The sequence below is a fragment of the Beta vulgaris genome, chromosome 8, assembly GCF_026745355.1.
Source record: "Beta vulgaris subsp. vulgaris cultivar EL10 chromosome 8, EL10.2, whole genome shotgun sequence".
In the NCBI taxonomy this organism is placed as follows: domain Eukaryota; kingdom Viridiplantae; phylum Streptophyta; class Magnoliopsida; order Caryophyllales; family Amaranthaceae; genus Beta; species Beta vulgaris.
In genome coordinates this window covers 53,882,116-53,954,204 of record NC_079209.1, presented here as the reverse complement: position 1 = coordinate 53,954,204, position 72,089 = coordinate 53,882,116, and the positions used below count along the sequence as shown (strand labels likewise).

General features: G+C 34.6%; 7 protein-coding genes, 3 long non-coding RNA genes and 2 pseudogenes across 10 annotated transcripts; 8 read left to right on the top strand and 4 right to left on the bottom strand.

Annotated features, from left to right (window-relative positions):
• The first annotated feature begins 7,287 nt into the window (after nt 1–7,287).
• LOC125492670 (uncharacterized) lies at nt 7,288–8,463 on the top strand. The gene is made up of 2 exons (XR_007269323.2): nt 7,288–8,181; nt 8,265–8,463. It is a non-coding gene; the product is annotated as an uncharacterized LOC125492670 (long non-coding RNA).
• A 10,138-nt stretch (nt 8,464–18,601) lies between these two features.
• LOC125492472 (berberine bridge enzyme-like 10) lies at nt 18,602–21,838 on the top strand (annotated as a pseudogene).
• Nucleotides 21,839–26,368: 4,530 nt separating this feature from the next.
• On the top strand, nt 26,369–27,045 carry LOC125492649 (uncharacterized). The gene is made up of 2 exons (XR_007269299.2): nt 26,369–26,557; nt 26,719–27,045. It is a non-coding gene; the product is annotated as an uncharacterized LOC125492649 (long non-coding RNA).
• Nucleotides 27,046–27,713: 668 nt separating this feature from the next.
• Nucleotides 27,714–30,954, top strand: LOC125492475 (berberine bridge enzyme-like 10; annotated as a pseudogene).
• A 754-nt stretch (nt 30,955–31,708) lies between these two features.
• On the bottom strand, nt 31,709–33,413 carry LOC125492448 (uncharacterized). Its single transcript, XM_048634938.1, has 2 exons — nt 32,259–33,413; nt 31,709–31,741 (listed from the first exon to the last, which is right to left on the bottom strand). The coding sequence occupies exons 1-2, from the start codon at nt 33,411–33,413 to the stop codon at nt 31,709–31,711; spliced, it is 1,188 nt and encodes a 395-aa protein (XP_048490895.1).
• Nucleotides 33,414–33,470: 57 nt separating this feature from the next.
• On the bottom strand, nt 33,471–34,334 carry LOC125492672 (uncharacterized). The gene has a single exon (XM_048635377.1). The coding sequence runs from the start codon at nt 34,332–34,334 to the stop codon at nt 33,471–33,473; it is 864 nt and encodes a 287-aa protein (XP_048491334.1).
• A 5,049-nt stretch (nt 34,335–39,383) lies between these two features.
• LOC125492369 (uncharacterized) lies at nt 39,384–40,094 on the top strand. The gene is made up of 2 exons (XR_007268939.2): nt 39,384–39,605; nt 39,768–40,094. It is a non-coding gene; the product is annotated as an uncharacterized LOC125492369 (long non-coding RNA).
• Nucleotides 40,095–40,857: 763 nt separating this feature from the next.
• LOC104901837 (berberine bridge enzyme-like 10) lies at nt 40,858–44,003 on the top strand. Its single transcript, XM_010689463.4, is given in 3 exon segments — nt 40,858–41,741; nt 41,743–41,764; nt 42,972–44,003. Coding segments are annotated over 3 exon segments (1,662 nt in total). The 5' UTR covers nt 40,858–40,916; the 3' UTR covers nt 43,787–44,003.
• Nucleotides 44,004–44,617: 614 nt separating this feature from the next.
• Nucleotides 44,618–45,566, top strand: LOC130589647 (nucleoside diphosphate kinase III, chloroplastic/mitochondrial-like). Its single transcript, XM_057391081.1, has 2 exons — nt 44,618–44,803; nt 44,900–45,566. Exons 1-2 carry the CDS (start codon nt 44,753–44,755, stop codon nt 45,107–45,109), a joined length of 261 nt encoding a protein of 86 aa, XP_057247064.1. The 5' UTR covers nt 44,618–44,752; the 3' UTR covers nt 45,110–45,566.
• Nucleotides 45,444–48,921, top strand: LOC104901836 (peptidyl-prolyl cis-trans isomerase CYP28, chloroplastic). The gene is made up of 2 exons (XM_010689462.4): nt 45,444–46,505; nt 48,529–48,921. Exons 1-2 carry the CDS (start codon nt 45,581–45,583, stop codon nt 48,735–48,737), a joined length of 1,134 nt encoding a protein of 377 aa, XP_010687764.2. The 5' UTR covers nt 45,444–45,580; the 3' UTR covers nt 48,738–48,921.
• A 1,235-nt stretch (nt 48,922–50,156) lies between these two features.
• Nucleotides 50,157–50,594, bottom strand: LOC104901896 (hypothetical protein). Its single transcript, XM_010689518.2, has one exon. It carries the CDS (start codon nt 50,592–50,594, stop codon nt 50,157–50,159), a length of 438 nt encoding a protein of 145 aa, XP_010687820.1.
• Nucleotides 50,595–52,019: 1,425 nt separating this feature from the next.
• On the bottom strand, nt 52,020–60,083 carry LOC104901835 (hypothetical protein). The gene is made up of 10 exons (XM_010689461.4): nt 59,692–60,083; nt 56,834–59,473; nt 56,569–56,753; nt 56,388–56,456; nt 56,153–56,305; nt 55,885–56,048; nt 55,600–55,747; nt 53,625–53,747; nt 53,445–53,532; nt 52,020–52,587 (listed from the first exon to the last, which is right to left on the bottom strand). The coding sequence occupies exons 2-10, from the start codon at nt 59,418–59,420 to the stop codon at nt 52,385–52,387; spliced, it is 3,720 nt and encodes a 1,239-aa protein (XP_010687763.2). The 5' UTR covers nt 59,421–59,473; nt 59,692–60,083; the 3' UTR covers nt 52,020–52,384.
• Nucleotides 60,084–72,089: the final 12,006 nt, after the last annotated feature.

The following is a 72,089-nucleotide window of genomic DNA, read 5'->3' as shown; positions in this document are numbered from 1 at the left end:
CGTGAAAAAAAAGAAACAAGCACTATATTATGGGACGGAGGGAGTAGTTTCTAGCAGTGTATTGCAATTTACAAGTGTATTTTTTTTCTTGTTTGTTTTCTTTTCCCGTAATTCATGGTTTCCCTTCATTTCTGCATTTTAATAAGTATGCCTTTAATTGTTCCCGTTTACACGCTATGAGAGTGCATTAGTTACGAATATACGAGGCACAAGAAAATCGCAAATTTAGCTCATTTCCTTCAATACTCAAATAGATTATTTCTTTACTAACGCTAACTAATTGGCTATTTCCATTGGAAAACTTCAGGTAACGCAACACATTGCACATTTTGTATCAAATCATGGGCCGGGTCAAAATTCGGTCCAAAATTTTATGTCCAAAGCCCGCTATTTCGAACCAAAATGTGCGGGTTTTTCGAGCCGGGTAAAAAAAAATAGACAAAAAAGTTATATTTGACTTTCACAAAGCAAAAAAAAATCGAGCCGGGCCCGACCGCGAGCCAAACAATTCTGCTAAAAAATTGGGCCGGGCTGAGTTGATCAGCTTTAATGTAACTATAATATCTGGTTCAAGATGAATCTAGAAGATATTTTCTTTTACTTTCTTTCAAATTTCTTAACAAAAACCCAAATCAGAATTCTCTTTGCTATCTTTCCACCATAAAAAATCTGTAGAAGCTTCCTCTCTTACAAGATAAAGCAATTTCTAAGAAAGCTTGCTAACCTTTTGACTGTAATCACATATTTAAAGTGTGATTAAACATAGAAAAAAATTACTCTTATACGGAGTACATAATATCTTTGATTAGTAAAAATTCGATTAAATGATATTTTGAAGATATGCCATAAAATAAATCTAACAACATATTACACGTGATTGTTTTTTTTTTTCCTTATATAGTATTGGTGAGAAATTTTGGTAAAAGTTTGTAAAAATTTGACTTGAAACATGATGTATTGCAAATATAATTAAAAAAACAGAGAAAATAGCACAAACGGAACTGATTTGCAATCTTGATATTACGGCCATATCTTGTAGAATAACTCCACGAGATGCATTGTGCTGTTTATAAAAAGAGTATTGGTCATTTTCATAAAACAAAAGATATTCTACATGAAAAAAGAATATTTGATCAAGCTAAACGGTTAGGATCACCTAAAGGAAAAGGAAACCTGCCTTCTACTGTTCTACAAACAACTTTTTATGAGGAACAATTTTTTATATTTCCTCCGTTTCTTTTTACTTGCAACGGTTTGATTTTTACACTATTCACTAACTCTACTTAGTTCATGTTTGGTGATTTATAGTTAAGGAAAACATATTCATGTGGGATCTTGTTAGATTCGTCTAGATGTATATTTTCCGAATATATACTTTTATAATTTTTATTTAACGGTAATTAAACTTAGTGATGGTTGAAACTTGAAATTATGCATTGGCAAGTGTATAAGTAAAACTGTTGCAAGTAAAAAGAAATAAAAAAAGTAATTTTTTTTAGCAACTTATCATTTTAAAATTTTATTTTCTTTGCTAAAACACCATTAGCCCATTTTTCAATTGACCCACCGGTTTTGGGTATTGACCAACTTTAGATCCCCATATGCGCTCCACGTTCGTGATTGTTCGTCAGATTTTATACATTCTTTTGAGGAGAAAATAGAGGGAAAAGGGGGAATTAAAAAAACTCGAAGCACATGGTCGGACATCGATAGATTAATGGTTTGTTTGATTCAACTTATTTTGTCTTAACTTATGTGAACTTATCTTATCTTATTTTTTAAAAAATGAGTGAAGATATATAAGTTGAACAGAACATCTTATCTGAACTTATCTTATTTGATCTTATCTTATCTTATTTTATAGTATCTTATTTTTTTATTAAATAAGTTGTACAAAAAAAGAAAGTGGTACATCCATCCTCAAAAATCAGTAGCTCACCATCGATAATTGGAGGATCAAGCCTGAAAATAAGGTAAGGTTGTATCTCGCAAAAGAAAAATTTTAAGGTCTTCAGCGGTAGAAAGATTATAAAAAAAATATTTTTTCACAAAAAGTAATATATAAAAGACCTATTTTGACAAATTTATAAAAGTTTCCAATATATTAAAAAATGTAGTCATGTAAGATCTTATTTAATCAGTTTCAATGAATACTTCAATAATCCAATAAAATTTTTTACTAACGTCATATATCTATACAAATATATTAAAAGACGTTCCTATCAAAGGAACGGTGCCATGTGGCACTCTTCTCAAGATTCTAATACAAATGCTTGTAATCTCAATCAAAAATATTAACAATGTGAAATGTGAGAGTTTAACCATTAGTCCAATATAATTGCAATGCTTAATGTTTCAAAATAAAACATAATAAAGTTTCATAATTATATGTAATTATAAAAACATAGACGAGCTTTTTGATCTTTAACCCCTTTATTAAGTAATAACATTTATTTACCCAAATAACATTGAAATTTTTATTTTCATCCCTAAATCCTTACAAGTTTTTTTTGAATAACTTAATTATATGTCATATATAACGCCTATTTTTCCATTTCGTAATAGACAGAATATTATGAAAAGATGATAGAATCAAATATGAAACTTACGAATAATATATTTTATTTTTACTGACCCAGGAAATCACCCGGGATAAAATACTAGTTAATAGCTAACACGTGCACTGATAAATATATAAGTTAAATTAGAAATATTAATAAACACAACCGCTTTTCTTTCTTTTTCTCTCTCTCTCTCAAAATCCTTCTTTTTTTAAAAAAAAAAATATCAACGGTGGGGGCTCGGCAGCTGCCGCCTCGCTGGTTGCCGTCGAGCCCTCTTCCCCTTCCCTTTATTTTTTTCTTTCTTCGTTTTTCATTTCTCTTTTTTTATGGTTTCAATAAATCTCATATGTGTGATGACTTTTGTTCCCTTCATGGAATTTAGAGTCACCCCCTTCGTGGTGGGTCAATTAGTCTTGTTATATTGTTTATTTTTTGTGTATGGATCCAGTGTTATAGATAATTTGGAAGTTTCCATATTTCTGGAATTGGTGAAGCATCGTTTTGTAGATCTAGGAATCATACTCTTTGGCTGAAATTCAAGAACATCAAGATGAAGATCAGAGTTCAAGTTACTATTACATCACGCTTTAATGATGTTGAGTCATTTAAAATTAATTATGGTTGGAATGATGCGATATCATGATAACAGTCCGAAGCGTTTACGTTAGTAGCGTGGATGACGACTTTTAGATTAATATTTTAAATTATCTTTTATATAATGATTATTATAATTGTAGGTACCGTAAGGCGTATTATTAATGATAATTTTCTCATTTTTATTTTTAAAAAAAACAATGGGAAATGACCAAAAAAAAAAAAAAGCCTAGAATATTTTAACACTTGGATCCCATTTCATTTTATAGCTGTACAAAACTTGGTACATATCTGGCTCCCTCTGTACTCCACCTTTATAAAAGGCACCAAACCACCCCAACTTTCTGTTGAGGGAAAGAAAAACTCTTAATTTCCCATCCACCACATACCAATTTCCACATAGATTTACAACGATTGTCGGGGATATTTTCTAAACTCGAATCACCCCAAACCCGCCTTGGAAAAAAAAAAGGGTTTGGGGATTTAATCAAATAATCAATGGCAGGCACCGGAGTAGGGGACGGACTATTTCATGGAGTATTTGAAGGTTCCATTTCTGGATCTCACTTAGAGATTGATCGACGACCTTACCATAGAAACTGCACCTGCGCACTACATGATTCATCACGAGGTGCCACGTGTTCGCATCATAAACCATCCAAAGTGATCTACCCCATCAAACGGTCATGGAGTGAAGGATCATTGGCTTTTTATTCTGCATCCGCTACACTCAATCCTTCTCCTTCTTCATCTCCTGCTATTGATCTTTCTAAAGCTACTCCTATTTCACGTACTTCTTCATCTTCTACTTTTCAACATTTTTTGTGTTCTTCAGATGTTTCATAGTAATTGTATAGATTTGTTTTTTTTTTTTTGTTTAGGTACGTTACTTTTGGTACAATTAATGGGATCTACTTTGTTATTGTATGTCCTGAATCCTGATGGTGAGTTTTTCTGATCTATTTTGTTTTTGGTGGGGTTGGAAATTCATCCATTTATTGGTTAATTAATTGATGTATATGATCTCATTATGCATTCTTATGATTAGTCACACCATGTTCTATTTTTTGTGTAGTATAAGTATTTTTTTTGTTTTTTTTTATATATGGTCTTTTTCGAGATGATAATAAAGATGGCACATTGGCACTGGATCGTGTTCGTGCTTTGGGCAAGCCTAAAGTACGAGCCTGATCTGACCGTGTTTAGATTCTCTAGAGTTTGACCAATATCAATCATTGAATGAAAAATTAATGATTCATATGTTCTCTTTCCAAAATTTTCCTAATTTTATCTCATCAAAATTCATTCCAAAATCTCTCTTTTCATCAATATGAACTCTTGATTTTAAAATGTATAACTCAGATACAATTCAACTCTAGAATTTCACTAAAACTCTAGAAGATCCAGACTCGATCTGCCCGACCTAATGCCATCTCTATTTGATAAATTTAATAACGAAAGATGTTAGGCTGGGATACTGATGATACAGCTTGATTTGAAAAGAGGGTTTCCAACTAACAAGGTTTAACTCTTAATACAGCTCAAATATGAGTGTTGTTCATAATATATTTATTTACTTCTTAAATAAATAAGAGCTTAAATTTGGAGAGGTTGCTATTTAGAGGAAAATTATTCATATCTTATCATAATATTAGTTGGTTCTGGAAGGAATAGCCTGGAATTGGAATTAGTTGCAATTTTGTACTTTTTCAATCGTTATTGAGAGCAAGTGGCAAAATTAACACAATCACTTTTGTTACACCCAACTTCCATTCGTTGTTGTTATATATTGAGAATTCAAGGGATCATTTATTTATGAGGTTTGTTAGTACCTATCACCTTAAAAAACAATAAAAGGTTTGTTAGCACTCTTAGTTTCATAAAGATTATGATGGTGTTCAAATTTTCATCTTTTGATCTGTAATAAAGTTCTTTTTTCAATAAAGAATAATGGTTGGTTTTCATCATATATTTCTCCTTTCCTCCATTTTCTCTCCTCTTTCACTCGTTGGGTAGCTCTTCGCCTCTTCCTGTCTTATTTTCTGTTGCAAGATGAAAATGGAAATTTGAAATCTTTTTTGTTGGTATGTTTCAAAAGAGAAGACATTATAGTTAAATTAATATCCACCATGCAATTTTATAGCTATTGTTATTTAATACTAGCTTTATATGTATACTATGCATGCGATATTGCGATGTTGTAAGATGAGTGACAGCTGTTTTGTAATTTGTTAGATAGATTTTCTTCATTTATATTTTTATTTTAAAATAATAAAATGATAGGTGTTATAGTTTTTTTATTTTAGGTAGGTATATATTGGTAGAAAACGCCAAAGTTCTCAAGAGTTCATATATACTTATAGAGATTTCTATTTTCTCATTGTAGTGTCAATATGGTTAAAAATAGGTGAAAAAAAAACCTATAGTGATCTCAAGACTAAACTTAAAGTTGTGTTAGACTTATTTAGAAATTATTTTGGAGATAAGGATTTACAGTAGTTTTAAATTGTAAAAAAATAGTTAAATAGAAGTTTGTGGGTGGCGAAGAAGTTTAGCCATCAGTGAAGAAAATAAAATATCTTATGAACATGCATTCAACAGAAAAATCATATGCTTTGCTTGACATATGTAAAGTAACTCGAACATGGACAGCACTTAAGTTCATGTCATGCTCTTTGAAGGAGACAAACACAAAGGCCGGACAGCGGACACATCACGTCATCTCGAATCTCAATGCAATAATATTTCCACCTGGCCCGGTAACAGTGCATCGTCCGGCATTTTCGGATTAACACCCCTGTTAAAATAAACACTATCTTGTGATGAGAAATGATAAACGTATAATTGATAGATGCAAAAACATCGCCTTAAAATTAATTAAAATTGTTCGGATTGATTTTTAATAAACAATTTTGCCTTTCTCTTTTTTGCACCACCCACTACCCATCACCCCAGCCACCACCTGTCATCACCTGCCACCACCTTCTCCACCACCCACCTTGTAAAAAATCGATTTTTTTTTTGGGACCATGGGCGAACATCCAGGTTGGAGGTTCCACCCATGGCTCGAACGACTAGCCTGGACGTTCGGGCCATGTGTGGAATGTTCGGGCCATGGATGGAACGTCCGCCCATGGTCCACATAAAAATTTCGGGTTTTAGGTCCGATTACCACCACGACAGAGCACCAGCGCAGGTTGAGCTCCGACAATGTCCATCAAGCTTGCAGGGTCCATCTCTAGGCATTAAGTGAGAGGAGAGAGAAATAGGGCCATAGGGGGTTGGGGTTTGTAAGGGGGGTTGTTGGTGTGGATGGCTTGTAGGGGGTTAGGGGAGGGGGAGGGTGGCTGTGTTAGATACGTGGTGGTGGCAGGATATAGATGGGGTGGAGTGAAGAGAGAGAAATAAGGGGTTGGGACATTTGGGATTATAAATGTAATTTTTTTTTGGGGCGATTTTAAGTAATTTTGGGACGACGAATAGAAGTTTAGTTGTAACCCTATAGATCTAGTAAGGCCCTGTCTTTTTTGATTGAGAGAAGAACTGAAATTGACTGAATAAAATTGAACTAAACTAAAATTAACTGAATTGAACGGAGAGAAAGTGAATTGGAGAGAAAAACTAAACTAACAGAATTGAAATTAATAGAATTGAACTGAAATTAACAGACCAGAACTGAAATTAAGTCCAAAAAACAGGGCTTAATTTAGAATAATTCTGAGTCAATCTTTTAAAATTTAAAATTAGTTTAAACAACTAGATTCTTCGTAATTATATTTACTATGATAATATAAAATTCTCACTCTATCTATAAAAGCACAAATAGTAGCTATAATTGGGTGACACATATAAAATATGTGAATTAAAAAAGTTAATGAAGGAGCTAAATGATACTTCCTCCGTCCCAAATATAGTTCCCATTTCATTTTGCACGGTCTCCAAAACATACATTTGAGATACGATATCTTTAATTTCTTATTAGTAAAAAATATAAAAAGTTGATATTACGAATTTATTCATTGAGACGAATCTAACAAGACCCCTTATGAATATGTGTTTTTGTATATATTAGTAAGAATATTTAGTCAAAATTTTTAAAATTTGACTCCCAAAATAGAAATGAGAACGATATTTTGGGACGGAAGGAGTATGAATTAGAAGAATATTAGTTATGTGATGCACCAATAAAGTGACAAGTAATAACGCCATCGTATATATTTAAGTTGAGATCTATGAGAAACTCACGTAAGTTATCCTACATTATTGAAGATGAAAATAAATGAGAGAAATAAACTACTCCGTTTCATATTAATAGTTACACTTTATCTTTTGGCACTATTCACAAATTTCCCTTTGACTATCATTTGTGAGTTATGGTTAAGAGAAAATATAGTCATGTGTGGTCTTGTTTGATTCGTCTTGATATGTAGTTTTAGAATATCGACTTTTTATATTTTTTACAAATACAAAGTTAAAGATATAAAGGCTCAAAGTAGTGCATCAACATACGTGAAAAGTGTAAGTGTAACTATTAATATGAAACGGAGGTATACTTTATAGGTTGATGGGTTGCTGATTTTCTGGCTCACTGAATTTTGAATAAAACAATCTTTTTCGATACCCAAAGTTCCTTCACCAAATTTATGGCACAAATACATTAGACAATTGGTATCAAACCCTAGGTTAGGACTACAGGTCAAATCATGTGTAGCTCACATTTGAGGAATGTTGAGATATGTAAGGAAAATACTCTAATATAACAAGAAGCTTTACTTAAACGACAAAAAGATATTAGGAATGGAGTATCTTCTCAGTGTAATAGTAGAAAGAATCTCCGGAAGACATGCTCAATTGATTATAATCACGTGATTTGGTGTAAAAGCCAATGAAATTAAATTAATTTAACTGATTAGCTACTTTGTTGATCTTACTAGTAAAGTCCAGTGACAGAGGATCTACGTGCTTATAGAATAGTGCCAAGTCAAAGTTCTTTTTAATGATCGTCCCAAGTCCTCAAGTCAAGGTTGGTAACCTGTACGTTAATCTTGCTTCGTGATTTTACTTCAAAAGAAATATATTTGATTCGACGGAAAATATTTGTTTCAGGTGTAATTTGCTCATCTACCTTTGATATTGTTTGGTTTTCATAAAGGATGTATTATTATAGTTTTGATAGTAGAACATAGTATTTCTAATGGTAGAATGACTTTGAGTATTTAGGACGTGTTTTTTTTTTGTCTAGGCTCCGTTTAATAAAACTTATTACAGCTGGTTGGTAATATATTTATAATTAGCTTTGATTTCACCTTATATTTGCATATGATTAGACTTAATCACTCTAGATTAAACTTGATCAACCTTAAAACTTATATTTTCAAGGTAAAAAGAATAGCTCAAAGTATACAATATTACTTGTATTTGTATACATCTAAAATAGGATCTCCTATACTTCTTTCGTTTTTTAATACATACTACATAGAGAAAGTGAGGGGTTTTTAAGAAAGGTAGAGAGATAAAGTAGGAGATCATTGATCACCACTTTTTGAATAAAAAAACATTTTTTAAGAAAAGTATGGGTATTTTAAAGGAGAAACTGGAGGAGCACCTGTTTTTTAATAGTATTTTAAGATTTTTATAGTGAAAAATGATCCATTTATAATATATGGTACGGTATCTATTAAGACATTTCTATTTAAGAAAAATGTAGTATTTATAAAAAAAACGGAGGAATAAATATAGTAGAAGTTTGTTTGCAAGGTAAGTCCTGACTTATTAAGGACTAGCCTTCATATGCACGCGATGCGTGCGTTAATTTCAAAATTTGTTATTCTATTAGATACTCCATTCGTACTTTATTTATGATTAAACTTAAATGTGAAAAGTTCAACACTTAGATGAATTTAGATATATTAATTCGCTAATGTAAAAAAATAAAAAGGTTGTGAGTGATTGTTAACATTAATTTTTTGTGAATGAATAGTGAACAGAAAGAACAAAAATAATGAGTTTGTTTAACTGAATTAAAGAGTATCAAAGGTAGTGCATGTTCAGACTTTTCATGTGCACGTTATGTATGCCATCTTTTTTTATAAGGTATAAATATTTTGTCCATTTAATTTTTGATTGAAGTATTTGATGCATATACCATTTTAAACTTGTTTTAAATGGCAAGTTGGAATGAGAATTTTTAAATGATTTGCTTTTGTAATTTTTTTCATTCCATTAATTAGATCATTAAGGGTATTTTAGTCACTTCAAAAGAGGACACCACACCTCCTCCCTTGGCTTATATAATAGAGATAATGTAGTAAAATCAGAGGTACGGGCTTAAGCGGATCCATCATATGACGGGTATGTATTTTCACATTAGATGGGCCCAAGACAATTGAGCCCAAACAAAAAGCAACCGATCCAGTCCATTAGGTGTAACTATCGTTTGTCATTGCAACAAAAACAAGATGACCTCCATCTCAATGCATTTCGAAAAGCATCTTGTATCATACTCTCTCTGTCCCATAATATAGTGCCTATTTCATTTTTGTTGGGTCAAACTTTAAAATCTTTAACCAAATATTCTCATTTGTATGTATAAAAAAACAAATTCATGTGAGATCTTGTTAGATTAGTCTCAATGTATAGTTTTATAATATCAACTTTTTATATTTTTTATTAATACGAAATTGAAGATATTAAAGGTCAAAGTTACGTCTTGGAGACTATGTAAAAAAGAAACAAGCACTATGTTACGAGACGGAGGGAGTAGTACATACTTCTTCTGTTTTATAATAAGTAAAACATAGAGATTGGCCACAAAATTTAATCAATATCACTTTCAAAGAGAATATTTATAGTACACCTGGGTGTACCATGCTCATGGTACACCCAAGACTATTTTCTCCAAATGAGCAAAATGAGCGAATGAGCAAATGAGCGAATGAGCAAATGAGCAAATGTGCAAACATTTCTACTCATTTAAGAAAATGAGCAAACACTTTTATTACAAAAGGAGCAAAATGAGCAAATGAGTAAATGAGCAAAATGCCCATATGAGCAAATTTGGTGTCAAATGAGCACCCGAAGTTCTAATTTATTACGAAAATACCCCTGGGTGTAACATGCTCATGGTACACCCGGGTGTACCATGAGTGAACTCCCTTTCAAAAGTCAAAAAGTTATAAAATACCCTTTTCATTATCAAAAGGAAAAGAGAGAAAAGCAAACCACACAAGTTTGTGATAGGTATTGTTATCATTTTGTCACTTTTTTTTTCCATTTAAGATATGTTTCACTTATTTTGAAACGTTCTAAAATAGTAAGTGTTTCACTTATTATGAAACGGAGGAAGTAAGTAGTTAGAAAATTTGTTTTATTTTATTCTTACAATAATGAATTTATGAGTTGAAAATTGTGTTTCATTTGACCACGTCACTATCATAACTTAAAGAGCTAGTAATATTATTGCAAAATTATAGAATTTGGAAACATCTATTATATTTTTTACAAAAAAAAAAAAGTTCAATGTTGGCACTCTTTTAAATTAAGTTTGGCTCAATATTGAAGGTTTTCAACATATGTTCTCTATTATCTAAAAAAGAAGAAAAATTATTTATTTAGAGATAATTGCACCATTTCATGTTTGACATGCATGATTTCAAACATTAATATTTTCAATTATCAATCAGTAAAAACCGTAAAAGGTTGATATTAAAAAATATATATTGACACAAATCTAATAAGCTAAGATTGTCATATGATTACATTTTTCTTAACTTATAAATCACAAAAGACAATGAAAGTGTAAGATATTAATAGTAAACACTATATAAATGGTGTAACTATACAAACAGAAGAAGTATATTTCTAGCTACACTTGTTTCTTCAGCTTTCTTCACACTTTTCTTTGACGATTGTCCTAAAAAAATTTTATTGCGCACAAAACAATATAAATTTCTTCATTTTGTCTACTGTCCAGTATATGAAGTCAATTTCTAGTGTTGGCAAAATATTACCCAACCAGTCAACCCGATCCGAACCCAACCCATTAATAATGGGTTGGGTCAAAAATTTGAACCTGTTTAATTAAAAGGGTTGGGTCAGGTTGAAAATTGCAAGCTGATTTTGACCCACCTATCCCATTTATGAAAAAACAAGTTAAAAAACCCCCTAAAATATTTGGAGTCCTCTACCGCTCTTGCTTATTATGACTTAGTCATTACACTTAAGGTTAAACAATTGCTTACGAAGTTGTAATGATGTGAATTTTGAATATTTGTGTTGATTTTGAACAATATTATCATATGGTTATGTAATGACTTAATTTGCTGCCTACTGTTATTTGCAAATAAATTATGTTATTTTTATTTTATTTTTTCTAGAAAAAACACGAAAAAAAATTAAACGAGTCGACCTGAAGGTTGACCCGTTTATCATAAGGTTGGGTTGGGTTGTAAATTTTAACCCGTTTAAGTTAACATGTCAGGTTGGGTCAAAGGTTCTCAACCCACCAACCCAACCTGATCTTGACCCAACCCAACCCATTGTCAGCCCTACTTTTTCCCTATCTATCCCATCACTTTTTCTTATATTTGTTGTCTTTATTGATGATTTATGAGTTATATATGTTAATATGTCTACTGTAATTAGACCCCATTCTTTTGGACTTATTTTCAATTGAGTTGAGTTAAGTTAAGTTCAGACACTCTTTCATGTTCAGCTCATTTTAATTCAGTTCAACTCAATTTCTCGCAATCCAAAAGAATTTCGCTAAGGCCCTGTTTGGCCTATCATCGTTTGAGGTAGCGGTTAGCGGTTTGACAAGATCAAAACGCTACTTAAGAAAATTATGAGTGTTTGATAAGGTAGTGGTTGTAGTAGCGGGTAGCAGTTGGGGTAGATTATGGGTAACGGTTGTGAAACGTTACAACAAGTAACATTTGAGATTTAGAGGTAGCGGTCTAACAAATGAACACTATATAATAGCATAAGGTAGAATTATTAACCAATGTTTTTTATTTCTTTTTCCTTTTACTGTTTATTAATTGTTTTATTTTATGGCAATTCAATGTTTTTTTTTTTGCAACAGCAGAGATGTAATTAAAAATTTTATTTTAAAGGTAAGATATTTTACAAGTATTTTAGTTAAAATTGGTAATATAAATTTTTCGATTGTTGAATATTTTCTTAGATTTATACATTTATTTGAGCAGCTAAAAAGTCGTGCACTCCTTTTTGTGTAAATTTTTTGAGAAAATATATATTGAATTTAACTATTGAACAAACAGATGAAATTATTATAGTTCATTTCATATTAGAATAAATGTCATTTATTATATTTTACAATTTTTTAACAGCTACTTTTGCCAAACACTTCTAATTAAACAACTAATTTAATCGCTAATAGCTAATCACTAATAGCTAGTAGACAACTAGCAAGTACCCCCAACAGTTACAACTACTGCAACCGTTAACAACTAATAGAATCCCTCGTTTTACCAAACTTTCCCTTAGTATTGTTACAATTCATAATCTCCTTGCCACGGTCATGATTAGAAGCGGGCCTCGGCAGAAGTACTCAATTTGGGTCGTGAAATTATTTAGCCCATTAGTGAATTGGTCTTATTGTAAATGAACTCTTGTAGGCCTTTGCAAGCTGATTGATTGGCACTGACTCATACCTTGAAGTTAGTTCCTATTTTCTTGAGGTTTGAAGTTAATTCTTCTTAGGAATCTTATGCTAAGCCCAATGTAATATGTCTCCTAGCTTTTATACTTGGTAAATTAAAAACCTGGAGTACCTTCAAGGATTCTTGATTTTTGGCATGATCACGTGGCAATGATGGTAGAGCTAAATAAAACAATTGTTTTTTCACCAGGTAAAGATTCTTTAAAATTCACGGGGTATTACTATTCTGTTAGTTTTAAAAATATAGCAAGTTCTTTTGTGATTTAGATGCAAGTCATGCATTGCAAAAATTGCCCTTAATGACTAATTCTATCAAGTTTTTGTTTGGTTTTAAAAACGTAATAAGGTAGTTTAAGATAAAAAAAAAATACATTAATTAAATCAATTATTAATCTAATTCAATTAATTAACTCATGCTCAATTAATCTAATTCGTAAGAATATTATATATTCCTCATTAATTTTTACTTACAACATTTTTCATTTCAAAAAGTTTAGAGTACATATTACTTACAATAGTGACTATATAATCATAGTAGCCAATATATAGTAAACCTAGATCTAATTTCATGGCTCAACCAATCACTATAAGTCTATTAGAAAACTCTATCAATAAGAAGTAGTTTGGTTCAAGATATGAAATATAAGGGGAGTGGATACAAATAGAGTAGGAAAATGATAACAAAAACGGTTACATTTATTGAGTGTTTGGTTCAAGCCAAGTAACAAGATCGTAGTTGCGGGTGTGCAAAGAGCCCCTCCGCACAGGGTCCCAATCCAAAAAAAATTGGTTTTATTTGAAAAGGCCCAATTTGAAAAATACCATGCTTTGTATAAATGACAAACATTCCACATCTTCATCTCCATGCTCCATAATCCACGCTATCCCTATCATTTTCATCAATTTCTTTCACCAAAAATTCAACCTTCCATATCTTTAACTTTAGTATTGTCATCAATACTTTTTCATAATTATCAATGATACATCAATCCATCAATTAGTATTAATTCTCTATACTCTTTATGAAAAATTGTGGTCCTTTTCTCTCATTAAGAGAAAAGAAAGGGCTTAATTTCCATTATATAACAAGATTCCATAAATATCCAAAACAACCTCGCCAAATAATAATAACACTACTACAAATATGGGCAAAGTGACCACCCATAAAAGACCACTTTGATGACATAAGTGATTTTTAACAAAAAAACACCTAATTTTTTAGATGAGAGGTCTCTTATATTATAATAAAAAAGACCTCCTTTTTAGAAATGTGGTCTTTTTGCACATCCTCAAAATCTCCAATATTAAAGAAACCACTTATTTTTGTTAAGTGGTTATTTTGATTTTGTATCATTTTAGAGAATATATGGAATCCTAAAATATACATTATTAGCGGGATGAATTGTAAATTCAAAAACAAAAAAAATAAATTAAAGACACCTAACTAATAGCTTTATTCCAATTTTAAAAATTAAAACCCTAACTAAAAGGAATACTTTATTCCTTCTTCACTAATCACAATTATATTGATCTCATTCTTCTTCCCAGAGCACCGATACCGCCACAACAGAACCGCCTCATTTTCCGTGTGAAACCACCCAAAATTCCTTCGCCAGCTACCGTTGCCAGTACACTGAATTCACCGGCGGCCAATATTCCTCGCGTCTACTCGTCTTCGCCAACCTTTTCTCCCGATGATCGAATTATCGCAATTGCAGTCTACTCGACTTCGCAGTATACACTGTTCCATTGCAGTCTACCACCACCGCGTTATCGCCGACGACCGAATTATCACGGTAAGTGTCGATCAATTCATCTCGCATTTGTAGTTGTTTGTTTCTTGAGCATGATTTCAAATTACCCTTTTAGTTCTCTAGATAATGCTACCAAGTTAAAGGAGACATAAATGGGCAAAGATAGAGCCTCATAGGCAGAGTTGGGGAAGGTTTTGTGATTTAGGACTTAGGAGGGCTACCTGTATGAAAAAAGGTGAGTGTGGTGGTAGTTGAGGAGGTGAGAAAGCTTTGTGGTCATAGGGTTGGTGGTGGTACCATTCGCTCATTGTTCTATTTGTTTCTGTTTATTCTATTTTCTCTCTAAATTGGTTTGTCTAGTCAGTTCCTTGGTATAATAGGTTCTGCACTTCTACAAATGGGTTCACCATGATTGTTTGTTGATGGCAACCATCATTGTACATTGTATAGAAAATTAGAAATGACTTGGTTTATATTGCATTTCAAATGCAACTTGTAAAAAAATTCCTTGGTGGTTGCTTGAGAAGAACGGGAATTTGAGAATTTGGTTATATTGATTGGTAAGGGAGGGATAGAGGTAAGATGTAGGAGCACAAGTATTGCTTATAGTTCATGTAGATATATTTCACATGGAAAGTTCATAATAGGAGTGACATTCTTTTTCAGATGGAGCTATGGGATTAGTAGTTGATAGTAGTTTGATAAGGCTGATTCTAATCCCCACTGTCTGTGGAGACTTGGCCCTAATGGGTTGCTTCATAGGATTCCTCTGAATAGCTTTCCCTTTTCTTGAATTCTTAATATTTACAGAGAAATAGCTGATTGATGTCATCTCCAATGGAATAAACACGTCCTTGTCTAGACACGTAATGCTTCCGGCTTTCTCATTCATATTTTCTTCCTCGACCTCCAATGACCTGAACTTCAAGTCGTCTACTATCATCAACACAAACTAAACACTAAATATCTTACACAAAGTTGCCTATCTTTTGCACACAACACCACAAATTTGCCATTTCTACACCTAATAGCTACTTTGGCAGATTCGAAATTTAGTTATCACATTATGTGGCTGAAATTCAGATACTGAGTGTCCAACAAGGGTTCAGATCCGAGTGTCAGGTTGAAGAAATCTCAAAGTCAAGGACTAGGGTAAGTTGTAGAAGGTTCCAAATTCTGAATTTGGACTTAGTGACCACACAATTTTCGAATTTTTAGTAGTAAGTTTCCAGATTACTAGTCAATTAATTAAGCTTTTTCCAAAGTCTTAATGCTTTGTGGTTGAATTATTAAATATATGATTTCCTTTGAGAAAAGAAAGAGCTATAAAAAGGTTTAGTTACTGTACATGTACAATAGAATTTTCCGATTAAAAATATTCCTCCTCAGTGGTCAGTTCAACCAATGCAAAGCTGCATTGAATTCCTTGATTGGCTTCATCATTATCAATTTCTAGGTTTCTTTAATTCTTGAAGAAAATTAAACTAATAAATTGTGTTATTGAAATGAACATGCATTTCTTGCTGCGGTAGTAGGGATTCAAACCATCCCCTTCTATTTAAGATGTTAAGCAAAGAAAAAATTCAATTAGGTAATCCAAGGTTTGGGTTAATTACACTAATGTATTATTTAATAAACGTATTTGGCCTATCTAGAAGCTTAACTAAAAATATGTATATTCTTTTATGGACTTAAGAATTGATGGTAATGTATTATTATTTGATGAACGTATTTGGTCTATCTAGAAGCTTAACTAAAAACATGTATATTCTTTTATGGACTTAAGAATTGATGCTAATTTTGTATGGGGTACATTGTGAAACCAAATCTGCAAAATTCCACGAACCGGTCAAACTTTAATCACAATAAAAAATATATGCTTGTGATTCTTAATAAAGATGAATGTGTATGTCATGTTAATAATTTATTACTTCAATCAAAACAACCGTGTGTTGAGAACTCTTAATCCCCACTTAATAATTTTTATGTTATTTTCAAGATCGGAGTGACTCACTTGTCCATTTTCATGAAGTAAGTTAAGTTCGGTTGTGTTTTTAGTTGTTCTTTCCTAATTTCATTACAATATAGAACTTATTATATATATATATCCAAATTAATGTGCAAGATACTTGAGCGAAAAGTGTCAACAAGGTGGTGTATGTGGATGTATGGATTTTGTGATTCAAATTATTTATCTCCTATGACACAAACCAATAAAGAAGAGCAATTCGACTATCTAGCTCGTGTCTTTGGCCAAAATGAAGGGAATAATGTTAATCAACTATTCTTTGCACCTTATCATGGAAGTAATTATGAATTATTAAATTAATTATTAAAAGGATGGGAAGATGTTAACTGGCTATGCACACACTAACATTTACAGATGTGCAGTCGACATTGGATGCTAGCGGTCATTAGTCCGTGGAATGGAGTGGTGTTTTGGCTTGATCCTGCTGGGGCGGAAAATGATATTCTGAGTTTGCTCAAAGGACCATAAACGAGTATGTATACAAAGTACATTATATATTTAACTCATAATATTGAAGTAATCATCTAATTTTTACTTGACAATTTTTAGGGGAATCATAAAATTTAGTCTTGTATATCGAAAGGACATTAAGAAAATGAAAAAGAATCCGACAATTAAGTGGAAAAAACATGAGGTATGTTATTCTAATTTTTTATTATTTAGATGCATTTATATTGATGCTTATTAAAATTAATATGTAATATGACTAATTGTATAATTACCTCTATGAACAAGTGTCCTCGTCAATCCCAAGAATCTTTGGACTGTGGATATTATATATGTCGATATATGCTCGAGACTATAGAGAAAAGGCGACAAGTGATTCCTGATAAGGTATCAATTCTTTCAAAACACCATTCACTTGATTATTTCTCATATCTATTATTAGTGCTTGAAGTTAACCAAGATTTATACTTATCAAAATACTTACTTTTATGATTAACAACATATTTCATATCAAATTATTTTTAAATAAATTTATTAATTTTTGTAGTACTTTGGCGGAGTTACAACTGAATTTCCTCAAAACAAGCTTGACGAGTTGAGAGACTTATGGATCAAATACGTGGAGGAATATAAACAAGCGGAAGAAGTGGAATCTGAAGAAAGTGTCGATTTTGATTAGGTGTTAAGCAGGATTAGATAGGAATTAGTTAGAACAATGAGTTGATTAATTTACTCTGCATATGAGTTGAAAGAAATAATGGCTGCTTTAGGTATCTTTTGAGAAGTTGATTTTTTAATCTTCATATATCGATATTATTTTGTAATGAATTATGGTATTGCATTAATAAATTTTTGTCAAGTTATATAATAATTCGAATTTTGTCAATGCAAGTGGCACGCGATTTTGTAGGAAATATATAAAAAAAAAATTATAGGTTAATTAAATAAAGCCACAAGCTAGAATTTTGTCGTTAAAAAAAATGAGGCAAAGACACCATCTGTTCTAATGTATGGCCTCTTATATCAAATTAAATATAGTACTTAGGAAGACGAAAGAGACCACCTTTCCATCTAAGTGATTTTTTTGAGAAAGATAAAGAGACCACCTATAAAGAATAAGTGGTTTTTTAGTACGATGAAAGAGACCACATTTGTTTTTTATGTGGTTCCTTATCCTTCTTATTTTTTCCTACTACAATAAAAAAAAACCACTTATTTAAAAAAAGTGGTCTCTTCTTTCAATATAACAAACCACCCATAATAAGTGGTCTTTTACCCTGAGAGACCACTGAGCTAGAGACCACCTCTAAAGTGGTCTCTAAGGTGTTTTTTAGGGGGTCTCTTTATGCATTTTTGTAGTAGTGTAATGAAGCTTAACCATTACCTTCAAGTTATATTATTTTCGTTTCTTGAAGCACAAAAATAATGAACCAACCCCTAAATCTCTAATTTCCCTTCTTTTCTGTTCAACGTGTGACTTTACACTCCACACTTCACAATTCACACATGAAAACCAATATAATAATATTATATGCAGGTAAGTGTTTTGAAGCTCAGCCCTCGTGCACCTCAAGGGCGAAAGCACATCCACTATAGCTAGTTAATGATAATCTAATTAAATAAGTGGGTAATATATATAATCCACTTTAACAAAAAAAAAGTTCCAGATCATCGAAAAACTCCAAAGCAGAACCATGGCTTCCCAAATAGTTAGCTTAGTGGCTTTACTTCCAATCATCTATTCTTGTTATATCATCATTATTACCATCACAAGCTTTAGCTTATATACCACAATTTTCAAAAACCAACAACAATGATTTAACCGTAAATGCCTTTGTTCAATGCTTAGAGCAACATTCTAATCCCTCAGATTATCCAATCTCTGAGGTAATATACACCCCAAACAACTCCTCCTTCGAGGATATCCTCAATACACGAGCCAACAACCTCCGCTATCGACAGCCGACGACTCGAAAGCCGTTGCTGATCGTGGTTCCTAGGACCGAGCTCAATGTGGCTACAATCGTTACTTGTGCTAGAACCAATGGTGTTAAAATTAAGACTAGGAGTGGGGGCCATGACTACGAGGGGATCTCGTTCACGGCCCCTTTCCTTTTATTTTACTAGATATGTTTAAGCTTAACAATGTTAAGGTCGATATTAAAAAAGAGACAGCGTGGGTCCAATCTGGAGCCACGCTAGGACAGATCTATTATAGGATTGCGGAGAAGAGCCCGTACATGCCTTCCCCGCGGGTGTGCCCGCCGTGGGCGCTATTTGCGGGGGCATTTAGCGGGGAGGTACGGGGCTTTAATAAGGAAGTATGGGTTATCTGTTGATAATATTGTTGATGCACGAGTTGTTGATGCTAATGGAAGGATTCTTGATAGGAAAGCTATGGGAGAGGATTTTTTTTGGGCTATTTGTGGTGGTGGGGGATCAAGTTTTGGGGTCATTTTGGCTTGGAAGCTTCAACTTGTTCGTGTACCATCCAAGGTGACTGTTTTTAGAGTTACCAAGGATGTAGCTTCTCCAGGTTAGTACCATTATATCAATGTTATCAGGATCGGGATCCTACTTTGGATCGTAGGGGTTGATAGAATCGAATCGGTGGGATCGAATCGTAGGATCGTAAGATCCTACGATTCGGTGAAATAGAGATAATTATACTAAGATATGGTGAGAATATCATGTTAAAAATTTACACATAGTAATAATGAACTTTTTAATTAGCAAATGATGACAGTTTTTCAATAGTATAAGATTGATATAACATGCGACCAAAATCTAATAGGAGAAATATAATATGTGAAATTACTTTATGATTTTTATACGGTAGGATCGGATCGTAGAGTCGTAGGATCGTAGAATCGTGTTAAGATCCTACCATGTGATTTTTTTTGGTTGGGCAGGATCGAAAGATCTTACAAAATTAAGATCCTACGTAGGATCGGGATCGGTGAGGTCCTCCAGGATCGTAAAATCGTATAATCGTAAGATCTGGATCGGGATTTTAACAACAATGATTTATGTGTTTTTCTCCAATTAAATATCCGATTTGTCTTTTGACACTATTTTTACATATTTCATGTTAAGGTCTTTTACTTCTGTTTTGTTAAGAGTCACTATTTTCTTTTGCTGAGTAGTTGGATTAATGATAAAATGTTGTATCCAAAAAAATTAAAGAGGTGTACTTGCGTTTGGGGAAAAATACAGTAATATGCAACTTTGTCATTTGTCTCGCTAGGTAGTTTAGTAATATTAATTTGTCATAAGTTTTATTATGCCTAATTAAAGATATTGTAGCTCAAATTGTACGTTGTTAATCGTATCAAAATATTTGGGTCAAACTAAAAAGGGTGTAGTATGATACTACCTCCATTCGTTTTTTTATTATTAGACGCACTTTCTTTTTAGTCCATTTTTTGTAATATAGACACTTTCACTTTATCTAAAAATGGTAACATTTTCTATCATCTTTGCCACCTTTCAATCCATCTCTACACAGACTACACTTATTCATACTTTCTCTTTTCTAATATTTTTTTTCACTTTTCCCGACTTTTAGACACTATATTTCATACTTTTGGCGATTACTTTGGTTATTCCTGAAATTGAACTGTGTAAATCTTTTGAAAACGGAGGTAGTAGTATATTACAAAGACAGCCATACATTATCCTACATATATGGCACTTCTTATTGTACTATCTGACTGACAGAAAAAATTCTGTAAACAGGAGTGAATCACATCTTGTACAAATGGAAAAAATAGCTCATAAGCTCCCTAAAGAGCTTATTATAAGGATAGAATCAAATGTGAGTCCAACTCCTGAAGGCAACATAACAATAACCGCGGATTTCCTCACACTATTTCTTGGACGCAAACAAAAGCTTCTTCACATACTGAGCAACAGCTTTCCTGAGCTAGGAATTACACCAGAAGATTGTAAGGAGATGTCATGGATCGAATCAGCGATGTTCTGGCATCGCATTCCTGAAGGCACACCACGCGAAATCCTGCTCAACTACGACATAATCTATCCAGCATATCGTAAAATCAAAGGTGACTTCATCAAGAAACCAATCCCTGAATCTGCACTACCTAAACTATGGGAGAAGATCATGCAGACAGGAGAAGTTTATATGGAATGGACTCCTTATGGAGGAAGGATGGATGAAATTGAAGAATCCGCGACTCCTTTTGCTCATCGAAAGGACAATTTATTCATGATTTTCTATGATTTGTTATGGATTGAGGATAATATGGATGAAGTTTACTTGAATAAGGCAAGGGAGTTATATGATTTTATGGCACATTTTGCTTCTGATTCTCCAAGAGAAGGTGTTCTTAACTATGTTGATTTGGATATTGGAACTTCATGGGAGAAGTATTTTAAAGGCAATTTTCCTAAGTTGGTGATGGTTAAGACTAAGGTTGATCCTACTGATTTTTTCTCTCATGAACAAAGTATTCCTACATTGTTTAAGTTGTTGGAAACAGGGAGTTCAGTAAAGGTGGCTTTAACAGTCTTTTGCATTTGCCTATGTAAAAATTTGTTTTAGTCTAGGAGGTCTTTGATAATCTTATGGAGTTAAGTATAATTTATAATCCCTACTATGTATTGAAAGCCAAGTGCTTAGACTTGTATTATGAACATACCATCCATTATTTGAAATAGCAATAAAGTCCATCATGTTTGCTTGGACATTGAAAAAAAAATCTCTCATGAATATTTTTCATAGCAAATTTATACCATACATTTTATATTGGATGATCCTATGTAAGTAAATTGAAGATCGGGCCATTAGTGGATTACGTTATTAATGGGTTAGTTAAAAGTTGTTGGAACATGCAATGGGGGTTATGGGTCAATAGCAGATCGATAATGTAAGGACCGACCCATCAATAGAAGACTAAGGAGAAAGGGGATAAGAGGAGAGAGAACTAAGCCCACACAATAAAACTAACAAAATACATAATTTTATTGCCATATTTTTTTTATACATATTGCATATTCAACAACTTAGCTTACACAAGGGCCTATGTGTACAATCACCATTAAGCCACTCTGTTCATATTTATATATAGGAAAACTAAAATTTATATTCCTATTTTAGATTAATTTACGCAATTTAAATATCATTCATATTCTATTCCTAACTCTAAAAAAGCGAGTTAAGAACAATACAAGGACCTGAACTTTAGACCTAGTTATCATTAAGGACCTAAACTTTAAAAAGTTATCAATTAGGACCTGAAGCTAACAGACGTTATATCCAACGTTAAAGTCAACAACCACATTTTATTAAATAAAGAAGTCAACAACTAAAGCAAAACATAGATTCACCCACTTAAAAAAAAGGGCAATAATTAAAATATTTTCCAAAAGAAGAAGATACAGATGCTGCATATTTCAATCAACCGCATACTCCCAAAAATTAGCAATAGCAGCTTTGACCCAAAAAACACCAAAAAAAAAAAAAAACCAGAAGTTTATATTTTCAAGTTGTTTATGCTATAGCTACTCTTGTTTCTGCAAAAACTCCTCATGATTCTGCAAAATGACAAATTGACATTCAATATATTTTCAAGATCGTAGTTGCGGGTGTGCAAAGAGCCCCTCCGCATAGGGTCCCAATCCAAAAAAATTTGGTTTTATTTGAAAAGGCCCAATTTGAAAAATACCATGCTTTGTATAAATGACAAACATTCCACATCTTCATCTCCATGCTCCATAATCCACGCTATCCCCTATCATTTTCATCAATTTCTTTCACCAAAAATTCAACCTTCCATATCTTTAACTTTAGTATTGTCATCAATACTTTTTCATAATTATCAATGATACATCAATCCATCAATTAGTATTAATTCTCTATACTCTTTATGAAAAATTGTGGTCCTTTTCTCTCATTAAGAGAAAAGAAAGGGCTTAATTTCCATTATATAACAAGATTCCATAAATATCCAAAACAACCTCGCCAAATAATAATAACACTACTACAAATATGGGCAAAGTGACCACCCATAAAAGACCACTTTGATGACATAAGTGATTATTTAACAAAAAACACCTAATTTTTTAGATGAGAGGTCTCTTATATTATAATAAAAAAGACCTCCTTTTTAGAAATGTGGTCTTTTTGCACATCCTCAAAATCTCCAATATTAAAGAAACCACTTATTTTTGTTAAGTGGTTATTTTGATTTTGTATCATTTTAGAGAATATATGGAATCCTAAAAATATACATTATTAGCGGGATGAATTGTAAATTCAAAAACAAAAAAATAAATTAAAGACACCTAACTAATAGCTTTATTCCAATTTTAAAAATTAAAACCCTAACTAAAAGGAATACTTTATTCCTTCTTCACTAATCACAATTATATTGATCTCATTCTTCTTCCCAGAGCACCGATACCGCCACAACAGAACCGCCTCATTTTCCGTGTGAAACCACCCAAAATTCCTTCGCCAGCTACCGTTGCCAGTACACTGAATTCACCGGCGGCCAATATTCCTCGCCGTCTACTCGTCTTCGCCAACCTTTTCTCCCGATGATCGAATTATCGCAATTTGCAGTCTACTCGACTTCGCAGTATACACTGTTCCATTGCAGTCTACCACCACCGCGTTATCGCCGACGACCGAATTATCACGGTAAGTGTCGATCAATTCATCTCGCATTTGTAGTTGTTTGTTTCTTGAGCATGATTTCAAATTACCCTTTTAGTTCTCTAGATAATGCTACCAAGTTAAAGGAGACATAAATGGGCAAAGATAGAGCCTCATAGGCAGAGTTGGGGAAGGTTTTGTGATTTAGGACTTAGGAGGGCTACCTGTATGAAAAAAGGTGAGGTGTGGTGGTAGTTGAGGAGGTGAGAAAGCTTTGTGGTCATAGGGTTGGTGGTGGTACCATTCGCTCATTCGTTCTATTTGTTTCTGTTTATTCTATTTTCTCTCTAAATTGGTTTGTCTAGTCAGTTCCTTGGTATAATAGGTTCTGCACTTCTACAAATGGGTTCACCATGATTGTTTGTTGATGGCAACCATCATTGTACTATTGTATAGAAAATTAGAAATGACTTGGTTTATATTGCATTTCAAATGGCAACTTGTAAAAAAATTCCTTGGTGGTTGCTTGAGAAGAATGGAAATTTGAGAATTTGTTTGTATTGATTGGTAAGGGAGGGATAGAGGTAAGTGTTAGGAGCACAAGTATTGCTTATAGTTCATGTGTAGATATATTCGATGGAAAGTTCATAATAGGAGTGACATCTTTTTCAGATGGAGCTATGGGATTAGTAGTTGATAGTAGTTTGATAAGGCTGATTCTAATCCCCACTGTCTGTGGAGACTTGGCCCTAATGGGTTGCTTCATAAGGATTCCTCTGAATAGCTTTCCCTTTTCTTGAATTCTTAATATTTACAGAGTCAATAGCTGATTGATGTCATCTCCAATGGAATAAACACGTCCTTGTCTAGACACGTAATGCTTCCGCGCTTTCTCATTCATATTTTCTTCGACCTCCAATGACCTGAACTTCAAGTCGTCTACTATCATCAACACAACTAAACACTAAATATCTACACAAAGTTGCCTATCTTTTGCACACAACACCACAAATTTGCCATTTCTACACCTAATGCATACTACTTGGCAGATTCGAAATTTAGTTATCACATTATGTGGCTGAAATTCAGATACTGAGTGTCCAACAAGGGTTCAGATCCGAGTGTCAGGTTGAAGAAATCTCAAAGTCAAGGACTAGGGTAAGTTGTAGAAGGTTCCAAATTCTGAATTTGGACTTAGTGACCACAACAATTTTCGAATTTTTAGTAGTAAGTTTCCAGATTACTAGTCACTTAATTAAGCTTTTTCCAAAGTCTTAATGCTTTGTGGTTGAATTATTAAATATATGATTTCCTTTGAGAAAAGAAAGAGCTATAAAAAGGTTTAGTTACTGTACATGTACAATAGAATTTTCCGATTAAAAATACTTCCTCCTCAGTGGTCAGTTCACACATGAAAGCTGCATTGAATTCCTTGATTGGCTTCATCATTATCAATTTCTAGGTTTCTTTAATTCTTGAAGAAAATTAAACTAGATAAATTGTGTTATTGAAATGAACATGCATTTCTTGCTGCGGTAGTAGGGGATTCAAACCATCCCCTTCTATTTAAGATGTTAGCAAAGAACAAATTCAATTAGGTAATCCAAGGTTTGGGTTAATTACACTAATGTATTATTTAATAAACGTATTTGGCCTATCTAGAAGCTTAACTAAAAATATGTATATTCTTTTATGGACTTAAGAATTGATGGTAATAATTATTATTTGATGAACGTATTTGTCTATCTAGAAGCTTAACTAAAAACATGTATATTCTTTTATGGACTTAAGAATTGATGCTAATTTTGTATGGGGTACATTGTGAAACCAAATCTGCAAAATTCCACGAACCGGTCAAACTTTAATCACAATAAAAAATATATGCTTGTGATTCTTAATAAAGATGAATGTGTATGTCATGTTAATAATGTTATTACTTCAATCAAAACAACCGTGTGTTGAGAACTCTTAATCCCCACTTAATAATTTTTATGTTATTTTCAAGATCGGAGTGACTCACTTGTCCATTTTCATGAGTAAGTTAAGTTCGGTTGTGTTTTTAGTTGTTCTTTCCTAATTTCATTACAATATAGAACTTATTATATATATATATCCAAATTAATGTGCAAGATACTTGAGCGAAAAGTGTCAACAAGGTGGTGTATGTGGGATGTATGGATTTTGTGATTCAAATTATTTATCTCCTATGACACAAACCAATAAAGAAGAGCAATTCGACTATCTAGCTCGTGTCTTTGGCCAAAATGAAGGGAATAATGTTAATCAACTATTCTTTGCACCTTATCATGAAAGTAATTATGAATTATTAAATTAATTATTAAAAGGATGGGAAGATGTTAACTGGTATGCACACACTAACATTTACAGATGTGCAGTCGACATTGGATGCTAGCGGTCATTAGTCCGTGGAATGGAGTGGTGTTTTGGCTTGATCCTGCTGGGGCGGAAAATGATATTCCTGAGTTTGCTCAAAGGACCATAAACGAGTATGTATACAAAGTACATTATATATTTAACTCATAATATTGAAGTAATCATCTAATTTTTACTTGACAATTTTTTAGGGGAATCATAAAATTTAGTCTTGTATATCGAAAGGACATTAAGAAAATGAAAAAGAATCCGAAAATTAAGTGGAAAAACATGAGGTATGTTATTCTAATTTTTATTATTTTGATGCATTTATATTGATGCTTATTAAAATTAATATGTAATATGACTAATTGTATAATTACCTCTATGAACAAGTGTCCCTCGTCAATCCCAAGAATCTTTGGACTGTGGATATTATATATGTCGATATATGCTCGAGACTATAGAGAAAGGCGACAAGTGATTCCTGATAAGGTATCAATTCTTTCAAAACATCATTCACTTGATTATTTCTCATATCTATTATTAGTGCTTGAAGTTAACCAAGATTTATACTTATCAAAAATACTTACTTTTATGATTAACAACATATTTCATATCAAATTATTTTTAAATAAATTTATTAATGTTTGTAGTACTTTGGCGGAGTTACAACTGAATTTCCTCAAAACAAGCTTGACGAGTTGAGAGACTTATGGATCAAATACGTGGAGGAATATAAACAAGCGGAAGAAGTGGAATCTGAAGAAAGTGTCGATTTTGATTAGGTGTTAAGCAGGATTAGATAGGTAATTAGTTAGAACAATGAGTTGATTAATTTACTCTGCATATGAGTTGAAAGAAATAATGGCTGCTTTAGGTATCTTTTGAGAAGTTGATTTTTTGAATCTTCATATATCGATATTATTTTGTAATGAATTATGGTATTGCATTAATGAAATTTTTGTCAAGTTATATAATAATTCGAATTTTGTCAATGCAAGTGGCACGCGATTTTGTAGGAAATATATATCAAAAAAAAAATTATAGGTTAATTAAATAAAGCCACAAGCTAGAATTTTGTCGTTAAAAAAAATGAGGCAAAGACACCATCTGTTCTAATGTATGGCCTCTTATATCAATTAAATATAGTACTTAGGAAGACGAAAGAGACCACCTTTCCATCTAAGTGATTTTTTTGAGAAAGATAAAGAGACCACCTATAAAGAATAAGTGGTTTTTTAGTACGATGAAAGAGACCACATTTGTTTTTTATGTGGTTCCTTATCCTTCTTATTTTCTCCTACTACAATAAAAAAAAAAACTACTTATATAAAAAAAGTGGTCTCTTCTTTCAATATAACAAACCACCCATAATAAGTGGTCTTTTATCCTGAGAGACCACTGAGCTAGAGACCACCTCAAAAGTGGTCTCTAAGGTGTTTTTAGGGGGTCTTTTTATGCATTTTTGTAGTAGTGTAATGAAGCTTAACCATTACCTTCAAGTTATATTGTTTTCGTTCTTGAAGCACAAAAAAATGAACCAACACCTAAATCTCTAATTTCCCTTCTTTTCTGATCAACGTGTGACTTTACACTCCACACTTCACAATTCACAATTCACACATGAAAACCAATATAGTAATATTATATGCAGGTAAGTGTTAGAAGCTCAGCCCTCGTGCACCTCAAGGGCGAAAGCACATCCACTAACTAGCTAATGATAATCTAAATAAGTGGGTAATATATATAATCCACTTTAACAAAAAAAAAGTTCCAGATCATCGAAAAACTCCAAAGCAGAACCATGGCTTCCCAAATAGTTAGCCTAGTGGCTTTGCTTCCAATCATCTATGTTCTTGTTATATCATCATTATTACCATCACAAGCTTTAGCTTATATACCACAATTTTCAAAAAACCAACAACAATGATTTAACCGTAAATGCCTTTGTTCAATGCTTAGAGCAACATTCTAATCCCTCAGATTATCCAATCTCTGAGGTAATATACACCCCAAACAACTCCTCCTTCGAGGATATCCTCAATACACGAGCCAACAACCTCCGCTATCGACAGCCGACGACTCGAAAGCCGTTGCTGATCGTGGTTCCTAGGACCGAGCTCAATGTGGCTACAATCGTTACTTGTGCTAGAACCAATGGTGTTAAAATTAAGACTAGGAGTGGGGGCCATGACTACGAGGGGATCTCGTTCACGGCCCCCTTTCCTTTTATTTTACTAGATATGTTTAAGCTTAACAATGTTAAGGTCGATATTAAAAAAGAGACAGCGTGGGTCCAATCTGGAGCCACGCTAGGACAGATCTATTATAGGATTGCGGAGAAGAGCCCCGTACATGCCTTCCCCGCGGTGTGTGCCCCAGCGTGGGCGCTGGGGGACATTTTAGCGGGGGAGGGTACGGGGCTTTAATAAGGAAGTATGGGTTATCTGTTGATAATATTGTTGATGCACGAGTTGTTGATGCTAATGGAAGGATTCTTGATAGGAAAGCTATGGGAGAGGATTTTTTTGGGCTATTTGTGGTGGTGGGGGATCAAGTTTTGGGGTCATTTTGGCTTGGAAGCTTCAACTTGTTCGTGTACCATCCAAGGTGACTGTTTTTAGAGTTACCAAGGATGTAGCTTCTCCAGGTTAGTACCATTTATATCAATGTTATCAGGATCGGGATCCTACTTTGGATCGTAGGGGTTGATAGAATCGAATCGGTGGGATCGAATCGTAGGATCGTAAGATCCTACGATTCGGTGAAATAGAGATAATTATACTAAGATATGGTGAGAATATCATGTTAAAAATTTACACATAGTAATAATGAACTTTTTAATTAGCAAATGATGACAGTTTTTCAATAGTATAAGATTGATATAACATGCGACCAAAATCTAATAGGAGAAATATAATATGTGAAATTACTTTATGATTTTTATACGGTAGGATCGGATCGTAGAGTCGTAGGATCGTAGAATCGTGTTAAGATCCTACCATGTGATTTTTTTTGGTTGGGCAGGATCGAAAGATCTTACAAAATTAAGATCCTACGTAGGATCGGGATCGGTGAGGTCCTCCAGGATCGTAAAATCGTATAATCGTAAGATCTGGATCGGGATTTTAACAACAATGATTTATGTGTTTTTCTCCAATTAAATATCCGATTTGTCTTTTGACACTATTTTTACATATTTCATGTTAAGGGTCTTTTACTTCTGTTTTGTTAAGAGTCACTATTTTTCTTTTGCTGAGTAGTTGGATTAATGATAAAATGTTGTATCCAAAAAAAATTAAAGAGGTGTACTTGCGTTTGGGGAAAAATACAGTAATATGCAACTTTGTCATTTGTCTCGCTAGGTAGTTTAGTAATATTAATTTGTCATAAGTTTTATTATGCCTAATTAAAGATATTGTAGCTCAAATTGTACGTTGTTAATCGTATCAAAATATTTGGGTCAAACTAAAAAGGGTGTAGTATGATACTACCTCCATTCGTTTTTTTATTATTAGACGCACTTTCTTTTTTAGTCCATTTTTTGTAATATAGACACTTTCACTTTATCTAAAAATGGTAACATTTTCTATCATCTTTGCCACCTTTCAATCCATCTCTACACAGACTACACTTATTCATACTTTCTCTTTTCTAATATTTTTTTTCACTTTTCCCGACTTTTAGACACTATATTTCATACTTTTGGCGATTACTTTGGTTATTCCTGAAATTGAACTGTGTAAATCTTTTGAAAACGGAGGTAGTAGTATATTACAAAGACAGCCATACATTATCCTACATATATGGCACTTCTTATTGTACTATCTGACTGACAGAAAAAATTCTGTAAACAGGAGTGAATCACATCTTGTACAAATGGCAAAAAATAGCTCATAAGCTCCCTAAAGAGCTTATTATAAGGATAGAATCAAATGTGAGTCCAACTCCTGAAGGCAACATAACAATAACCGCGGATTTCCTCACACTATTTCTTGGACGCAAACAAAAGCTTCTTCACATACTGAGCAACAGCTTTCCTGAGCTAGGAATTACACCAGAAGATTGTAAGGAGATGTCATGGATCGAATCAGCGATGTTCTGGCATCGCATTCCTGAAGGCACACCACGCGAAATCCTGCTCAACTACGACATAATCTATCCAGCATATCGTAAAATCAAAGGTGACTTCATCAAGAAACCAATCCCTGAATCTGCACTACCTAAACTATGGGAGAAGATCATGCAGACAGGAGAAGTTTATATGGAATGGACTCCTTATGGAGGAAGGATGGATGAAATTGAAGAATCCGCGACTCCTTTTGCTCATCGAAAGGACAATTTATTCATGATTTTCTATGATTTGTTATGGATTGAGGATAATATGGATGAAGTTTACTTGAATAAGGCAAGGGAGTTATATGATTTTATGGCACATTTTGCTTCTGATTCTCCAAGAGAAGGTGTTCTTAACTATGTTGATTTGGATATTGGAACTTCATGGGAGAAGTATTTTAAAGGCAATTTTCCTAAGTTGGTGATGGTTAAGACTAAGGTTGATCCTACTGATTTTTTCTCTCATGAACAAAGTATTCCTACATTGTTTAAGTTGTTGGAGAACAGGGAGTTCAGTAAAGGTGGCTTTAACAGTCTTTTGCATTTGCCTATGTAAAAATTTGTTTTAGTCTAGGAGGTCTTTGATAATCTTATGGAGTTAAGTATAATTTATAATCCCTACTATGTATTGAAAGCCAAGTGCTTAGACTTGTATTATGAACATACCATCCATTATTTGAAATAGCAATAAAGTCCATCATGTTTGCTTGGACATTGAAAAAAAAATCTCTCATGAATATTTTTCATAGCAAATTTATACCATACATTTTATATTGGATGATCCTATGTAAGTAAATTGAAGATCGGGCCATTAGTGGATTACGTTATTAATGGGTTAGTTAAAAGTTGTTGGAACATGCAATGGGGTTATGGGTCAATAGCAGATCGATAATGTAAGGACCGACCCATCAATAGAAGACTAAGGAGAAAGGGGATAAGAGGAGAGAGAACTAAGCCCACACAATAAAACTAACAAAATACATAATTTTATTGCCATATTTTTTTTATACATATTGCATATTCAACAACTTAGCTTACACAAGGGCCTATGTGTACAATCACCATTAAGCCACTCTGTTCATATTTATATATAGGAAAACTAAAATTTATATTCCTATTTTAGATTAATTTACGCAATTTAAATATCATTCATATTCTATTCCTAACTCTAAAAAAGCGAGTTAAGAACAATACAAGGACCTGAACTTTAGACCTAGTTATCATTAAGGACCTAAACTTTAAAAAGTTATCAATTAGGACCTGAAGCTAACAGACGTTATATCCAACGTTAAAGTCAACAACCACATTTTATTAAATAAAGAAGTCAACAACTAAAGCAAAACATAGATTCACCCACTTAAAAAAAAGGGCAATAATTAAAATATTTTCCAAAAGAAGAAGATACAGATGCTGCATATTTCAATCAACCGCATACTCCCAAAAATTAGCAATAGCAGCTTTGACCCAAAAAACACCAAAAAAAAAAAAAAACCAGAAGTTTATATTTTCAAGTTGTTTATGCTATAGCTACTCTTGTTTCTGCAAAAACTCCTCATGATTCTGCAAAATGACAAATTGACATTCAATATAAGTTAGTGGTTTGTGAATGCAAGAAAAGAAAAGAAAATAAAATTATCAAGAGGTTGAAAATATTGGTACAGAAAGTATTATGTTCACCTTAATGGTTCTGTGAACTTCTATTAAACCATTTGCTTTGTGCTAGATCCTAAGTACCATAAAAGAATATCTTTATATTGTTAGTGTTTATTATTAATGAAATTAATGAAAGTTCTTTTACAATATATATGTTGATAAATTTACCTGCAATGCTTGACTTGAAATGGTATGCCTTCCATGAGATTGAGCAACTGAGCTTGAGCTTGTTTGTGACAGAGGAAAATCATGAACTCTGGACATGGTTTGCTCACCTTCAAAATCAGTTTAATAAGCAACCCTCCTAGGATTTATTTCTGATAGCATCTGTTCAATTAGTTAAAGTTGTAAACACCCACACATTAACATATTCAAGCCTAATTAAGTGTCATACAAACAAAAAAAAGCTTATAAAGTTACTTACAGATGCTTGTCTTTGAAAACCGTTTGGATAAGTATAAACCCCAAAACCCCTGTTATGCATAGGCGGTGGAGTTGGATTGTGGCTGGTATGCAATGGTGGTTGAGCCCTTTCAGTTGCAAGAGTTCCAGCAACTCTTTCCTTTCTCTTTTGCTTGGATTTCGGTGGCTGTTCGGTGCTCGCTGTCATATTGTTATGGTAGTCATTGCTTTGTGTTAGAGAGCTTTTGCAACTTCTCTTATTATGACCTTCTTCACCACATACACTGCATCTCATAATGGCTCCAGTTCTCCTTCTCTTACCAGCTGCAGTAACCTCACCCGCTTGCCTTTTTCTTTTGATTGCGCGTCTATTTCTGACCTTTTTCAAAGGAGGGGGTAGAATTGGAGATTCATCAACAGCTATCCACTCTTGTGGGCCGTTCACGGGCTCCAACAAATACTTATAAGCCTTTAAATATGATTCCTTCTTATAATACTCACTAACGTAGTGCTCCGGGTGCTCCACTTTATTCCAAATGGCAGCAATAGCATGGTTGCATGGGATTCCATTTAGCTGCCATGCATTGCAACTACATGTTCTATCAAGTAGATTCACAACATATTTCACCTGAGTTGCACCCTCTCTAACACCATAACAGAATGCTCCATCCCAAAATGCAGACCAACCCCTAGCACCAATCTTAGCCTTTTCTAGTTGTTGTTGGATTCTAGGGCATAACAAACAATCTTTCTTACCAATGAGATACCTTTTCTTATGCAACCTATCCATCAACCCCTCTCTTATATCTTCAAGCATACTTATTATGGGTTTATGCCTCGAGTTTAAAATGTAAGCATTGAATACTTCACTCATATTATTATCGATAGTGTCACAACATGATTGCGCAGTATAGAACGCTCTACACCATTTTTTATAATTTCTGTTAAGCAAATCATTAGCTGCTGCATCTGATATGTCTCTGAAAAGCTGAATGTTTTCCTTGAACTTATTTTCGGTTGTGCTTTTTGCTATCTTCCAAAACAGTTTCCTATATTGTTGACCTCCCCCGTATATGTCCCTAAAATTACAATAAACATGTCTGGCACAACATCTGATTTCCGCCTCCGGAAGAACCTCTGCTATTGCGGCAATAAGACCCTTTTGTTGGTATGACATAACTGTAAATCCAGCTCCATGTGTCGTGCGCAAGTCACTAGCTAGCAACTCCAAAAACTAGCCCCAACTATCCTTACTTTCAACTTCAACAACGGCCCAAGCAATAGGGAACATTTGATTGTTTCCGTCCCTTCCTACAGCAACCAACAATTGTCCTCCATAAGGAGCTTTCAAGAAACATCCATCTAAGGAAATGAATGGTCTACAACCATCTAAAAAGCCTCTTCTCAGCGCATCAAAACATAAGTACATCCTTTCAAAGACGTTGTTACTCAATTGAAACTTAATTGTGTTGTTTGGATTTGATCTTCTGATTTCAGCTCCATATCTTGGCAACAAAGCAAATTGTTCCTTGTACTCACCAACAATTAGTGCTTGACCCTTCCTCCTAGCCTTGAAAGCCATAAATTTGGAAACTTTGATTCCCCAATCTAGCCAAACCGAATCCATTAGTTCCATTAATTTCAAGTAAGGATTAATCTTAAACTTTTTCTGATAGTGATTTGCTATCCATGTTGAACTAATCTTATTCACTTTACAACTCCAGCCACAAGTGTGCTCACCCAAATGTGTTTTGACAGCAAATGATTTTTTATTACCATCCCAAGAAGCCCAAATTCTCCAAGGGCATCCATCAACCTTACAAACTGCTCCAACCCTATCTTTATGGTTCTTGGTGTATGATACATTTTTTCCATGGTGGATACAATAATCAGCAAGAGCCTTCTTTAACTGTTCAGCATTCTCAAATGCTTGACCAACAAAAAAAATTGTATCTTGAGGCTTAGTCCCATTCAATGTACCCCATATTATTTGGCTTACTCCTTCTGGTTGTTTGTGGAGCAACAAGATAACCAACATCGTCTTCATCAGACGATTCAGCAGGGCTTTCAAAATCCGAGTCATCATCCTCAAAGTCATCGTCTACATTCACCTTACTCATTCCCTTTGATTGAGCTAAGTTCCTTAGCATAACTAATTCTTCATTATAAGCCATTTGTTTCTTTTTTCTTCTCTAAGGACTGCCCTAGCAGTGACAACTTCATCATCATCTTTATCGGTACCCTCTGAATCGTAATCTATCATGCCTTCCTTTTCAGTTTGCTTAAGTCCTCCAACCCCTTTACAAACACTAGGTTCCACTCTTTCACTAGAACACCCAACTTCATCTCTAGTTAGCAAACTCATAAAAGAACCATGCAGTTCAACATCATCTAAAATGCATTTATAAACTGGATTAACTCTTGCCTCATGTTCAATATATATGTGTATGATTTTAAATTCAAGCAACAAACTTAAAAATGTATCAAATGTCCAATTATCAAACAATAAGAACCTTATTCCATCTTTCATATCTTTTCTTGGGTCCAAGTAATGCACTTTGATAATATCATTATAGCCCAAACTATCTATTAAATTCTTGACATACAATCCATTAATGTCCTTAGGCATATGTTCAAACATACTAACCTCTCCATTAACATAAGACATTAAACCATCAATTGCCCAAGAGCCACCATGATGCACAATTATACATGGGTTAAGTTCCATAACCTGTAGAATACAAAATTTTCAAAAATCATAATTACAATAATTCACACCTTAAAGATTATCGTGTAGCTATTACATAAGCTACCATTCCAACTCCTCTACAAATTTACAATCAAAGCATCAGTAGATAACTGATGTGGCCTTGTATGCATATCAGTTTGCTTCATTAAAGTCAAAATCCACTCAAATAGGTATTAACTAATTATATAAAAATCTATTTTTTTATAGCTAACCTATTTCAAAAACAACACTCTGTTTCATTACATCCTTGGCTTGAAGTCATGCATTACAAAAAAATGCCCTTAATGACTAATTCTATCAAGTTTTTGTTTGGTTTTAAAAACGTAATAAGGTAGTTTTTGATAAAAAAAAAATACATTAATTAAATCAATTATTAATCTAATTCAATTAATTAACTCATGCTCAATTAATCTAATTCGTAAGAATATTATATATTCCTCATTAATTTTTACTTACAACATTTTTCATTTCAAAAAGTTTAGAGTACATATTACTTACAATAGTGACTATATAATCATAGTAACCAATATATAGTAAACCTAGATCTAATTTCATGGCTCAACCAATCACTATAAGTCTATTAGAAAACTCTATCAATAAGAAGTAGTTTGGTTCAAGATATGAAATATAAGGGGAGTGGATACAAATAGAGTAGGAAAATGATAACAAAAACGGTTACATTTATTGAGTGTTTGGTTCAAGCCAAGTAACAAGATCGTAGTTGCGGGTGTGCAAAGAGCCCCTCCGCATAGGGTCCCAATCCAAAAAAATTTGGTTTTATTTGAAAAGGCCCAATTTGAAAAATACCATGCTTTGTATAAATGACAAACATTCCACATCTTCATCTCCATGCTCCATAATCCACGCTATCCCCTATCATTTTCATCAATTTCTTTCACCAAAAATTCAACCTTCCATATCTTTAACTTTAGTATTGTCATCAATACTTTTTCATAATTATCAATGATACATCAATCCATCAATTAGTATTAATTCTCTATACTCTTTATGAAAAATTGTGGTCCTTTTCTCTCATTAAGAAAAGAAAAGAAGGGCTTAATTTCCATTATATAACAAGATTCCATAAATATCCAAAACAACCTCGCCAAATAATAATAACACTACTACAAATATGGGCAAAGTGACCACCCATAAAAGACCACTTTGATGACATAAGTGATTATTTAACAAAAAACACCTAATTTTTTAGATGAGAGGTCTCTTATATTATAATAAAAAAGACCTCCTTTTTAGAAATGTGGTCTTTTTGCACATCCTCAAAATCTCCAATATTAAAGAAACCACTTATTTTTGTTAAGTGGTTATTTTGATTTTGTATCATTTTAGAGAATATATGGAATCCTAAAATATACATTATTAGCGGGATGAATTGTAAATTCAAAAAAAAAAAATAAATTAAAGACACCTAACTAATAGCTTTATTCCAATTTTAAAAATTAAAACCCTAACTAAAAGGAATACTTTATTCCTTCTTCACTAATCACAATTATATTGATCTCATTCTTCTTCCCAGAGCACCGATACCGCCACAACAGAACCGCCTCATTTTCCGTGTGAAACCACCCAAAATTCCTTCGCCAGCTACCGTTGCCAGTACACTGAATTCACCGGCGGCCAATATTCCTCGCCGTCTACTCGTCTTCGCCAACCTTTTCTCCCGATGATCGAATTATCGCAATTTGCAGTCTACTCGACTTCGCAGTATACACTGTTCCATTGCAGTCTACCACCACCGCGTTATCGCCGACGACCGAATTATCACGGTAAGTGTCGATCAATTCATCTCGCATTTGTAGTTGTTTGTTTCTTGAGCATGATTTCAAATTACCCTTTTAGTTCTCTAGATAATGCTACCAAGTTAAAGGAGACATAAATGGGCAAAGATAGAGCCTCATAGGCAGAGTTGGGGAAGGTTTTGTGATTTAGGACTTAGGAGGGCTACCTGTATGAAAAAAGGTGAGGTGTGGTGGTAGTTGAGGAGGTGAGAAAGCTTTGTGGTCATAGGGTTGGTGGTGGTACCATTCGCTCATTCGTTCTATTTGTTTCTGTTTATTCTATTTTCTCTCTAAATTGGTTTGTCTAGTCAGTTCCTTGGTATAATAGGTTCTGCACTTCTACAAATGGGTTCACCATGATTGTTTGTTGATGGCAACCATCATTGTACTATTGTATAGAAAATTAGAAATGACTTGGTTTATATTGCATTTCAAATGCAACTTGTAAAAAAATTCCTTGGTGGTTGCTTGAGAAGAACGGGAATTTGAGAATTTGGTTATATTGATTGGTAAGGGAGGGATAGAGGTAAGATGTAGGAGCACAAGTATTGCTTATAGTTCATGTAGATATATTTCACATGGAAAGTTCATAATAGGAGTGACATTCTTTTTCAGATGGAGCTATGGGATTAGTAGTTGATAGTAGTTTGATAAGGCTGATTCTAATCCCCACTGTCTGTGGAGACTTGGCCCTAATGGGTTGCTTCATAGGATTCCTCTGAATAGCTTTCCCTTTTCTTGAATTCTTAATATTTACAGAGTCAAATAGCTGATTGATGTCATCTCCAATGGAATAAACACGTCCTTGTCTAGACACGTAATGCTTCCGCGCTTTCTCATTCATATTTTCTTCCTCGACCTCCAATGACCTGAACTTCAAGTCGTCTACTATCATCAACACAAACTAAACACTAAATATCTTACACAAAGTTGCCTATCTTTTGCACACAACACCACAAATTTGCCATTTCTACACCTAATAGCTACTTTGGCAGATTCGAAATTTAGTTATCACATTATGTGGCTGAAATTCAGATACTGAGTGTCCAACAAGGGTTCAGATCCGAGTGTCAGGTTGAAGAAATCTCAAAGTCAAGGACTAGGGTAAGTTGTAGAAGGTTCCAAATTCTGAATTTGGACTTAGTGACCACAACAATTTTCGAATTTTTAGTAGTAAGTTTCCAGATTACTAGTCAATTAATTAAGCTTTTTCCAAAGTCTTAATGCTTTGTGGTTGAATTATTAAATATATGATTTCCTTTGAGAAAAGAAAGAGCTATAAAAAGGTTTAGTTACTGTACATGTACAATAGAATTTTCCGATTAAAAATACTTCCTCCTCAGTGGTCAGTTCAACCAATGCAAAGCTGCATTGAATTCCTTGATTGGCTTCATCATTATCAATTTCTAGGTTTCTTTAATTCTTGAAGAAAATTAAACTAGATAAATTGTGTTATTGAAATGAACATGCATTTCTTGCTGCGGTAGTAGGGGATTCAAACCATCCCCTTCTATTTAAGATGTTAAGCAAAAGAAAAAATTCAATTAGGTAATCCAAGGTTTGGGTTAATTACACTAATGTATTATTTAATAAACGTATTTGGCCTATCTAGAAGCTTAACTAAAAATATGTATATTCTTTTATGGACTTAAGAATTGATGGTAATATATTATTATTTGATGAACGTATTTGGTCTATCTAGAAGCTTAACTAAAAACATGTATATTCTTTTATGGACTTAAGAATTGATGCTAATTTTGTATGGGGTACATTGTGAAACCAAATCTGCAAAATTCCACGAACCGGTCAAACTTTAATCACAATAAAAAATATATGCTTGTGATTCTTAATAAAGATGAATGTGTATGTCATGTTAATAATGTTATTACTTCAATCAAAACAACCGTGTGTTGAGAACTCTTAATCCCCACTTAATAATTTTTATGTTATTTTCAAGATCGGAGTGACTCACTTGTCCATTTTCATGAAGTAAGTTAAGTTCGGTTGTGTTTTTAGTTGTTCTTTCCTAATTTCATTACAATATAGAACTTATTATATATATAATCCAAATTAATGTGCAAGATACTTGAGCGAAAAGTGTCAACAAGGTGGTGTATGTGGGATGTATGGATTTTGTGATTCAAATTATTTATCTCCTATGACACAAACCAATAAAGAAGAGCAATTCGACTATCTAGCTCGTGTCTTTGGCCAAAATGAAGGGAATAATGTTAATCAACTATTCTTTGCACCTTATCATGAGAAGTAATTATGAATTATTAAATTAATTATTAAAAGGATGGGAAGATGTTAACTGGCTATGCACACACTAACATTTACAGATGTGCAGTCGACATTGGATGCTAGCGGTCATTAGTCCGTGGAATGGAGTGGTGTTTTGGCTTGATCCTGCTGGGGCGGAAAATGATATTCCTGAGTTTGCTCAAAGGACCATAAACGAGTATGTATACAAAGTACATTATATATTTAACTCATAATATTGAAGTAATCATCTAATTTTTACTTGACAATTTTTTAGGGGAATCATAAAATTTAGTCTTGTATATCGAAAGGACATTAAGAAAATGAAAAAGAATCCGAAAATTAAGTGGAAAAAACATGAGGTATGTTATTCTAATTTTTTATTATTTTGATGCATTTATATTGATGCTTATTAAAATTAATATGTAATATGACTAATTGTATAATTACCTCTATGAACAAGTGTCCTCGTCAATCCCAAGAATCTTTGGACTGTGGATATTATATATGTCGATATATGCTCGAGACTATAGAGAAAAGGCGACAAGTGATTCCTGATAAGGTATCAATTCTTTCAAAACATCATTCACTTGATTATTTCTCATATCTATTATTAGTGCTTGAAGTTAACCAAGATTTATACTTATCAAAAATACTTACTTTTATGATTAACAACATATTTCATATCAAATTATTTTTAAATAAATTTATTAATGTTTTGTAGTACTTTGGCGGAGTTACAACTGAATTTCCTCAAAACAAGCTTGACGAGTTGAGAGACTTATGGATCAAATACGTGGAGGAATATAAACAAGCGGAAGAAGTGGAATCTGAAGAAAGTGTCGATTTTGATTAGGTGTTAAGCAGGATTAGATAGGTAATTAGTTAGAACAATGAGTTGATTAATTTACTCTGCATATGAGTTGAAAGAAATAATGGCTGCTTTAGGTATCTTTTGAGAAGTTGATTTTTTGAATCTTCATATATCGATATTATTTTGTAATGAATTATGGTATTGCATTAATGAAATTTTTGTCAAGTTATATAATAATTCGAATTTTGTCAATGCAAGTGGCACGCGATTTTGTAGGAAATATATATCAAAAAAAAATTATAGGTAAATTAAATAAAGCCACAAGCTAGAATTTTGTCGTTAAAAAAATGAGGCAAAGACACCATCTGTTCTAATGTATGGCCTCTTATATCAAATTAAATATAGTACTTAGGAAGACGAAAGAGACCACCTTTCCATCTAAGTGATTTTTTTGAGAAGATAAAGAGAGACACTATAAAGAAGTGTTTTTTAGTACGATGAAAGAGACCACATTTGTTTTTTATGTGGTTCCTTATCCTTCTTATTTTCTCCTACTACAATAAAAAAAAAAACTACTTATATAAAAAAAGTGGTCTCTTCTTTCAATATAACAAACCACCCATAATAAGTGGTCTTTTATCCTGAGAGACCACTGAGCTAGAGACCACCTCAAAAGTGGTCTCTAAGGTGTTTTTTAGGGGGTCTTTTTATGCATTTTTGTAGTAGTGTAATGAAGCTTAACCATTACCTTCAAGTTATATTGTTTTCGTTTCTTGAAGCACAAAAATAATGAACCAACACCTAAATCTCTAATTTCCCTTCTTTTCTGATCAACGTGTGACTTTACACTCCACACTTCACAATTCACAATTCACACATGAAAACCAATATAGTAATATTATATGCAGGTAAGTGTTCAGAAGCTCAGCCCTCGTGCACCTCAAGGGCGAAAGCACATCCACTAACTAGCTAATGATAATCTAAATAAGTGGGTAATATATATAATCCACTTTAACAAAAAAAAAGTTCCAGATCATCGAAAAACTCCAAAGCAGAACCATGGCTTCCCAAATAGTTAGCCTAGTGGCTTTGCTTCCAATCATCTATGTTCTTGTTATATCATCATTATTACCATCACAAGCTTTAGCTTATATACCACAATTTTCAAAAACCAACAACAATGATTTAACCGTAAATGCCTTTGTTCAATGCTTAGAGCAACATTCTAATCCCTCAGATTATCCAATCTCTGAGGTAATATACACCCCAAACAACTCCTCCTTCGAGGATATCCTCAATACACGAGCCAACAACCTCCGCTATCGACAGCCGACGACTCGAAAGCCGTTGCTGATCGTGGTTCCTAGGACCGAGCTCAATGTGGCTACAATCGTTACTTGTGCTAGAACCAATGGTGTTAAAATTAAGACTAGGAGTGGGGGCCATGACTACGAGGGGATCTCGTTCACGGCCCCCTTTCCTTTTATTTTACTAGATATGTTTAAGCTTAACAATGTTAAGGTCGATATTAAAAAAGAGACAGCGTGGGTCCAATCTGGAGCCACGCTAGGACAGATCTATTATAGGATTGCGGAGAAGAGCCCCGTACATGCCTTCCCCGCGGGTGTGTGCCCCAGCGTGGGCGCTGGGGGACATTTTAGCGGGGGAGGGTACGGGGCTTTAATAAGGAAGTATGGGTTATCTGTTGATAATATTGTTGATGCACGAGTTGTTGATGCTAATGGAAGGATTCTTGATAGGAAAGCTATGGGAGAGGATTTTTTTTGGGCTATTTGTGGTGGTGGGGGATCAAGTTTTGGGGTCATTTTGGCTTGGAAGCTTCAACTTGTTCGTGTACCATCCAAGGTGACTGTTTTTAGAGTTTACCAAGGATGTAGCTTCTCCAGGTTAGTACCATTTATATCAATGTTATCAGGATCGGGATCCTACTTTGGATCGTAGGGGTTGATAGAATCGAATCGGTGGGATCGAATCGTAGGATCGTAAGATCCTACGATTCGGTGAAATAGAGATAATTATACTAAGATATGGTGAGAATATCATGTTAAAAATTTACACATAGTAATAATGAACTTTTTAATTAGCAAATGATGACAGTTTTTCAATAGTATAAGATTGATATAACATGCGACCAAAATCTAATAGGAGAAATATAATATGTGAAATTACTTTATGATTTTTATACGGTAGGATCGGATCGTAGAGTCGTAGGATCGTAGAATCGTGTTAAGATCCTACCATGTGATTTTTTTTGGTTGGGCAGGATCGAAAGATCTTACAAAATTAAGATCCTACGTAGGATCGGGATCGGTGAGGTCCTCCAGGATCGTAAAATCGTATAATCGTAAGATCTGGATCGGGATTTTAACAACAATGATTTATGTGTTTTTCTCCAATTAAATATCCGATTTGTCTTTTGACACTATTTTTACATATTTCATGTTAAGGGTCTTTTACTTCTGTTTTGTTAAGAGTCACTATTTTTCTTTTGCTGAGTAGTTGGATTAATGATAAAATGTTGTATCCAAAAAAAATTAAAGAGGTGTACTTGCGTTTGGGGAAAAATACAGTAATATGCAACTTTGTCATTTGTCTCGCTAGGTAGTTTAGTAATATTAATTTGTCATAAGTTTTATTATGCCTAATTAAAGATATTGTAGCTCAAATTGTACGTTGTTAATCGTATCAAAATATTTGGGTCAAACTAAAAAGGGTGTAGTATGATACTACCTCCATTCGTTTTTTTATTATTAGACGCACTTTCTTTTTTAGTCCATTTTTTGTAATATAGACACTTTCACTTTATCTAAAAATGGTAACATTTTCTATCATCTTTGCCACCTTTCAATCCATCTCTACACAGACTACACTTATTCATACTTTCTCTTTTCTAATATTTTTTTTCACTTTTCCCGACTTTTAGACACTATATTTCATACTTTTGGCGATTACTTTGGTTATTCCTGAAATTGAACTGTGTAAATCTTTTGAAAACGGAGGTAGTAGTATATTACAAAGACAGCCATACATTATCCTACATATATGGCACTTCTTATTGTACTATCTGACTGACAGAAAAAATTCTGTAAACAGGAGTGAATCACATCTTGTACAAATGGCAAAAAATAGCTCATAAGCTCCCTAAAGAGCTTATTATAAGGATAGAATCAAATGTGAGTCCAACTCCTGAAGGCAACATAACAATAACCGCGGATTTCCTCACACTATTTCTTGGACGCAAACAAAAGCTTCTTCACATACTGAGCAACAGCTTTCCTGAGCTAGGAATTACACCAGAAGATTGTAAGGAGATGTCATGGATCGAATCAGCGATGTTCTGGCATCGCATTCCTGAAGGCACACCACGCGAAATCCTGCTCAACTACGACATAATCTATCCAGCATATCGTAAAATCAAAGGTGACTTCATCAAGAAACCAATCCCTGAATCTGCACTACCTAAACTATGGGAGAAGATCATGCAGACAGGAGAAGTTTATATGGAATGGACTCCTTATGGAGGAAGGATGGATGAAATTGAAGAATCCGCGACTCCTTTTGCTCATCGAAAGGACAATTTATTCATGATTTTCTATGATTTGTTATGGATTGAGGATAATATGGATGAAGTTTACTTGAATAAGGCAAGGGAGTTATATGATTTTATGGCACATTTTGCTTCTGATTCTCCTAGAGAAGGTGTTCTTAACTATGTTGATTTGGATATTGGAACTTCATGGGAGAAGTATTTTAAAGGCAATTTTCCTAAGTTGGTGTTGGTTAAGACTAAGGTTGATCCTACTGATTTTTTCTCTCATGAACAAAGTATTCCTACATTGTTTAAGTTGTTGGAGAACAGGGAGTTCCGTAAAGGTGGCTTTAACAGTCTTTTGCATTTGCCTATGTAAAAAATTGTTTTAGTCTAGGAGGTCTTTGATAATCTTATGGAGTTAAGTATAATTTATAATCCCTACTATGTATTGAAAGCCAAGTGCTTAGACTTGTATTATGAACATACCATCCATTATTTGAAATAGCAATAAAGTCCATCATGTTTGCTTGGACATTGAAAAAAAAATCTCTCATGAATATTTTTCATAGCAAATTTATACCATACATTTTATATTGGATGATCCTATGTGAGTAAATTGAAGATCGGGCCATTAGTGAATTATATTATTAATGGGTCATTTAAAAGTTGTTGGAGCATGGGGTTATGGGTCAATAGCAGGTCGATAATGTAAGGACTGATCCACCAATAGAAGAGTAAGGAGAAAAGGGATAAGAGGAGAGAGAACTAAGCCCACACAATAAAACTAACAAAATATGTAATTTTGTTCCCATATTTTTTTTTTAGTTCGTATAGCCCGTCGGACCACTTCACTTGAATTTCAGGTAGTTTTCATTTTTTTTTCAGGTAGTCTTCATTCTTTTTCAGGTAGTCCATTATTTCTTTCAGTTGGCCTATTATTTCTTTCAGTTGGTCCTTTTTTGTTTCAGTTGGTCCATTATTTGTTTCAGTTGGTATACATATTACGAAATAAAGTCCAACTGAAACAAAACAAAGTCCAACTGAAACAAAACAAAGTCCAACTGAAAATGGAAAATAGTCCAACTGAAAATGGAAAATACCAACTGAAAGAATAAACGGGAAGAAGATGCCAAAGAAGATCTGATTTTCTGGCGTGGCTCTAGTCTTCTTTTCTCCTCTTTGATGTACTCGAAAATTAGAGGTACCTGCTTATGTTTTGTTGCTTATGCTCCTATATCTTTAGTTCTTGCAATGGCTGAATATATTTCCTGTCAAGTACTCTTTCCTCTAAAATCACTATGAATGGATTTTGAGATAGTATTTTATTCTTAAAAATCTGTAGATGGAGCGTAGTTTCATTGCTATCAAACCCGATGGAGTTCAGAGAGGGCTGGTAATTTTTTTCTTCTTCTTCGAGTGCCTTCTCCTTTCCGATGTAGTATAGCATTCGATTCTTCTTAATGATGTTGATCACTGTTCGAATGTCTAGATCTCCGAAATTATAGCACGTTTTGAACGGAAGGGTTTCAAGCTTGTTGCAATCAAAGTAGTGGTCCCATCAAAGGAATTTGCCCAGAAGCATTATCATGACCTGAAGGAGAGACCTTTCTTCAACGGCCTCTGTGATTTTCTAAGCTCTGGTCCAGCTGTTGCTATGGCCCAGCCTGTCCGACCAAAGCTATTGGGTCAGACGGTCTGACTCAATAGTTTCACTTTTTTTTTTATACATATTGCATATTCAACAACTTTGCTTACACAAGGGCCTATGTGTACAATCACCATTAAGCCACCTTGTTTTTTATATATAGGAAAATTAAAATTCATACTCCTATTTTAGATTAATTTACGCAATTTAAATTTCATTCATATTCTATTCCTATCTCTAAAGGAGCCCAAAGCCAATTTTAAGAAACAGTAAAGCTTTATAGGGTCTTTTTATCCAATCACCCCCTACTATAGATCCCATACTACCTCCTATAAACTGAAAATCCATAACCCCAATTGCTACAATAATACCGTTTAATTGACCTATATCTGTTTGAACAGCTTCAATTAAACCTATATTTATTTGATAAGAATCAATATAATCTTTATAAGCTTCCTCTGAATGAAATTCAATATAACCAAAAAAAACATAAAAGGAAAAAACACATAAATATTAAAAAAAAAAATGAAAAAAAGGGGAGAAATTTTGGTACACAAATTAAATCCAAGTTGGTCCTACCTACCTAAAGTGAATGGCAAAGAGAGAGTAAGAGATCCACTAGCCAATCTTTCCCTTTCCCTCCCCCACTCCAAAACTAATACCAATGTAAACCAAACAATGTTTAGCTTCCATTCTGCAAAATTTCTTCCCCATGTATTACTTCCCCAACATCATCATAGAAATCTCACTTCTTCTACTCCTAATATTCATCTTATTCCTACCATCTCATCTTCTTTCTCCTCTCCCCAACCAAGCCCAAGCCCAAGCCCAAGCCCATGTCAGGAGGCCCAAACAACTCGACGGTCCATCATCCTCCTCTCCACCGCTCTCTCTCTCCCTCCACCACCATCCACGGCGGTCAACGCTCCTCCACTAGACACAACTATAACGGACCGAGTCTTCTTTGACTTTAGTGTTTGTCCAACCTACTTTAGAGCCCAAGGTCAAGGCCAGGCCCAAGAAGTAACTCTATGTGCAGATTCTGAGCCCATGGGCCGTGTTGTGTTGGGCCTATATGGGAAGATTGTTCCCATTACAGTGTCTAATTTTAAGGCCATGTGTACTAGGCCTATGGGATATAAGAACACCTTGGTCCATAAGATATTACCGGGCCAGTTCTTGGTAGCGGGCCGTCAAGGAAGGAGAGATAAAGGAGAGGTTATGCCACCTTTGGGCCTGGCCCAGAATACTGAGACAGTGGACTCACGGGCTTTTATGTTGGAGCATTCTAGGCCCGGTGTTGTTTCTTTGTGTTTGTCACAGAATGATGATGATGATGAGATTAAGTTAGATCCAGAGTATCATAATGTGGAGTTCTTGATTACTACTGGGCCTGGCCCATGTCCGGAACTTGATGGTAGGAACATTGTCTTTGGGGTTGTTCTTGAAGGTTAGTCTTTTTAATCATTTTAATAGCTTTAATTTTTAAATTTAGTGTCTTTATAAGATATAATTCGTGCGCATTTTTTTTTGCCAATTACTTTTATATAAGATGATCATATGCAGAGTTACAACATAATGCAAATTGGGAAGCTAGTATCATATTAAATGTGTAATTTTTTAATTAATTTACATACCTCATCCGTTTTAATTTAGTTGTTACACTTTTAAAATTATGGATTTCTAGGTAATTTTTGGAGAAGAGAGATAGAGAAAAAAAAATAAGAGTGGTTCATGTGATAAGAGAAAGATAGAGAGAAGTTATTATTCAAATTGTAAGTGTCACAACTAAATTGAAACTTCCTAAAATAGAAAGTGTCACAACTAAATTAAAACAGAGAGAGTACACTAATTGAAGTATTGTAGGATAAAAGTTTGGGATTAAATCAAGTTCCTTTGTAGGATTGCCACACTATGTGAATGAATTCAAAGTCTTGAATAGCATGTTTGGTTCAAATTATGGAATAGAAAATGAATGGAATCAACTAGAAAAATGAAATGGTAATAGAACATGTTACATTTTATTTAGGTATTTGGTTCAAGGTTTGAATGGAAAGGCAATTAGGCAAAGGAAATCATTACGATCAACAGATAAATGTTGTTATTTGAGGGAGAAGGAAAAGTAACAAACAAGAGGAATCCATTATCAGTAATGGATTAAGTGATGGTAATGGATTGAGGAAAGTTTAAATCAAATAAAAAAATAGAATAGATGAGTATTTGATTTCATTTCTTAGACCAAATTTTCCTCGAAAGTTGGGACTTGGGAGCATGAAAGCACAGATAATTCAAAGTGACAGAATTAAAAATTTGAAATTAAAGCATATCAAATTATATTTATCAAAGAAGGTATTATTTTGATAATAAAAGAACATGCAAGTATAACGAAAAGATATCGCATATCTCTTGAATGTAGGATCTAAGAGTTGAATACAAGCTGAGGTTTCCTTAGAGAGAACCCTAATGGTCCCACCGTTAACCTAGAAAAGATACAAGTATTATTGAGTAAAATGTCAATGCTAGCTAGTGTAATTATTAAAGTCTTATAGTGATGATATCTAAAATTTGCAACATAATCTTATCCACATTGTATCTTTTTAACAAATGAGTTTCTACACAACTTTTAAAAACTCCAAATTAAAATAACAAGTTGTCATCCCTTTGGTTGATCTTAGGGGAGCTTTTGGTTCATATAATTCTGGTATTAATATGGATATAGAATGAGCAACATTTATACCTAGTGTTTGTTTAAATATTTGATAGATTTATAAAATTCATACATTAAACTCATACGGTCCGTTTGGTAGTTGGTCATAAATGGTGGTAATGAGAATGAATTTATGTGTAAATTTGTGAAAAATATCATTATTCATTCCCATGACAATGCTAATTTATCCTAAAGTGTCCACTTTCTTTCTTGAATTTTCATTCTCATCCAATACCACCTTATAGGTGGTAATGAGTGGTAATGAAAATTGCTTCCCCTCGGAGACAAAAACACAAGTTTAGGGGTGAGATTGCTTGCCCATGGAGAAAAAATGTCTCCCCATGGAGATTTTAAGGGTGTTTCCTTAATAAAATTACACTTAAAATTCATTCCCATTACCGTAATATATTAACGACTACCAAACAGGCCGATAAGGTATGGAGTTTAGAAATCCAAGGGTGGAGGTGGGTTTTAGGTTTGACTCGTACCAATACCTTTAGGCTCTAGTTATTAAATAGAAGAAAAAAATTTCATTCCCAAATAAAACCAAACAAATGGTACTTGTACCAAACGTCTCTAATATGTATCAAGTTCCAAACTTATACCACACCGATTTCATTCTTGATTTCAAACTCGTACCACTATATGAATCAAACGCTCCCTAAATATGTATCAAGAAAGTACAAGTAGAAACATATCAAAAGTAGCATGCAAATTAATGTCACAAATTAGTATTAATTATTTTGATGGTGGAAAATGGAAGCAGGGATGGATGTAGTGAGAGCAATAGCAGCTGCACCAACTTACCAGCCAGCTGAAAAGATAAGGCAATTGAATGACTTAGCAGGAAAGCTGGGGGATGAAAGAGCTCAAATTGCAAGAACTTTCTGGAATCGTCCTCTTAAATCTATTTATATCAGCGATTGTGGGGAGCTTAAAGTTGCTAAACCATCTCTCACTCCCTCCCTACCCTAACTTCCATTTCACCTAAACATAATTATCTCTTCTTTATTTACAATGTTCACAAAATCTTGACTATATTCTTGTGTATACATTGTACTATACTACATATCATATGGTCTCTTTATTGTTAATCATTTATTGTAGTGTATATGACATTTTCATATAAATGACACCTCTCTTATGTTTTTATCACTAATTAGCTTGAATGTCAATAAAAATAAGTTCTTAGAGAATTTTCTTATACCAAGAGTTTATTTTTCCACATATTTATCAAAATAAAATAGTAGCATTTGTATACACTCATAAATATTTTTTTTTTCTCATTGCTCATTTGATATTTCCAAATATGCAAAATTTACACAATATGGAAAGCTCTAAATGAACAAAATATAGCCTTGAATGTACCATGTACATGTTACACATGATCGAGTGTATAATAAATAAAATGTGCAAAATTTACATAATATGGAGAGCTCCAAATGAGCAAAATATAGTCTTAAATGTACCACGTACATGTTACACTTGATCGAGTGTATAGTGAATAAAATGTGCAAAATTTACACAATATGGAAAGCTCTTAATGAACAAAATATAGCCTTGAATGTACCATGTACATGTTACACTTGATCGAGTGTATAGTGAATAAAATGTGCAAAATTTACACAATATGGAAAGCTCTTAATGAACAAAATATAGCCTTGAATGTACCATGTACATGTTACACTTGATCGAGTGTATAGTGAATAAAATGTGCAAAATTTACACAATATGGAAAGCTCTTAATGAACAAAATATAGCCTTGAATGTACCATGTACAGGTTACACTTGATCAAGTGTATAGTGAATAAAATGTGCAAAATTTACACAATATGGAGAGCTCAAAATGAGCAAATATAGCCTTAAATGTACCATGTACATGTTACACCTGATCGAGTGTATAGTGAATAAAATGTGGGAACTTTACGCAATATGAAAATCTCCAAATGAGCAAAATATAGCTTTAAATGTACGTGTACATGTTACACCTGATCGAGTGTATAGTGAATACACTTTAGGAACAAATGGTATTCTAGAATATTAGATTAATAATATCGTGAATATTAAATATGCTTATCTTTATTTGCCCACTTTATCATAATTGAGCAACGATTCTCTAGTTTTGACTTTATTAGTAGTAAGAGTGTTTGACCAAATCACCAAATGCCGTAAGGTTGTTGGTAGTTCGAACACCTCATACATGATGATCGTTTCTTAAATATTTTTTTATTTCCCCAACTTTTTTTTAAAAAAAATCATTAATTAAAATGAATGAAATAACTTTGTTTCCAACTTTGATTTTATATGGAACATAACCTTCATACATAATCATATGCATTCCCAAATCAAATATTCATCATATACATCATACACACATATAACATAAACAAAACACTATGTAGTAGACGATCTAGGCTTGTCATTAAGCACTGGGGGAGCAAACCTGGACGAGAAGCCAAGATTAACACCATGTTGATCATCATTATCATGGTTACCATCATCGAAATTAAGAGTATAATTAAAAGAATCATATTGAAAATCCTTCCTCTTCTTATTATCACTAAAGTAAGAACCCATCTTTCTAATGAAATTCTTCCACTTAGGTCCAGCCACTAACTCAGACACTTCCCTCAACTTCTTTACTTGTCTTACCACCCATGACTCCGTTTCTTCTCGCCTGTCGCGGGGCAGTAGACGCACTCGATCAACATCGTTGGGTGCATGTTTGTGGGTAAATGCTCGAAAACTTCGAAAGCAACCACATCCTTGATCCTCGAGCTCTGGCTCGAGTTGGCTATGCATTAGGGAAGCATTTTCTTGAGGTGTAGACATCTATCGATGGATAAGATGTAAAGAAGTAAAGAGAGGAAAGAAAGAATATTCAGGGTGGATGAATGAAGAAGTCATGTTTATATATTCAATTATTTAGTGGAGAAGGAAAGAAATGTAAGGAAGCATCAAAGAAAATGGTAGGTTTGAAGTCTAATATGGCCAACGCGGGAGGGGTTTACAAAAATAAAAGTTTGACAAGAGATGGTGACTTGTGGTATGGGTCAATCTACTACGTCAACTTGGTGAGTGAATGAAATTGAAACCAAATTTGGGCATTGTTTCTTCTTCGCAAATGATATGTAATGTGACACGGAAGTATAATAGAAGCTTCTATACTTCATTTCTTGAGGTTAAAGGTTAAATTTTCACTAGAGATATTTTGTGAAGGCGATCTTGACTTATGAGAGGTTTTGATCTGGTAGAATTCTCTATCTTATCTACCTAAGAAAAAATGTATATATTTACATAACTTTAACTATTAATATACTCTCTCTGTTTCAAATTATAAGGCATTTTAGCTTAAAGAATTTGTTTCAAAATATAAGGCATTCTACAATACCAATGTAAGATTAAATGCAACTTTATGTTATCAAGATAAGCTTATAGGTTATTTTGTATTATCAATACAATATTTAATGTCAATTCTTATTACTCATGCAAATCTAACTAAAATTAACTAAATTCTCAATCTATGTGCAAAAACCTTAAACGACTTATATTTAGAAACGGAGGGAGTATTTGATAATCTATTCCGTCAAAAGAAAAAATTGATTATTTAATACTCTTCTATTCTTATTAAGAGTTCTTATTTGACTTGCACATTTTCCAATGCACATTTTTTACTATTAAATATATGTAATTACATATTAGTAAAAAAAAATTAATATTATATACTCACTTCTTTTCAAATTATAAAACATGTAAACCACTTTTACGCATATTAAGAATTTTGTTAGATTGCATAGATAATAAGAATTGATATTAAATATTGTATTGATGATAGAAAATAACCTTTATCTTGATAGTATAAAATTGCATTTAATCTTACATTGATAATGTACAATCCCTTATATTTTGAAACAAATTTTTAAACTAAAATGCCTTATAATTTGAAAAAGAGAGAATAGTACTCAGAAATCAAATAAGATTCTAAATGACAATGTTTTTTCTTACATATTACAAAAAATTAAAAGATTCTATTTAATTGTAAAGAGTGCTAAGATTCCAAATAGGAACATCAAAAAAAGGGAGCAATCAAAATTATAAGAAGTCGGACATTAAAAAAATATGCATTGAGACAAATTGAACGACAACTAACATATAAGTATATTAGTAGAAAATAACAAGGTCATAGTTAACATACAAGCAATGCAAAAGTCAAAACGTTGCAACTATATAAAAACCGAGGAGCTATTATCTTATGGATTCAGACCAAAAGCTATGTATTTATAAAATCTTAAGTGCTGTTTTATACTCCAAATTAAATTAGTTGTCTCCAAATGTAGTATAACATTTGCAAAGTTTTTTTTTTTTTTTTTTTTTTTTTTTTGCAAAATAAACATAATTCACTGAGAATTCACACTATTCCAAATAGATATCACAAGGGGCAAAAATTAGAAAGCAAAGATAAACCAATGCCTAATTAACTGTACCTTTCTTTTCTCTTTTTCTTTTTTCTTTTTAAAGAAGGGGTATCTATCATGCTAAATTCACTAGTCCAACGTCACCATACATTATAATCCAACTAGAGAACAACTAAATATGAGGTAAGAAATATTTACGAACACCAATTAGGAATTCGTTCTTGTAGTTGTAGTTGGTGTTTGCCCCTTTGCCGGAATCTTCGTGGCCATACAGCGCAACTCGTTGGCAATCTCGGTAAATATCGGCCTCTCTGGTGGCTCAGCAGACCAGCATCTCTCCATCAGTGATCTCCATTCTGGGTCACAGTTGTCAGGGACTGGCGGTCTCAAGGTGTTGCTCACGATACCTCCTGTTTTCATGTTGTAAAGAATCAAGGAGTCAGAAATACCTACCATATCCTCAAAACCTAAGCCTTTCCAGAAAATAACTTTTGATTATGGAAAACATGAACTCGATATCATGAAGCTGTGCAATACTATTACCCTGGATCCCCTCAAAAGGGTCCTCTTTAAAATGGAATATGAAATCATCACACGAGAATGCAAAATGTGAAGGCCTAACAGAAAACTTTAGGAGCTAGTCTATCGTTCTTTGCCAAAAGCCAAAAAAAGTTTCAGCATTATTGTTTCGATGCCAAACTTCAATCACTCAATAGCATATTTTGCCAATCATTCTATAAAAGTTGGGGTGAAATAGAATACTCAATGGACACGTTTTGTAATGAGCCAAATTTGAACTATATATGATAGCGGGAGTTTTGAACAAAGAGAACTTGATATCAGCTGAATTCGGCTGGTAGGCACGTGGGCTAGTGATTTGTGAACTTCAAAAAAGAAAAGATCGCTTCAAGTCTGAATCAGATTGTCATATAGTTACCCCATAGTATAAGCGTCTCATATGAACTACAAATAAAAGGTAATTCTTGCTTTCTTAGCACAATAGGCCCAAGTTGAAAGCTACAATAGAGCCAAATAACAAAAGCAAAAGCACGTTATTCGTATCTATTGTTAAAAATTGAGACGGTTTTGAGCTCGATTCTTTGATATAATTTTTCTTTTTCTGAAGTGGTTAATATAATAATGCTGATAGAGCTGTGTGACAGGGAAGATTGGAACCACCAACACCACCACCCACCCCCCACCCCCCTCAAAAATAAAAATTACTGAACTATAACAAGAACCCTGAGACGAGGGGTTAAAAAATTACCAATAATTGCTCCATAATGCAAGTCAGCATATGGTTCTTCTCCGGTAAGAAGCTCCCACATGACGATGCCAAAAGAGAATACATCAACCTACAAATATGACAAAAGAGAATACGAGCACTCAAAATTGGAAAACAGAGATTATACCATAGAAAGTATTAAGGTGTGGGATAATGGCAAACCTTTTCAGAGACTAGGCTGCTGCTGCCATTCAGGAGCTCGGGTGCCATCCAAGGAAGGGTACCTCGCACTCCTCCTGATATTAATGTTTGACATTTGACTTTGGACAGACCCAAATCACCAACCTGCAACCAAAGAGGGACTCCACTCACTTCATACTACTAACTTCTAAATTATAATTTCATTCAAGGGCAGGGCGCAAATGGTGTAGTGTCAACCAACATCGTAACTGCCGTAATGTAGACCAGAAGTTGTCAAATTATATTTTGACATTACCAATGACACATCTAAAGAAATGTCCTACAACAAATTATCCCATCATTTCTTGTAGATCTTTTTTGTTCCCTTATTGCAATAAGAAGAAAATCACACCTATTAAGTCCACAACCTCAAGTCACATCAGTTAGCATCTTTCACTACTAATTTACGTACTTAGTTCAGCTATGACCAATTCGAACTCCACATTTCTGAGCAATGAAAGAATCAAGTATAAATGTATGATAAATCATCCATATCTTTGTTATATAAGTGAAAAGAAGGCATGGTGTCCCCCTATTAAATGACTATAATACCCTTAATTTTTAATTACATTAATTTTGTTTAATTTTTTTTAAATAATAATGGTTAATCAATCAATCGAAATATTTGTCATTTTTAGAAACTAGAATTAGAATAACTTAAAATTTTAGGTTTTAAAATAGGAAAGATTAAAAAAGTTTACAAAAAAACAAAGATAACAAATTCATTTAAGAATATCAAAACCTTCCATCAAAAGGAAAAATTGTAAAAAATAAATAAATCAGCAATATACTTCCACAACATTATAGTCATGTAAAGAAATTATCATTTTAATAGATTTATATAGTTTCAATTTATGTAAGTCAATTACATAGAGGATAATAAGGTCAAAACAAGACAACATACTACATCCGAAATTTTAGCTATACTACTAATGATAGATAATAAGCATTAGAATTGAAAATAGTTCACAAGTAAATCAAAATTAAAAAGAAGACAAAAGAAAAGCACAAAGATATGAAGGTAATCTTTAATTTGCAATATGGAGAACATGAATTTGAATCATATTTAGGATTAAAAAAAGCAAAAAATAGAAAAGAAATATTCTTTTTTTATTTGATTTACACGGATAAATAAAGATAAATATATTTGCAATTATGAACTAAGTTGCTAATCAAATTAGATAAACTTGATAAAAGAGATGATTATGCAATATTCTTATGGTTATTTTTTTAGTACCATGTTTTAATTAGAAGTGCATGCTTTCTTTGACCACTTTTGATTCCATTCTATTCAACTTATTTTTGCTTATCTAAATTTATCTGAACTTATTTTTGCTGAAAATAACATCCAATAAGGTGAACAAAACAGAGCCTTTATAAAAAAAAACGTCAACTTAAACTACTATAATGAGATGTCATTGCATGTATTGCATGCATGTAAAACCAACTACTCGACAATACGAAATATCACAATGGAAAAATTGTCGTCGCACGCATCGCGTGCTTAGAAAGCTAGTGTTAAAGAAAGATACTCAAAATCGACATATCATAAGTTTCTAGTTAAAGATGTTCCTTTCTGCCATGATGATGGTCAAGACACAATATATACAAGGTCTAATTGGATTGCACCCACCGAGGACAAATAATACACTTTGTTCTTACAGATCATGAGGGTTATCAAAGAGAATCCAAAAAACACATTCATAAAATTACCAATATAGAGAATTATATCATCCAGATCAAATAAAATGGAGCAAAAAAGGGGAAAAACACAGTATGCATAGACAAAAGGAGGATATTCACCATTGGTCACCTAACATCCTCCCCACTTCCCCACACCCTGACACACCAAACATAGGCCCATCATTGTTCTTACTCCCTATATAAGAATTACAATCAGCAAGGATATGCTTATCTAGAAAGTTTCTCAATGTGCGCTTTGTGGTGAGCAACTAACCTTACATATGGGTCTATGTGGATCTCGAAGATTGACAAGCAAGTTGTCACTCTTAAGGTCAAAGTGCACTATATTTTTTGAATGTAGATATTCCATTCCAAAAGCCACGTCCATGGCAATCAAAAGCCGCTTTCTTTTATCAAGATTCCTGAATAGAAGATAGTGTCAATACATTGATTGAAAGATTGTGTATGAGCAAGAAGCACAATATATCCAACAATATCAGCAAAAGAAATCATATACACAAATGGTGCAGTTTTCAAATAATAACGGAACTTAACATACCTTTCATTTTTCTGCAAGGCAGTTCTAAGAGAACCATTAACCATATACTCAGTAACTGTTGCCACAGAACCACCAGGACCATCAAGCACCACACCATAGAAAGCTACCACATTTGGATGGTGCAAGTCAGCTAGTTTGATGGCTTCATTCCAAAAGTCATCTCTCTGGTTAAAGCATGTCAACATAGAAATTAAGAAAGGCATGAGACAAAACAGTACAGGAACATTGTGACCTTGCAAAACATGACGGAATAATATAATTCACCCACCATGCGTTCTTGCTCAGAAGCCTTGCCAGCAAAACATCTATCATTGATTCGCTTAATAGCAACATCAGTTCCTCTCCATTTTCCATGATAAACAGTACCAAAGGTGCCAGAACCTAGTTCCCGCAGTTCTTCAAGATCATTGTTCTTGATAATCTGTGATATATCACTGGCTAGATAAGTTCGCTAGTGAAACATTGTATCAGCATCAACAATGAAATGCTACTAAATGCTTCACCTGCAAGCGACCAAGGCCATCTGAGATTGGAAAGCCCAAATTTGCCTTTTCAGATTTAATATTCATGGCCTGTAGTTAGAGGAAGCAACACTTAAGATATGGGGCAGACATTGATAGGGAAGAAACAAGAGAATATTTGCACCCTCATCCATTTTAAGTAAAATTGAATCAAATAATTCACCTCCATCTTAGTCTGTATAACAGCATCACTATTAGTCTGTCCTTCAATCTCATGGCTCGCTTCAGACATACTCGTCTCTTGTGATGAGAAGTCAACATTAGATGGTACAGATGAGTGCAGAACTGAAGCTGCAACCCCTTCAGCTGTTGCTTGAAGCTGTTGCTTGATCCGCTCTTCAGACGAACCTTCAATGAAGTGAAAGGGTAAATAAATGAAGAATAAATTAAAAAATTAAGGGGACAGTAAAGTAGGCTAGATTTCTGACCTTTGCCAGATTGAACTTGTTCTGTTGCCGGCAGGACATCAATAAAATTTGTTTCTGCATTTAATTCTCCATTTTGACGATTGTCAGCAGCAGATGCCTCTCTTTTTGTAGGAGTTTTACCAGGTTTAGGAGGTGGGAAATGAGTCTCATGTTGCATATTCCAGGGGTCTTGGTTACTAAACAATGAGTTTGTGGAATCATTCCCAATTGCACCCCAATTACGGGGAGATATCGGAGGCTGCCCATTATTGTTTAAAACAATAGTCTCAGCTGGAAAATGTGTAGCATCAGATCTCATATCATAACCACGAGAGAATTCATTACACTGATATTGAACGTCTGCAACAGAACATGGCAGCATTTCACTTTGATTCGTCTGACTGGTGTCTTGAGGTAGTGCAGGTCTATTGAAGGCATCATTTGGCAAGGTCTCTCGCACCAATGTGTGTGGAGGCACATGCTCCAAAATATCATCTTTCCTAAGTTGATCAATATGTGACTTACCTTGTTCAATACTAGGATTTATTTGGAGATTCTCCATTCTGAAATCCACTGGTCTTGCACCAGGAACCTTTGCAGAATAGTCTTTTGATGTTTCAGTAACAAATTGTTCAGGAGCACTGTATGCTACACCATTGAGAGCGTTAGCATCACCAAGGACAGGTTTGCTCACCAAATTCTGTTGGATAGCATCTTCTGGACTAGACACAGGAGCATTTCCCCTAACTGCACTCTGAGGAGTCTGTGCATCACTTGCTAACCCCATCAAACCCTGATTCTGTAGAGCCGCTGCATGCAATCTAGTAATATCATCCAGACGAAGGCTTTGATAAATAGGGTTTGTATCAGAGACATTGGTTGATTGATTAACTTTCTGGTCCTGTACAACGGTATCCGAATGTGCATGAGGCAGCGCCTTTTGGCACATATAGCAGTCTGCCATTGTGGGGACTACTTGTTGACGTGACATCCATCCCTCAGAGAAGGCTGTATGATCTTGTGGAGTAACTTGTTGCCACCCATAACCCCCGCCAGCTGGAGTTTGGTATACATTGCTATAGCTAGGATCAGCAGGAACGGCAACCATCCTCTGTGATGGTTGTACTAATGGCTGAAGAATATTAGGGTTCATGCTCAAATGGGAAGAAGGAGGAGCCATTGTCATTTGTACTCCAGGCATAAATTGCTGGTTCATTAAATTTGGGGAACTATCACGATATTGTGGATGCATGAACATGGGTCTTGGAGCTCCCAAGAGTTGAGGATTTGCATAAACCATTTGCGAGCCTACACGGTTCATTGCATCTTGATGAGGATCTATATAGCCACCCAAATAGGGGGGATTGCGAGGTTGCAAATTTAAGCCTGGTTGCTGCAAATCATATCCCAGAGTTTGTTGCTGCCCATGTGCTGAAACAGGAGCTGCTCGCTCAACCTCGGGTTGTGAGGTTGTTACTGAGTGAGGAGAAACACCTACAGGAACAATTAAGGGCGGAGCAGGAATCTCCAATCTTGGGGTATTATCATAGGAGGCAGCAGAATCACTTCTAGGAGAAAACATGTTGGCAGATGGCGGTACACTAACATCTTGACCAGCAGCTGTCTCAAAGACCTCTGACCCACTAACATCAGAATTCTGAGTTGAAGCTACACTTGCCATACTTTCCTTCCTTGTGATACCACCAAGAACACCTTCTGCGACCCCATTCACAGCATCCACATATCTTTGCCCAGTATCTCGCAAACCTCGCAATTGCACCAAGCCTGAAGGATCAAGCTCTGAAGCAGAGAACAAAAACACCCTAAGCTTGGCAGATCCATCAGGAGACCTCTCTTTCAACTTCTCATACTCCTCCATCATATTATCAAGATCATCGGGGCATGAAACAGACACGAGTGCATCCAGATCTTCATCTGGGAGCTGATATTTGATCACAACAGGTTGCTCATATGTATCCATCATCTTGTGAACCAACTCACTAAATGTTACATCCCTTCTAACACTAATAATCCGGGTTTGCCCACCAACATACCTAAGCATTCCATCACTGGGCCGAGGTAGTATCTTCCCCCCGAAACTACACAAGAATTTTACCTTCCTCCCTGACACCGAATCATCACCCCCATCATCATTCATTTGGTCGAGACCCGTTGCAGTACCATTCCCAATCCCACTTACCCTGGTCCCCGAATTCGGGCTGTATGCATACCCCGGTGAGCTAATACCGCCACTGCTACTAGGCGGTGGTGCAACCACCGGACTTGGCATTCGCGGGGCCCACCAAACAGCCTGACCGTGATTAGATCCACCAGGGTTCACAAACCCCATGCTGGGCCCCATGCTTGGCCCCATGCTGGGAAACCCAGCACCACCAGGATTATCATTGTAGTACAAACGCATTGAAGGATGGGTATTGATGTCCACACGGGCCGGGTTCAGGTTCGGGTTCGGGCTCGGAAAGAACCCATCAAAAGGGCGACCTGAGGTTGTTACAGATGATGGGGCAATGGGGGTTTCCTCACCACCAATGCGAGCTACATTTAAAGGTCTTAGATCCATTGGCATTGAGTTTTGATCGAATGCCATTTCTATTTCACTAGATTTAAATACAAATCAACCCAAATTCCCCACAAATGCACCTACATATATCAGAGATGGACAAAGATTAGGGCTTTTTCTTGTTAAAGTTTTCAGCTTCTATCAAATCATAAATTTCCAACTTTTATCAAATCATAAATTTCCAACTAAATTAAATAATCATATCAAAAGTTACAACAAACAAAAAAAAAACCCACCAAATCTTATAAAAAAACACCATTTAATAAGAAAGTGACTAAAAAAACGAGATAGAAAGTACCCAATTTGATGAGATAACAAATCAGCGTCACAAAACGGCGCCGCTTCGTTCCTTCTTCTTCTTCACACCTTTTCCTCTGTTTCTGGGTTTCTGGGTTGCAGAATTTCTATTGTATTGAATTTCCCTAATTACACTCAATTAATTTTACCCTTATTATTTTCTTTGATAAAAGAGCTACAAAAACTCTTTTTTTTTTTTCTTTTCTGATACAACAAAACAATTTGCTATGGCAAATGAAAATAAGAGTGACTTGAAAAAAGAGTATATCGAGAAGAAGGGGATGATAAATTAATAAAAATATTTCTATGAAATAAATATGTTTTTTTTTATTAAAAAAAATAAAAGAAAAGAGAAAGTGATGGAGAGGCACGTGGATGGGTTCATGCACTAGTGTACTTGTGTTCTCTCTTTACATGAGTAGATGTGAATTGTGAGTGTTAAACTTAATAGCATGTGGAGCCTAAATAAGATGGTCAAGGTATGATGGAGGACTAATATTGGATTAATGGGTCCCTCTATTTCTCCAAAGAGTATGGATTGTGTTGTATTAGAGATTTAAGGTCTAGGACTTTTTCTATCTTTGTCAATTTTTGGAGTTGGTCTAGATTACTAGGTATCATATTAATCATATATTGCTTTCATCTTCAATACAACAATCATTTTTGTTTGTGTTCTAGTGAGATCTTACCTACTATGTTCAATCTAGTTGATCCTTTCTATTCTCATTCTTTTATTTACCAATATATATTGGATTTTTTTTGTCTCAAACCACCTTAACTTTGTGCCACTTTATGTCATGTTGACATCACGCGTGTACATCAAACCAGCAGTAGAATTAGTTAAACGCTTGTACATATTAGTTATGCTAGCCTTAAATTGCTTCTCGGTGAATTAGTTAAGCGCTGAAGTATATTAGTTAAGCGCTGAAGTATATTAGTTAAGCGTTGAAGTATATATTAGTCAACCCTGAAGTATATTATTATATAATAAAAATCAGGTTTTAATGCATTTTATTGGCCATAATTTCAGTATCACGCATAAATAATTCTATCTTTCTCAAAAAAAACTAATGCACTAATTTTCTCTTTCTTAAATAACTATCACATTTTTGCACTAGTTATGCCAACCTCAAATAAGCAATGCAAAAACAAAGTTTACTAATGCATACAATAAAACAAACTAATAAACTTAAAATCATAACTATTGACCTCCCATACTATCAACCCTCAAAGTATAATTGTTAACCAAATATCAAACTATAACCATAAAACCATGCATCATTGTTACTCATGAAATTAATAAATAATCATTCAGCTGCTGTAATTATAATCTTTCAATTATTTTCTAGACTAAATAAAACTATTAGCCATAAAATTGGAACTAAAAAACAAAAAGTCATAACTAATGTAAAGAATAATAATAACTAAATACCCAAATATTATAACTATTCATCAGAAAATAATAACTAATAGCCAGAATCACAACTATCAACCATAAAACCATAATTATTTACCACAATTAATAACTAATAACCTAAATATCATAATTATATATCCGAATTTCATAACTATTAAGCAAAAGCTAACTATATGAATTAGAAAACCAAAACTAAGAGCCAAAAATATGTAACTAATTATTAAAATTCCTTAACTAATTGAAAAATTATAACTATAACTTGAAAATGACAAAATCAATCCTTTGAGAAATATGTAATTAATTATTAAAATTCCTTAACTAAATCCAATCTCCTTTGAGAAACTTTTAACACCCATTTTCTTCTCTCACTAGTCCCCATCTCTTTTGGCTACTGTCCACCACCTTTAATACCAGAAGAATAGTCCCACCCACCAATAGGAACCCCACCTAACCAGCTACAACAACGTGAACCCCGCGTCACATCACCAACATTTCAAAAACCACATATCTTAGCCACCCACGAATCTGGAATCAACTACAAACATGAAAACTAAAAATGCTATCTTCCAAGTTACGCCCTACCACCAATTTACCATCGCAAACCATAGCCACGTCCCCCCTCAAATCAGGCGTTGTTGAGAAGACGCGCAACAATTGCTTGTGCCTTTTGCTTCGCAAGTTCTATTTCATCTTCAATCTTTCTCTTTCCTCCGATTCCTCCATTGTTGGTTCCAAGTGACTCCATTTTCTCTCTTTCTCTGAAGTTTCTTCAATTGTGGCCTCGATGAAGCGAATAATTGACAAACTTCTAAAAATAGCAATCGTTGTTGTTCTTCAGAGACTGTTAGAGAGAGAACACTTCCATAATTTAAGAGGATGGTGGATGAATTGAAGGCGGTGGTTGAGGATTGGAGGTAAAATAGACTCGTCTCACGTTAATGTTAACGTGAGACTGTCTTTTATAAGACTGTGCGTAAAAGTAAAAACATATACAAATTAAGGTTTGTATTATTTTAGTGATCGAAAGAACGCTTTCAATTTACTTGTATTATCATTATTGTCATTTGTCGGTAACAAGTGATACAAATATCCTCCAACAACAAACACGAACCACGTCGCAAATATTTTGTATTTGGACACTTTCTTTTCTGGTAAAGTCTTTTAAAGCCTTTTAATTTGCCTGTTAGGTGTTGATGTTACTTAATTTCTCCATGATTATCAGTTTATCACCATATTGGACATAAATCACAACAATTATTAACGGTTTTATTAATTAGGGTATTAGAGTTTCTTTTCTGGAAAATGAAGTGTAGATTTTAAATCAAAAATAAGTATTAGAGATAGAAAATAGTCTTGTGTTGACCTGGTCCACATAAATATTAATTATGGTGGATCAAAGTCTCCTATATGATACAGTGACCATTTTTTTTTTCATATAAACACTTTTAAAAATTTAAAGTTACGCTAACCTACTATCATCTAATAAAGTGATTATTTTTTCTCATACGATAAGCTTTCTTACACTAATTTATTATAATGAAGGTTACACTTTATAATATAGTAATATTTTTTTTTTCTCACATACTCACCCTTTATAACTTATAACTATTTCCCTTTTATATTTATTATTTTTAACATAATAACCTTTTTTTTTCATAAATCAAAAATACTAGCATCAGGTCCAGACTATATTTTTTCCTTTAGAAAATTTCATATAAAATTTTCAATTACGAAGGAATGGAGGATTGAAATGCGATCCGTACCAACTTACTCACTATTATTGAGGGACATTGATTGAGTGACCCTAAGGGTTGTCAACCCTCTTATTATTGAATTTTCATTGGTTAGGAATACATTAAAATATTATTTTTATATCTCTTCTCTCCTCATTTATTACATACATATTAATATTTTATTCTAATGTATCTAAAAGGGTTGGCAACCCTAAGGATTACTCAAACATTTTCCATTATTGAGTATTGAGTTGAAAAGTGGAAGGAGAGATTGCATTGTAATTTAAGTAATGATGATATTAACTTTACAAGTAGTTTATTAGTAATATTACCACTCTACAACTCATCATGTTGTGATGTTATCTATAGTCTACACCTAGATGCACCGAAGCTTATAGACAAAAATGACCCAGACGTACGCAATTTATTGCATGGTGGATGTATTAACTTTTTAATTAAGTAATTATTATGTGGCTCAACAATTACAAGGTGAAGTTTCTTTTCGAACTTTCTAACTGAAAGGCGAAAGCTCACAATGGTGACTGATGTCTGATCACTGATGAATAATGAAGTAGCATACACAGTTAATTTCACAAGAAGAAAAAACAAATTTTCATATTTTAAACGCATTGAATCTGGAAAATAAGATCATAACAAGGAACTTTGCGTTGAGAAACACTCTAGGGGACCAAAAGCTTTTAAAGCTTTGTACTCGATCATATCAATAAATAATCTGGACTCTGGAGTGAGTAGTCAAAAAAGTTTGTCTAGATTCAAGGAAAAACTATGTTAGTCCATCTAATAGAAAATTAAATATTGACATATACAACTATAACCCCTATGTATTTTTTGTTCTTCCTACTATAAGGCAAAAAGAAAAACTTAGCATAAATTTGATTTTATCATACTTTAAGCGTCCACATTATTATATTTGTACTTTTTAAATATTGAGTTTTTCTTAATATATTTTAATGAGAGTGGAAAAAATGCATATCAAATTCGAAAAACGGTACGAACTCGGGATAATGCTCGGACTCAAATACTAATTAAATATTAATAGTAGTCAAATTTGTGCATTGACAAGTGTGAAAATAAAATTATGTAGGTTAACTATGAAATATTCCCTTTACGTTATCATGCTAGCTAATTAATAAGTGAAAGTATTGGGTCAGACCGTCTGACCAATGCTTACTGTCAGACGGGCTGAGCCCAAAACTCAAACTTTTTTTAAAAGCAAAATCCTCACAATTGCATAATTAAACAAAATCCACGCCACATTATAAACCTTCTTCTCCAATCATATTCAAAGTAGTCAGATTCAAAAATCATCAATTAATAAACAACATCAAACCTTTGTACTTAGATTTCTCTGTCTCCTCCGCACTCTCATTATCATCAACCTTCTTCTCCAAATCAGATGAAGACAACGACGACGCAACAACGGCTGTGACGGCGGCAAATTCATCTAGAAGCTTCTTCTTCTTGTTCTCGACTTCTTCAATGTACTTCTCCTTCACTTTCTGAACCAGAGAAGCAACATCTTTCATAGATGATTCAGTTAATGCTTATAATGTTTCAGTTGATGTCTTTTTATTTCAGTTGATATCTTTCACTTGTTTTTTTACAGTTTCAGTTAATTGATTTATTATTTCACTTCATTGGTCTATTCTTTCAGTTGGTTTATCCTTTTAGTTGATGTTGTTTTTCTTTCATTTAGATATTTCTACCTTTCATTTGGTATTTTTGATTTTGTTTTTCTTTGATTTTTTGATGTTTTCAGTTGATTATTATATTCTTTCAGTTGAAACCAACTAAACAAAAATTGAAACCAACTGAAAAAAATTGAAACCAACTGAAAAAAATTGAAACCAACTGAACAAAAATTGAAACCAATTGAAAAAAATTTGAAACCAACTGAAAAAAAAAATTTGAAACCAACTGAAAAAAATTGAAACCAATTGAAAATCGTCTGACCAAATATTATGGTCAGACGCGTCTGACCCAATACCTTCTCAATTAATAATTATTAGTTAAGTACTTGTTTTTATGGTTCATAATTGATATATCCAACTTATTTTCCTCAATTAATCCCGAATTTTATGTAAAATGAATTGACACAATAGAATATATGGTGTAGCTTAGAAGTTGTGGTGCGTGCTTGTTTGGTTGCCAAAAGTATTGTAGTACATAAACATAGTAAGTAATAGAAACTTCGCGAGAATTTCTACTAAAAAAACATGAAGAAATGATCTTTCTTTGGAATTTTAGTTTATATTGCCCTATTCAACCAAAGAACATTCACTTTTCATAAAAAATAGACTTCCTTAGCATCAAAACCTTGTAAGAAGTACATTCAACCAAACAATCATTTATGTCTTACTCTCTCCGTCCCATAATATAGTGCTTATTTTTTTTTACACGGACTCCAAGACGTAACTTTGACTTTTAATATCTTCAATTTCGTATTAGTAAAAAATATAAAAAGTTGATATTATGAAACTACACATTGAGATGAATCTAACAAGATCCCACATGAATATGTTTTTTTTTATATATACAAATGAGAATATTCGGTCAAAGATTTTAAAGTTTGACCCACCAAAAATGAAGTATGCATTATATTATGGGACGAAGGGAGTATATGTTTACCACCCTCCCCAACAAATTCTAATTTGCACATATAAGGTTTTCTTTTCACCACTATTTTCAACCATTTTTTTTCTCATTTGCTAAACGTCGCCCTAAAATTTAATACTAACGCCCTGTATAAATACATAGAATTGTATTTATGTATTTTTATACTCCCACCCTCCCACTCACACTCTCCTTCACTCTCATCACCACTTTCCCCACTCTCTTGACCCTCATACTCCGGCAAGAAGAAGAATTCCGGCGAGATCTTCGGCGAGGAGCAGTGGGGATATGCGGCGGCGAGAAGGATAATTTCGGCGGCGGCAACACCTTGAAATTCCGGCAACACCACCCCCTTTTCTCTTCTCTGTTTTTTTTTTGTTTTAAAAAAAAATTGAGAAAAAAAGTGGGCGCCCACCAAGGACGCGTCCACCGGTGGTGGGGTGTCCTTGGTGGGCACCCACTTTTTTTCTCAATTTTTTTTTTAAAAAAGAGGAGGCGTCCACCAAGGACGCCCCACCACCGATGGAGGCGTCCTTGGCAGGCGCCTCACCATGTGGTGGAGCGCCTGCCAAAGACGCCTCCACCGGTGATGGGGCGTCCTTGGTAGACGCCTCCTCTTTTTTTTAAAAAAAAAAAATCATTATTTTAGGGAGAAAAAACAGAGAGAAGGTTGAGAGAAGAAGGTGGTGGTCTGTCGGGATGAGGTGGCGGTGCTGTTGGTGGTAGTCTGTCAGGGGTAAGGTGGTGGTGATGGTGGTGGTGGTGGTGTGGCAAGGTAGAAGGAGTGGTGAGGGAGGGTCAAAAAATCAAGTATACTCATTGCCTGTATCTAAAAGAAAGAGATTGACAAGGTGGAGGAGGGGTTAAGGGGAGGAGAGAGAAAAAAAAATGCTAAGTATTATGTATAAAAATACTCTATTTAGAACGTTAGTAGGAAACTCTAGAGCGTCGTTTAACAAAGCCTTTTTTTCCCTTCTTTCTACCTCTACTACCTCTTTACTTTTACACGTACAAGGATTGAGGAGATTTACATCACTTTCCATTATTTGACAAAAAACAATGCCGTGAATCATGTAACTTGAGAAAAGAAGCACACATAATAAATTCTTATATTCACTATATCATGTACTTAAATTTGAAATCAACAAGATTATGTAATTATGTCGGTGATGATGGTGCTCTTTAGTTAAATTAAAGAACTCTTACTTTAGAAGTGGCCACCTTAATTAGCGAAAATGTGTCAATACTTACTATGTTATGCAAGAAAAGCATTTCAAATTGCGTCTTAACCGCGAACAGTGGATATAATTTAAGCTGAAAAGTGAAAAGGCAGAGAATTTAACGAAAGGAGACAAACAACTTTTTACGATTATCAGTTACTAGTTGGATTTGTTGGAACAAGATTTTTTCTAAGAAAATCATTAGATTAGTCGGGTAATTTTTTTTATTAAGAAAGATATTTGGTCCGAGACCAACTCTTACTAGGCTGCAGAGCACATCAGCTTAAAGTATGGGTAATGCGATAATGCCCTAGAATTTGAGAAGGTATTCCACTGAGGTACCACATCTCCCTCAATCTTTGTTGCACTTTACTAATCTATAACTGTTACTGTTTTACAGTTAATTCAGACGACATATGATATGGAGTAGCTTACATCAGCTCTCAATCTTGTCCTTTTTATTTATTTATTCCTCTAGTTTTGTGGAGTTATATGATAAAGCATGTGGATTGTGGAGTAGTAGTATACAATGCAACTTCGTACGTAAGAAAACATTACTCAGTCAAGAAGTAGCCTTTTCATTTATTTATCTAATAACTTTGGTTGGTTTATTAAAACTTAATTACTTTTCATTAGCAACATAATCCAGGAATTAGATTCAGTGAGTTAAGATTTGGATAAGATTGAGAGAAACTTCTTTTGAGTAAGAAACGTCGCACTCATAGCCAATCTATTAGTTAGATAACTTAGATATATTGACCTAAGATAGAAGTCGTATTTTTTAAGAGAAAGTAATCGACATTTTTTAGATCAAATAGTTAGAGATGCATAAAAGAGAAAATAAAGAGGTTTAATTTCTTTGAAAATCATTAGATAATTATCATAATATAAAAAAATAGGAAATAAAAAAGGATCTTAACAAGGCATTAGGAATTGGAAAGTGTAAATGCTAATCAATTTTTGTGGAACTAATAGTATTACATCAAATTATGACAACACATAACAATCTCTTAATCAAATTGATAGAATAGTGAACCTAAAAGATTAATATTAGGTCTAACCCGGCCAAGTAAAAACTATTCCTAACGAACAATGGATCCAACTTATAAAGTTGAAATTTAAATGATATTTGTTTTATTAAAGCTTTTAGATAGCAAGCCAGGAATGTAATAAATTATTATTTCTAAAACTGAAATGGTAATGTTAGACATATGTAATATATTTGTATATATTAGCATATCTTTGTATTAGTCAAAGTATATATTAGTTTCCTGTTTTGTAGCCTAGAATAGTGCTGAGTTTGTATAGTATATTAACTGTTTTGGTTAATGGAAATAATCAAGGGATTATTCTCTTTCATGGTATCAGCCAACCCTAGATCCTCCTCCTCTCTTCCGCCTCTTCTCTCTCTACCTTCTCTGTCCCGTCTTTCCGGCAGCAGCCATGGTTTCCACCAAAGGCTCGACTTTCCATCCTGCCTCGCCGTCTCCAACATCAAGAACAATATCCCTATTACCCTTGACCTGGAGAACGTACAATCGGGACATGGGCTGAACTATTTAAGGTCCATGCGCGGTCTCACCGTGTCTTACACCATATTATTCCTCCTTCTGATGCGTCGTCTTCCTCGCCCACCACTGACGCCGAGAAAGAACTCTTGGATCACGCTTGATGCTACTGTTTTACAGTGGCTTTATTCTACTATCTCCACGGACCTCTTGCATACCAATTATTGAACCGGATATGTCTGCCATGACTGCGTGGAATAGATTGCGTGACATATTTCAAGACAACAAGAACTCCCGGGCCGTTGTTCTTGAACAGGAGTTCTCGCATTTGGCTATGGCCGATTTCCGTCGGCTTCGGCGTATTGTCAGCGCCTCAAAGAACTGTCTGATCAACTCAAACAGGTTGGTACTTCCGATTTCAAAATGATCGCCTGGTGTACAACTTGTTTCGGACTCACCTCGGCTTATCAAACGGTTGGAACCTTTATCCGTCAAACTTCCCCGCTTCCTCCGTTCTATCAGGCGCGCTCCATGCTCACTTTAGAGGAAGCAGGGCTAGCCAAACAAGCCGCCGCCGGTGCCGCCACTGCCATGGTGGCAGCCTCGTCTTTCGATGCTGGGATAATTCTCATGAATCCTCATCTCACATGCTACTCACGGTGGGAGAAAAACTCAGTCGCGCCCTCCCGGAAAACGACCGGCCGGTGGTCGTGGTGGTGGAAAATCGGGTGGCCGTGGTGGGGGTGGTGGCCGCCGTGGTGGACAGCAGCAACCGCCGGGGTCACAGCAGCAGTTTGGTGGCAGTCCGTGGCCTTGGCAGTGGCCGTGGACCCCCCCATGCCCATATCAGCCCAGCAGCCTTACTGGGCCAGGCCCACATTTCAGTCACGCCCCCCTCAGCCTGGGCCAGGTGTGTTAGGCCAGCGTCCCCAAGCATATGCTGCCTCCACTGGGCCAGCAGCACCTACTCCTACAAATATCGAAGCTGCAATGTACACTTTGGGTCTCTCTCCTCCAGATTCCAACTGGTATATGGACACCGGCGCGACCTCTCATATGACATCCGGCCAAGGTAATCTCTCGTCTTATTTTAATTTGAGCAACAATCATGGCATTCTAGTTGGTAATGGTAGTACTATTCCTATTTCTGGTTATGGTCATGCAACCTTACCTTCCCCACACCCGCCTCTTACACTCAAAAATGTCCTTCATGCACCTAACTTGATTAAAAATTTAGTTTCTGTTCGGAAATTTACCACTGATAACTCTGTTACTGTTGAATTTGATCCTTTTGGGTTTTCTGTGAAGGACCTTCAGACGGGGATGTGTCTCATGAGATGCCATAGTCAGGGTGAACTTTATCCCATCACCACCACTACCTCTACTCAACCATCAGCTTTTGCCGCTTTAGCTACTTCTGTGTGGCATGAGCGTCTTGGACATCCGGGGCCCTCTATCCTTCGTTCTCTCCAACAAAATAAACTGATTGATTGTAGTGTTCTAGTAGTTCTCATTTTGTAACTCGTGTCCTCTTGGAAAACATATCAAATTGCCATTTTTAGTGTCTTCTTCTGCTACAATGTTGCCTTTGATTTATTCATAGTGATTTATGGACTTCCCCTATTTTGAGTTCTGCGGGTCATCGTTATTATATGTTATGCTTGGATGATTATTCGAATTATTTGTGGACCTTCCCCCTCTCTAAGAAATCTGATGCTTATACCATTTTTGTTTCGTTCCATGCTTTCATTCGCACTCAATTTGGACGAGACCTCAAAAATATTCAATGTGATAATGGGAAAGAATTTGATAATGGGCCATTTTGGGATTTTTGTAAGCTTAATGGTATTGATCTTCGTCTATCTTGTCCTTATACCTCTTCACAAAATGGTAAAGCTGAACGCAAAATAAGAACCATTAACAACATTATACGGACTCTGTTAGCTCATGCCTCCTTACCTTCCTCGTTTTGGCACCATGCTTTATCTATGGCCACATATCTCCTCAATATTCTTCCAAGCAAACTACTAGATTCTCACTCTCCCCTCAAAATTCTTTATCAACGTGACCCTCTTTACTCTCATCTCCGAGTTTTTGGATGTTTATGCTATCCTCTCTATCCTCCACCACTATTAACAAACTTCAACCTCGTTCCACTCCATGTGTCTTTTTGGGCTACCCCACTAATCACCGAGGTTACAAGTGCTATGATATCTCGTCTCGCAAAATCATTGTGAGTCGCCATGTGATTTTTGATGAAACCCAGTTTCCCTTTGCCAAAATTCATAATCCTTCCCCTTCTTCCTATTCCTTTTTAGATGAGGGCCTCTCACCTTATCTGACCCATCATCTGGCCCAACCGGCCCCCTCTCCGCCCAGCACAGCTCTCGGTCCTACTGTTCTGCCTGGACCCTCCTCACCCACTGGGCCGAGCCCAAACCCCGTCCAGCAGCCCTCTTCCCTTCAGCCCGGTCAGCAGCTCCCTTCCCCGCCTACTCCTTCGCATCTTGGGCCTCCAGCGTCCCAGCCCGTGTTGTCACCTAGCCCCATGCCACACTCTCCCTCTCCCTCTTCCTCACCTCACATACCTGCCCCACCTTCCACACGCACTGGGCCTATTACCAGAAGCCAGCGGGGGGTTTTTAAACCCAAAAACATTTTTTCTCTTAACACCACCACCACTAAATCTCCTTTACCCCGTACCCCGGTTGAGGCTTTGCGTGACCATAACTGGAAACTGGCTATGGATGCTGAGTATGATGCTCTCATTAAAAATGAGACGTGGGAGTTGGTGCCCCGTCCCTTGGGTGTTAATGTGATTCGGTCTATGTGGATTTTTGCTCATAAACATAATTCTGACGGTTCCTTTGAGCGACATAAAGCTCGTCTTGTAGGTGATGGTAAAACACAGCAGGTTGGTGTCGATTGTGGGGAGACTTTCAGTCCAGTGGTCAAGCCAGCCACCATTCGCACTGTTCTCAGTCTAGCTCTCTCTAAGGGCTGGCCTATTCATCAGTTGGATGTGAAGAATGCCTTTTTACATGGCACTCTGAGTGAGACAGTTTACATGCATCAGCCTATGGGCTACAGGGATCCTCTCTTCCAGATCATGTATGTTTGTTGAAGAAGTCCTTGTATGGGCTGAAACAAGCTCCTAGGGCTTGGTACCAGCGGTTTGCTGACTACATCTCTACTATTGGTTTCTCTCACAGCACCTCTGATCATTCTCTCTTTATTTATCGCCACGGCGATTCTATGGCTTATTTATTATTGTATGTGGATGACATTATTTTGACAGCTTCATCTGCGACATTGCTCAGGTCCATCATTTCTCACCTGAGTTCTGAGTTCGCTATGAAGGACTTGGGTGCTCTGAGTTATTTTTTGGGTATTGCTGTTACCCGTCATGCAGGTGGTATGTTCCTTTCTCAGCGACAGTATGCTACTGAGATTATTGATCGTGCTGGGATGTCTACTTGCAAGTCTTCCCCACTCCTGTTGACACTAAACCCAAGTTGGGTGCTTTTCTAGTGAACCCTATGCCGATCCTCTCATTATCGGAGCCTCGCTGGGGCTCTTCAGTATCTCACTTTTACTCGCCCTGACATCTTTATGCAGTGCAACAGGTTTGTCTCTTCATGCATGATCCTCGTGAGGCTCATATGCTGGCTCTTAAGCGGATTATTCGCTACCTCCAGGGCACTTTGGATCATGGTTTGCATCTCTACTCTTCATCCATCTCCACTCTTCTTTCATATACTGATGCTGATTGGGGTGGATGTCCGGATACCCGGCGCTCCACATCTGGGTATTGTGTGTTTCTTGGTGACAATCTCCTGTCTTGGTCGGCCAAACGCCAACCTACTCTCTCCCGGTCTAGTGCTGAG

Bases quoted from the DNA above. Each gene is read 5' to 3' on its own strand.
- LOC125492448 (XM_048634938.1), bottom strand. From the start codon at position 33,413: ATGTCATACCAACAAAAGGGTCTTATTGCCGCAATAGCAGAGGTTCTT. The intron at 31,742-32,258 runs GTAAGTAACTTT...GTCATTTTGCAG, and splicing joins GTTTTCAAAGACAAGCATCT to AATCATGAGGAGTTTTTGCA.
- LOC125492672 (XM_048635377.1), bottom strand. From the start codon at position 34,334: ATGACTTTGAGGATGATGACTCGGATTTTGAAAGCCCTGCTGAATCGT.
- LOC130589647 (XM_057391081.1), top strand. From the start codon at position 44,753: ATGGAGCGTAGTTTCATTGCTATCAAACCCGATGGAGTTCAGAGAGGG. The intron at 44,804-44,899 runs GTAATTTTTTTC...TCGAATGTCTAG, and splicing joins ATGGAGTTCAGAGAGGGCTG to ATCTCCGAAATTATAGCACG.
- LOC104901836 (XM_010689462.4), top strand. From the start codon at position 45,581: ATGAAAAAAAGGGGAGAAATTTTGGTACACAAATTAAATCCAAGTTGG. The intron at 46,506-48,528 runs GTTAGTCTTTTT...AAATGGAAGCAG, and splicing joins CTTTGGGGTTGTTCTTGAAG to GGATGGATGTAGTGAGAGCA.
- LOC104901896 (XM_010689518.2), bottom strand. From the start codon at position 50,594: ATGTCTACACCTCAAGAAAATGCTTCCCTAATGCATAGCCAACTCGAG.
- LOC104901835 (XM_010689461.4), bottom strand. From the start codon at position 59,420: ATGGCATTCGATCAAAACTCAATGCCAATGGATCTAAGACCTTTAAAT. The intron at 56,306-56,387 runs GTGAAGCATTTA...GATATATCACAG, and splicing joins ATGGCCTTGGTCGCTTGCAG to ATTATCAAGAACAATGATCT. The intron at 56,049-56,152 runs GTGGGTGAATTA...TGCTTTAACCAG, and splicing joins CTTCTGAGCAAGAACGCATG to AGAGATGACTTTTGGAATGA.